The 71,652-nt window shown below is 42.0% G+C and overlaps 4 protein-coding genes across 6 annotated transcripts; all 4 read left to right on the forward strand.

Moving 5' to 3' along the window:
- The first annotated feature begins 21,790 nt into the window (after window positions 1-21,790).
- Window positions 21,791-25,697, forward strand: MAGEB2 (MAGE family member B2). 2 transcript variants are annotated; one of them, XM_025372740.1, is made up of 2 exons: window positions 21,791-21,881; window positions 24,139-25,697. In XM_025372740.1, exon 2 carries the CDS (start codon window positions 24,188-24,190, stop codon window positions 25,145-25,147), a length of 960 nt encoding a protein of 319 aa, XP_025228525.1. In that variant the 5' UTR covers window positions 21,791-21,881; window positions 24,139-24,187; the 3' UTR covers window positions 25,148-25,697. The 2 variants fall into 2 exon arrangements, with proteins under 2 accessions (XP_025228525.1, XP_025228524.1); XM_025372739.1 differs by having other exon boundaries at window positions 21,792-21,881; window positions 24,183-25,697.
- Window positions 25,698-39,874: 14,177 nt separating this feature from the next.
- On the forward strand, window positions 39,875-41,496 carry MAGEB3 (MAGE family member B3). The gene has a single exon (XM_025373284.1). It carries the CDS (start codon window positions 39,929-39,931, stop codon window positions 40,967-40,969), a length of 1,041 nt encoding a protein of 346 aa, XP_025229069.1. The 5' UTR covers window positions 39,875-39,928; the 3' UTR covers window positions 40,970-41,496.
- Window positions 41,497-45,720: 4,224 nt separating this feature from the next.
- MAGEB4 (MAGE family member B4) lies at window positions 45,721-48,046 on the forward strand. Its single transcript, XM_025372814.1, has one exon. It carries the CDS (start codon window positions 45,991-45,993, stop codon window positions 47,032-47,034), a length of 1,044 nt encoding a protein of 347 aa, XP_025228599.1. The 5' UTR covers window positions 45,721-45,990; the 3' UTR covers window positions 47,035-48,046.
- On the forward strand, window positions 47,590-56,006 carry MAGEB1 (MAGE family member B1). 2 transcript variants are annotated; one of them, XM_025372815.1, is made up of 3 exons: window positions 47,590-47,661; window positions 50,143-50,245; window positions 54,407-56,006. In XM_025372815.1, the coding sequence occupies exon 3, from the start codon at window positions 54,467-54,469 to the stop codon at window positions 55,505-55,507; it is 1,041 nt and encodes a 346-aa protein (XP_025228600.1). In that variant the 5' UTR covers window positions 47,590-47,661; window positions 50,143-50,245; window positions 54,407-54,466; the 3' UTR covers window positions 55,508-56,006. The 2 variants fall into 2 exon arrangements, with proteins under 2 accessions (XP_025228600.1, XP_025228601.1); XM_025372816.1 differs by having other exon boundaries at window positions 47,613-47,661; window positions 50,143-50,234.
- The last annotated feature ends 15,646 nt before the right edge of the window (window positions 56,007-71,652 follow it).

Here is a 71,652-nt window from a genome sequence, read left to right on the forward strand (position 1 = left end):
CAACACTATTTTATGTTATTTTTCTTATTAATATAAGAAGACAGGGATGTCAGGCCTCTGAGCCCAAGCTAAGCCATCATATCCCCTGTGACCTGCATGTATACATCCAGATGGCCTGAAGTAACTGAAGAATCACAAAAGAAGTGAAAATGGCCTGTTCCTGCCTTAACCGATGACATTACCCAGTGAAATTCCTTCTCCTGGCTCATCCTGGCTCAAAAGTTGCCCCACTGAACACCTTGGGTCCCCTGCCCCTGCCTGCCAGAGAACAGCCCTCTTTGACTATAATTTTCTACTACCTACCCAAATCCTATGAAATGGCCCAACCCCTACCTCCCTTTGCTGACTCTCTTTTCGGACTCAGCCCGCCTGCACCCAGGTGATTAAAAAGCTTTATTGCTCACACAAAGCCTGTTTGGTGGTCTCTTCACACGACGCGTATGAAACTATATCATAAAGCAGCTCTCTTAGGTGACTAAAGATCTCTTGGCGAAATCTTGGTAAAGGTTTTTATTGTTTGCTATTTTTTATTTATCCATCTAAATTCCCTTACTATGTGTTGTTCATTCTTGTAGCATGGTTACTTTTTTGACAATTTTCTTTTCTCAGCTAATACAACACCATTCTTGCTGCTGTTGCTCTGACTCCTATTTCTTATCCCATCTGTTGACTCCAGATATCCCAAAATCTTTAGTTCTTGACTGTCCTCATAAATATAATATGTATATACATTCCCTCAAGGGTTTCATCCATTCATCCATTCCTTTCCATTGAGGAATTCCAAATCAGCCTCTCCAGCCTCTTTCCTTCCATCTTATATTTCCAACTAATCAGATTGAAGGCCAGTTTATTATAGATTCCTCCATCAAACATAGTCCGTCTTCATATATCTTCAAAAGAAATGAATCTCTTGCCTACAAACAAAATCTCCCTTCTTACATTCCACGTGTCTGGCAATAACACCAACTTTTCACCGTCTCCAAATCAAGATAAACTACTTTTTAACATTGTATTCTTTCTCATTGACAGTATCCAAGAACTATCCAAATCTCATTGTACTCCCCACTAGAAATCTTCTGCTTTCATTTTTAGTCAACAATTTATTTAAATAATCCACTAGGTGTCAGATGATTTGGTAGGTGTCTTAGGGGGAACCGAAATGAACAAAACTGTTTTATCCCTCTAAGAAATTACTGTCTAACAAGGAATATGAAGCATGTTCATGCATAGCTACAATGCAAGACCTTAATGGCACTGGCAGTGCTACCCTTGGCTTCAGTCATGCATCAGTTATGCCTTGCTCCTATTGAGTTTTGCCCAAATTCATACCCATCTGTAGAGTTTATTTTAGACTTTCTGTTTTGCACATCTTAATTTTTTAGTTTATTTTTACTTTTCTATATGTGGTCCTTCCAACTCCATGACTTATTTGTTTTCCCCTCTCTTCTGGACCTACATGTAGAGATACGACTGCATGATCCTCTTAATGCAATGGAGGTTGGGTTTTTCTTTGTTCGTTTGTTTTGAGTTTTTACCTTTGGCAATTAGCATTAACCAGAGGATAACGTGGGAAATGCACTTTCTACCCCAAAAGCTGATTTCAACTAATGGGAACTCCCTTTCTCTAACTCTCTTTGCTTTTGAAAATCCGAGATCATTTACTACTTCAGGGGGGCTGTGTTTTTCTCACTGGGTGAGGTCTGTTTTTTGCAGCTAGGATAAGAATGACCTTCTAAACCTTGTAAGGCACCTAAGTCACTTCTGAGTATCCTTCTCTTCTCACCTGGAACATTTTGGCCTGCTACAAGCTATGACAAAGTAATCCTTAGGCCCAAATTAATAAAAAGAGCATGGCTGCACAATAAATAAATACTGGGTCCATAGTTTTGTAGCCCAGTGCAAGAAGGAAAACTGCCAAAACCTTAGCATCCATGCCTATTGATTTCCTACATTTTCAACATCCATATTCCACTTCACGTATTTTAAATGAGCTCTGGGCTCCCCTGAAATTCTCATGCTACTACCATAAATATTTTATACAGCATCCCATCCTCTGTGTCAACTGCTATGTCACACAACTGAGTGGAGAGGGGACAACAAATCGCTCTTGCCTGATTTTGAAGGTTTAGCCAATTTCAGTTCTCAGGGAAAAGGCTGCCAAAGCAAAAACCTATTCTTAAAACCAGGTATATTTGATTGTATTTCTTCTACCATCAATCCATGAAAACATCATTTTCACATTCTGTTTTTAAAACAAGAAGTCAATTTTATTTAACTCCTCTAAGATCTTATGAGAAACAAGGTGTCAAAACATGATTTCGGCTATTCGTAGGCTAAGCATATTTATAAATCATTTCTAAATAAAGAAGAAAAAAGAGGTAATAGAGTCACAGCCACATTCTTGGTTACATCTTATTTTCTAATCCGAAAGGTTATCCAATTACCTAATGAAACAAAGCTGGTAAATTTAATTGTCTACCTTTAAAAGTACTCCTTCTGATCTTTGTGTATGTGTGTGTGTGTATATGTGCTACTGCCTGATTTGCAATTTTATGTTTTATATACTGAGAAATCTTGCTTTCCAATTCTCTGTTTAGAAAACAGAATTCAACATCCCTTCAAATATTCACCCCTGTAACTCTGAGGTGAGGTGGGGGGGTGTGGATGGGTCACTGAGAATTATAAGGGCATAGTGACATCTACAGGCAGCAAGGATATTGTTAAATAGGATATGGTTACTATCAGCTGAGGAATGGACTAACAGACCTCTCTGCTTTACGTTTAAATGTGTCTTCCTCACAGAAACCAACAGGAAAGGTTAGACCAATTAAGCTGGAACAAATGACACAACAGATCTTGTTAAAATTAAAATCCATGTAATAAATGGGGCTTTGTTTCACCTCGTTGATCTAAATTTTTTGAAATGGGAATAGCAGTTTGGCAGTTCATTTTGAAAATAGATATAAATCATACATATATACTTGATGAAAGTGGTCACTTCAAATTCATGGAAATCACAGAGAAAGAATATGCCAATTAGAAGTTCAGAAAGTCATTTTTGGCTTTCGGTGATAAAATGGACTCAAAATAAAACCTTTCTGGAGGTCTGATTCAGTATTTACAACTCATGCTAACATTATGTCAGAAGTTATTCCTGCATTTTCTTAATAGAAGGAGTGAGGAGAACAGTAACAGCAATCGGGGGGTGGATAATAACACAGAATGAGATTAGGCTCATTGGTGTCTGTGATACTTAATTTTATGTGTCAGCTTGACTGGGGTCAGGGATACCCACATAGCTGGGAAAACATTATTTCTGGGTGCATCTGTGAGGGTATTTCTAGAAGAGATTAGTATTTGAATCCCTAGATTAAGAAAAGAAGAACCACCCTTACCAAAGTGAGCAGGCACCATCCAATCTCTCTGAAAGCCTGCGTAGAACAACAAGGCAGTGGAAGGGCAATTTGTCTCTCTTCTGTAGCCGAGACATCCATCTTCTCCTGTCCTTGGACATTAAAGGTCCAGGTGCTACAGCCTTCAGACTCGGATTTATACCAGGGGACCCCCACCCGCCACCCCTCCTGGACCTGAATTACACCACCTGTTTTCCTGGTTCTCCAGCTTGCTGGGGGCATAACTTGAGACTTTTCAGCCTCCCTAATTTTGTGAGCCAATTCCCTTAACAAATCCTCTCTCTCTCCCTCTCTCTCTCTCTCTTATTGATTCTGTTTCTCTGGAGAACCTCAACTAATGCGGTGTCTTTTATTTTGCTATCGAGGTAAAAACAAAACAAATCAAAGAAAGAAAAAGACAAAATTTAAACTCCTGGTAGGTGAGGTTATGCTTTATACTTCATTGTATTTCTCATGGTGGCTAGACATACTTAGTAAATAGTTGATCAATTAGGAAAAAATAGATAGGCTGTAAACCTGATTTTAATAACTTTTTATTCTAATGTCTATTGATACAGTGGAAAAGAATAGGAAGTTTAAGCACAATTGAGATTTAGCAGTCAAGCTGCTCAGACACCTTTATTACTACTGCCAAGTGCTATACAGATCTGCTTAAAGGTGGAAAAATCCAACTGCTTAATTAGTTCTTATTATTCCTTCCTTTGTTCTTTTTCTCCTACACCTTTCTCCCTCCAATATTTACTTAACATGCAAAAAATGTGTGAGTTTCCAGGGGGAACTGCCAAGATTACCTGACTAGAGGAATTTTACACATAGCCCAATCAAGGTGGCTGGCTGCTAGGTGAGCGTACCTAAACAGCAAGAGGCTATAGGATATTCTGCTACATGGGGGCCTCTTCTATTAGGGAAAAGCATAGTAGAAAGGTTTCTTAAAGACTCCCAAAGGACCTACATGTGTGTCTAATAAGTAGATCAGTGTGGCCACTGTCAAACCCAGGGCATCTTCAGCCTGTCAGTATTAGTCAGAGCAGCAGGAACAGATCAGATAGAGGGTAAGGCTTCAAAGAGAGAGGGGGGAGGCCAGGCACAGTGTAATCCTAGCACTTTGGGAGGCCGAGGCAGGTGGATCACCTGAGGTCAGGAGTTCGAGACCAGCCTGACCAACATGGCGAAACCCCATCTCTACTAAAAATACAAAAAACATTAACCGGGCATGGTGGTGCATGTCTGTAGACCCAACTACTCAGGAGGCTGAGGCAGGAGAATCGCTTGAACCCAGGAGGCAGAGGTTGCAGTGAACCAAGATCACACCATTGCACTCCAGCCTGGGCAACAAGAACAAAATTCCATCTCAAAATAAATATATAAACAAATAAATAGAAAGAAGGGAAAGAGGTGTCTCAGAGTCAGACCTCACCTCATATCCCCCAGCTCCAACATAACAACAGTCAGGGCTACCACTCAAGCATGACTTGAGGATAAGAAAAGAGATGAGATTAAATACAACTTTGAAATTAAAGCTTTAATTTGAACTAAATTGTAATAGCCAGAAGTGGCCACAAAGCCATGAAATCTTCACCAGATCATATTGCTGGACTGAAAAAGGAAGATCTAACAGTCTGAAAGAAGACAGTAATTGGAAGCACTGCAACCATTTTATCTTTGATCCCACTGATCTGAAACTTCTCAACAAACATAAACTTGAGGTGGATACATTCAGTCCATAGCAAGGATCTCTTGCCATGTTGTAAAAACTGTTTACACAACAGGGTAGAGAAGACGAGGCTAAAAAATAATTTTCCATTCCATGCCAGAATCAGAGCATTATAATTTCAAATGTGTGAACAATTTTCATACTTCCATTGAATCTTGGTTGTCCAGTCATGATTAAGACCAAAGGAGCTAAAAAACTGATTGGAAAGTCAGAGGCTCCACCCTTTGTCCCAACGCCAGTGACAGTTGATGCTGTTTACGCCTGAGTTTTCTGAGGATTTTCAAGGTAATTCAGCATGGCTTGAAAGTAAAAATATATCTTCAAAAAAATGTGCAACTGGCTGACAACCTAGAGCTCAACAGTATCAGACTTGAAGTTAATCAACAACACATTAGAGAATATAGAAAGTAGTAAATATAATGCAAAGTTAAGCCTAAATAGAAAGAATGGCGGCATCTGAAAACTTCTTGCAAAAAAAAAAAAATGGAATGAAAGGAAAAATAGATAAATCCACTATTATAACTGGAAATTTTAACAGCCCTCTATTGGTAATTAAGAGATCAAGTAGGCAGGAAATTAGTAAGGTTATGATTGAACTCAATCAATCAATCCATTGGCTCTAATTGACATCTACAGAATAATCTATCCAACAATAGCAGAATACATATTCTCAAGCTCAAATGCAACACTCACCAATATAGACCATATTCTGGGCCACAAAATAACCCTTAGCAAATTTAAACAAATCAACATCATAAAAAGTATGTTGTTACACCACAGTGCTGTTATACCACAATTAAAACAGAAATCAGTAACAGAAAAATAGCTGGGAAAATCCTAAAATATTTAGAGGTGAAACAACATACTTCTATATAACACATGGGTCAAATGAAATGTCTCAGGAGACATTTTTTAAAAATTATTTTAATGAAATGGAAGCGAAAGTAAAACCTACCAAAATTAGTGGGATACAACAGAAGCAGTGCTTAGAGGGAAATGTATAGCACTGAATGCATACATTAGAAAAGAATAATAATCTAAAATCAATATTCTAAGCTTCTACCTTAGAGAACTAGAAAAAAGAGTAAATTGTAAGAACAAGAAAATAAACAAATAATAAAACTCAGAGCAGAAATTATTAAAATTAAAACAGGAAAACAATAGAGAGAACCAATGACCCCAAAAGCTTTTACTTTGAAACTGACAAACCTCTAGCCAGGCTAACCAAAACACACACACACACACACACACACACACACACACACACACACACACAAAAACAAAACAACAGAGAAGACACAAAGTCCTAATATCCTAATATCAGAAATGAAAGACGGATCACTACTGTTCACATGGACATGAAAAGGATAATAAAAGAATATTTTGAACAACTTTATGCCCACAAAATATGAATAAGCCTGTTATCTACTAAAGAGAGTAAATCAATTAATAAACTTCCAATCACAAAGCACCAGTCCACAGATGGCTTCACTAGTGACTTTCACCAAACATCCAAGGAACAGATGAAAGCAATTTTCTACAATCTCTTCCAAAAATAGAAGCAGAGAGAATACCTCCTAACTCATTCTATAAGCTAGCATTACCCTAAAACAAAAGCAGACAGATATTACAAGAAAGAAAAACTGACCGGTATGTCTCATGAACGTAGGTGCAAAAATCCTCAGCGAAATATTAGCAAATCAAATCTAACAATACATTAAAAAAATTACACACTTTGGCAAGGTGCAGTGGCTTACATCTGTAATCCCAGCACTTTGGGAGGCCAAGGCGGGGATCACTTGAGGTCAGGAGTTCAAGACCAGGATGGCCAACATGGCAAAACCCCATCTCTACTAAAAATACAAAAAATTAGCCAGGCATGTGGTGTATACCTGTAGTCCCAGCTACTTGGGAAGCTGAGGAAGGAGAATCGCTTGAACCTGGGAGACAGAGATTTCAGTGAGACGAGATTGTGCCACTGCACTCTAGCCTGGGTGACAGAGGGAAACTCTGTCTCAAAAAAATAAATAAATAAAAAATAAAAAAGTATACACCTTGACCTAGTGGGATTTATTCCAGATATACAAGGTTAGTTGATAATCAACTAATGCAATTCATTATATCAACAGTATAAAGACAAAAAAAATCATTTGAACATATCAATAGATGCAGAAAAAGCAGCTGACAAAATCCAACGCCCATTCGTGATTAAAAAAACTCTCAGTAAATTAGAAATAGGGGGAGGGATAAATAGGCAGAGCATAGGGGACACTTTTGGGGCAGTGAAACTATTCTGTATGATACTGTAGTTGTGGATACATGTCATTATGCCTTTGATAAAACTGACAGAACTGTACAACACAAAGATGTTTTCTTAGGTAAACTATGAACTTTAGTTAAATGTAATATACCAATATTATTTCACCAATTATAATAAACATAGCACATCCATGCAAGATGTTAATAATAGGGGAAACTGTTGGGAATTCCTTACATAGGAACTCTTTGCACTTTCTGCCCAATTTTTCTGTAAATCTAAAAGCTCTCTAAGAAATAAAGCATATTGGCCTGGCGTGGGGACTTACACCTGTAATCCCAGCACTTTGGGAGGCCAAGACCGGTGGATCACCTGAGGTTGGGAGTTCGATACCAGTCTGACCAACATGGAGAAACCCCGTCTCTACTAAAAATACAACAAAAAAAAAAAATTAGCTGGGCATGGTGGCACATGCCTGCAATCCCAGCTACTCAGGAGGCTGAGGCAGGAGAATCACTTGAACCTGTGAGGTGGAGGTTGCTGTGAGCCAAGATCGCGCCATTGCACTCTAGCCTGGGCAACAAGAGAGAAACTCCATCTCAAAAAAAAAAAAAAAAGAAAGAAAGTATATTAATTAAAAATAAATAAATATAAAGGTAACAGTTCCCATATAAGGAAAAAAACAAAACAACAACAACAAAAAAACATGTCTAAAGTAGTCTCCAGGACTGCAAGCCATAATCAAGGATTTGGCAGCAGAATCATCTTCATTGTAACCAGCAAAGAGGATTGACCTTTGACTTTGTGGCACCTTTCAGAATCTGCCAAAGTGTTTCTTATCTGTCTACCTTTGTTGTCCTATCCTCTAGGAAAGGGCTTCTTGCCTTTTTTCCCCCAAGATCAAGTACACCTCCTCATTGAAAATTTTCCTAATCACCCCAGTCAGTCTGAGATATCTTCCTTCACCCACTTGTTCTTATACTTATTTGTGAGGACTAGGCTCTGATTGTTTTCTTTTATCTTGCCCAGATTCCTATCTAAGGGGTCTGGGGAGTCATGCCCTACAAACCATAAATTCTCATCAGATGGGTTTTATTTAACTCTGTGTATCATGACTTACTTTCCAATCTGACTCTGGCATAACAAGGAAGAAAATCACAACATTTTACTCCAAAACATGTTTCTCTGTCATATCTTGAAATGGCCCTGCAAAGCCTTCCCTTGTGGGAAAAATCCACATTCCATAGAGAATCCCCTTTCCCCTTTGTTTTCCTTCCTTCCTTTCCAGATCCAGGAGATAATCAACTAAGAGCCAGGCACTCTTTTAGGTCCGATAAGAAACATTTTACAACCTGTTCTCTCTGAAGTCTGCTATCTGACAGCTTCCTCTGCACAATAAAACTTGGTCTCTGCAATCCTTTATCTTAACCTGAAGATTTCCTTTCTATTGATCCCAGGTCTTCAGATAAACTCAACCAACTGTCAACCAGAAAATGTTTAAACTTACCTATAGCCTGGAAGTACCCCCACTCCCTCTTTGTGTTGCCCCGCCTTTCTGAACCAAACCAATGTATTTCTTAAATGTATTTGAATGATGTCTCATGCCTCCCTAAAATAAATAAAACCAAGTCACACCTCAACCACCTTGGATACATGTTCTCAGGACCTCCTGAGGGCTGTGTCACAGGCCATGGTCACTCATATTTGGCTCAGAATAAATCTCTTAAGATATTTTACAGGGTTTGACTCTTTTCATCAACACTTACAATAAAGAATTTATTACTTTGTACCATTATTATCTATGTCTTATTTTCCTAGTAGCATGTAAACTTCTTGGTAACAAGACTCGGATATTTTTATAGTATGTTCATTGTTTTACTAACATATAGTGTGAATTTAATAAATGTTTAGATGAATGTTGAATGAAGATGAACAAAAACAAAACCCTTTACATGTGCTCCATATTCTGGGGCACCTTTTTCTAGGAGTGATAGTCCATATATTTATCAGTCAGTGTGGCAGCATGGCCTAGGTGCTGATAAGTCAGAACTTTTCTGTACCTTAGTATTCTCATTTATAAAATGGAGAGTTACATCATAGTTTATTGAAAACATTAGTGTAGTTAACATTAGTAAATTGCCCATATATTCAAAGCATTAATATGACTTTTTATTAAAATACGCTACGCAGTCATTGTGATATGCATATACTAAAGAGCTTATTAGCCAGTCAGCTCCTTAAAGGGCAAGATAATTATGCTTTTTATACACCAGTATATCTATAACATAAATAGTCTGGCTTATCAGAAGGAATCCAATATGTACTTATTAAAAGAATGGTAACTAATTGGATGAAAGAAGGAAGGAAGGAAGGCAAGAAAGGGAAGGAGGAATGCTTTGTATAGATCAGCACTGTCCAATAGAATTTTCTGCACTAACGGACATTTTCTATATCTGTGCTGTACAGTACAAGAGCCACGTATCAATACTGAACACTTCTAATGTGTGTGGTACAACTAAAGAATTGAATTTTTAATTTTATTTAATTTTTATTCATTTATTTTTTTGTTTGTTTTTTGAGATGGAGTCTTGCTCTGTCATCCAGGGTGGAGTGCAGTGGTACAATCTCAGCTCACTGCAATCTCCGCCTTCCAGGTTCAAGCAATTCTACTGCCTCAGCTCCCCTTGCCCGCCACCGAGTAGCTGGGATTACAGGTGCACACTACCACACCTGGCTAATTTTTTGTATTTTAGTAGAGATGGGGTTTCACTGTGTTGCCCAGGCTGGTCTCGGACTCCTGAGCTCAGGAATCCATCTGCCTCAGCCTCCCAAAGTGCTGGGATTACAGGCGTGAGCATTTAAATTTAAATATTCAAATATGGCTAGCAGCTATTGTGTTGAACAGCATGGGAACACCTGTATATACTTTTCTTAAGAAAATTTAATGTTTTAAAAAACCCATTAAGTCAGTCATTACTGAGGGTCTTCCACACTTAAAATACTATTTTGAATGTTCTGGGTATTAGGGAACTAAAAGTCTGTGCTCCTTCTCTTGGAAATTTATTTGAAAAGAGATGAAAAATATGTATTGAATGATTAAGTAACAACTTAAAATGTAATTTTTACACATAACCTGTATGCACTGCTTTAAACTGCAATTAAAGCTATAAAGAAACTTATTTATAAGTATAAAAGTGGAAAGAGTTTAGCAAATATAGGAAGATGTCTTAGAAAATTAATGAATAAAGAATGTTATCTGTGACCCAAAACCTGTTTTTATTCTGACCTACCAAAAAATTCTAAATATTAATACGCCTTAGCAAGGTTTCAACTAACATTTTAAGCCAGTTTTAATTTTATTCACCCTGACACTATTTGGACAGTTTCAGATCTGTATTTTAATAGATGTCCATAGCCAGCTAACAATGGTCATTACTGAAGAAAAGCTCTGCAGTTGAAAAATGATCACCAAAAATGTTAATAACAGTGTCAGGATATCTATGGACTTCTTATTAGCATGTTTGAATTTAATCAGAAAACACTTTTTTATATTCTGGGGGAACCTTAGTTTCCAAGTGTTTAACACTTCTTAATGAAGTGCTAACAAGATATCAGTGTGGGTAACAGTTTGGCTCCAAATTTGGCTCTTATCAGAATCACCTGAGGCTTCTTTTTAAAAATCTGGATTTTAAGGCTTCTCTTGATTCAGGGGTTGAAATGGGCCTGGAAATCTGTATTCTTAATAAACTTCTGAAGTAATTTTTATTACCAGAGTGGGTAGAACCTGCTGCTTTTTAAGAACACAAGTCCTCTTATCCATTGCTGAGAGACAGAAAAGAATCCACCATTTCTCCAGCTCCCTACCGTTTGGTCCAATTCCAATTCTCCCATTTCCCACCCCATTCCCTCCAACACACATACAAGTAGATATTTTCCCTCCACCATTTGTGTGACTCTTTCTGGAGCATGATTCCGAACTCCCAATATGGGAATGGACCCTGAATTTAACAAGTATCTTTGTATTACACTATAAAACAGAACTCCTTTCATGTCAATACCTATTTATTAATTTATATTTTAATCTTTTATGCATTTTGTTGATCATTTGATATTGTTCTGGATTTTGGATACTCAGTGGTTCTTATCACTAAAGAAAGAGTGTTTTTGTTACTCCTAGTTTGGGCTACATTTTGTTTTTCAGATAGCTAACATCAATCAGGAACTTAAAGCCAGAGAAGCCTTAGACTTCAGTAAACATTTGATATAATCCACAGTTTAAGCGTCCATCTCTGTAGAGCACAACACTAGATTTAGACCTTTAGTTTTCAGTTGGAAATGTCACATCAAATCCAACATATTAAGTAAATATATAACATATGTAGGCCACCTGGCCATTGTGTGTTTAACAGATATTAAAGTTTGGAGACAAATTTCATCCTACATTAGATGATCTCAGTCAACCACTGACAAAGGCTGAAGTTCAAATTCTGATGGCGGATTTTTGTTTCCTTTATTCTTGGTCTTTGAATATTTCATGTAATTTTTTTGGCTATTTTCTCCCTAGGGTTTTTTCTTAAAAGAAAAATCATTGTCAACAGCTTAAGCAAAGCCGTACTGTAATCAAAGCAGTGTATATTCATTGGATGAAGAAAAGCAGGAAGGAATAATTTTAAAAGCAGCATTCTTTTCTCAGGGCTGAATTTCTTTATCCACCGGCAAACTGAAAAGAAATAACTAGGAGGTCGGATTCTGTCATTGTTCACTAGATGATTTGAGTATGCCAAGCTGAGGTTTTCTTTGTTTTTTTATTTTTTTTTTCAGTCTTCCAAAATTGCCTAATAACAAACATACAAAAAAAAAAAAATTTTATAGCAACGGATGTCTCTGAATGGTGGGGATTATATTGTTATTTTTGTTGGTTTTAGTTGTGCTTTTCTTATTTTCTCACCTCTTCAATTATCATTTTAAACAATGAACACTAACATTTTTGAAGAGGCTTTTATTATGAAATAGAAATACCAGTTGGAAGAAATATAAGACTGATTCTGTAAAGCAAAACTGTCACTTGGAAAAATGAAAATCTGCTTAAACATTGAGTGAGATGTTTTTATTATGTTCTGGGTTTCTTGCTCTATAATGAAAGAATGGTATGTGGTTGCATACAATCATAAAACTCGAATTTTCTCTCACTATCACTGGCTACTATATGTTTTCAACTGAAAACACTTCTAGCAATGTCTCAAAGCCCTGCTCTAATTCTCTGATGAATAATTTTATAACATTTTAAAACTATACACATATCCAAATATCATAGAGGGAAATATTAAAATATTAAAAACCCATTGAAGAGGCTTTGCCAAAATATATGCCAGAGGCATGGGTTTCAGAAATTGTTATATTTAATATGTTTATTAATTAGGTAGAACACGACTAAAACAATATATTAATGACATTCATGAGTTTTGTTCCACTGAGAGGTGTAGACACTAATGAATACTAAAATTACCCAGGAGACACAATCAATATAGCTTTAAATATATTACTCATATGCTGTTGTTTTAAACGTCAGCTATCTTGAGTTATCACCTCTTTTTCCTTGTATTTGAAAATGCTTTAAAAGACAGCATTTAAGAAAGTAACTTGACCAGATAAACACACTTCTAATTAAGTTCAAACCACAAGATAAAGGCTCAGTTTGTGTCACAGTTTTGCCTTGTAAATTGCTTTCATTTTCAAATTTATTTGAACTATGAAGAGAGAAATGGATGTATTTTGAACTGCATCCCTCTGGACTTCTACAGGCATCTTTGGGTCATTGCTGGGAGTTCCTGTCTCCATTCCCTGCCTTTGTCTGTCCCAGGTAGATCTACTATGTGTGACCTCTGCAGAAATATGGCCTGCTCCAGTTTCTGAACTAACTGTTAGAAGAAGAGTAGAAAGAATATCAATCACTTCAGTCCCAGTATCCAGAGGGCCCAGAACTAGGTCTTTTGAAACACACAGTATCCCGTAACACTTGGATGAAATGCAGGCACTTGACTAGCCTCCACATTAACACAGTCTCTTGCCACTTCCACTGGGGAAAGCCAGTTCATAAGATATAGTCTCTCCTGTGTGGTTTTCAAAGATTCTCATTCTCCTCTAGGGCTGAACACCTGGCCATACACATACCCTTTTGTATTGGCTCCCCCATAGTTTGACTAGCAGTAGCCTATTTACCCCCTTGGAGGGTTGGAGGCTGAGAAAATACAAATGTAATTTCCTTTCAGTAGCCCAAATACAGTATCATTTTTTGGGGGAAATCTAGGGTGACATACATTTAACATGACCCTTTGACTGTGTCTATCAATGATCAGGCATTTCACGCAAGGTTTGAATGTGGTTGAACCCTGTTGACTCTAAATTGAATTTTTGGAAAAGCACCTAAAGAGCTGATATTTCATGTCACTTATTAAGGAGATGTTGTTGCACTTTGGATATCATCTTTATAGGCACTAAAGCAGGCATTTTGTTTTGAAAATGCCCCTGGTCTTTATTCTGGTTTCTTCCAAGGGCCACCACACTTTCACTGAAAACATTCAGAAAAACATAAGCTGAGGATCTTCCAGGACCATCCACAAAGTGTTCTGTTTTGAAGTCTTAAGATCTAATGTGAAAATAAAAGGTGGGCGGGGGGGGCGTGGCATGCTTTCCGTGGTTAAATAGGTTTAGGAAACTCATCACACTATATCATCCCTTTTGGAGTTTTCCAGTGCATATTGGCATATTGAGGGTGCTTGGAAGTCTTGCAGTCAAAACAAAATCAGAAACTAAAACCTATTCAACTTTGTTTAAGGCAGCTTACTCTAAAATGATTTCACATTTTTTATTAGTGCCTAATATTATTCCACAGGTCCTATTTTTGGAAATGCTGGTGTAAACATCATTCTAGCACTGATTGGGAGGTATATTTGATTCCCAGGAACAATGTCTTAGCCAGAGATATTCATTGCCATCACTCATTCCCCTATCCCCTGGCAGGTCTTCAAGCTTGCTTGTCTCAGAGTACCGTGATTTCTTGATGTGCTTGAACCTTCTGTATTAACTGGGAGTGATATAACTCCAGAAGAGAGAGACCTCAGTGTCCTGCTCTGCCCCTGCTATGACAACTGGAAGGCCCAAGTAGGGTTTCTTTTTTTTTCTTTTTCTTTCTTTCTTTTTTTTTTTTTTTGAAACTTAGTTTTGCTCTTGTTGCCCAGGCTGGAGTGCAATAGTGCAATCTCAGCTCACTGCAATCTCTGCCTCCCGGGTTCAAGCGATTCTCCTGCCTCAGCCTCCCGAGTAGCTGGGATTACAGGTGCCTGCCACCACACCTGGCTAATTTTCTGTATTTTTAGTAGAGACGGGGTTTCACCACGTTGGCCAGGCTGGTCTCAAACTCCCGACCTCAGGTGATCCACCTGCCTCGGCCTCCCAAAGTGCTGGGATTACAGGTGTAGCCACTGTATCTGGCCCAAGCAGAGTTTCGAGCTAAGATTTCTCAGGTAGGTTTGCCAGGCACCCTATATATAGAAAACAGGTTCTGAATTTCTTTGCCCTGTATTATTTTCTCCTCAGGGAATTCAAGGAGGTAAGCTCCTCTGTCTGAAGGACCCCAGTTCAGCAAAAGGATACGTTCCAGACTCTGCCAGGAGTCAAGGTAAGACTCATAATGAGGGGTGAGGGGACCTCCCGCCCCAGAACAGAGGATGCTCTACAGAGTCACGACTGCTATAAACTCTGAGGAGACCCAGATAGGGAGTGGTCATATGAGATACCCTCTCACTTCCTCCTAGGGGGCCTCAGAGAAGTGATGGCATGGGTCTGAGGTGAGATAACCTCAAGTCAGAAGAGGGAGTATCCTGAGACCTACCCAGAGGCACAGTGAGGACCCTAAGTGAGGACTGAAGGGATCACCTATCATAATACAGAGGCATTCTCATAGAATCCACATCTGCCTGTCCTACTGTGCACCCTGGATAGGTGGCTTGCTGGCTCTACTGTAAAGAGCCTTCTCAGTCCCTTCTTCAAGTGCTTACAGGACAGGACAGGAGACATTTGAGGCCCAAGGGCACTGCCCTTTGGAAAAGCCTGGTGTAAGTGGCCTTTGTCAGAGTCAACGATGTTGAGTTTACCAGCTGAAGACACCCATTAGGGTGTCTTCACTCATTCACAACCTAAGACTTCCTTAGGTTGTGGTCCCCCATTGCCATACTTCCTACCAACATGCCTGCCTACCATACCACCAAGAGATAGCATGCCTCCATGCCAGAAGTATCAACCGTGTGCATGTAAGCAATGCCTCCAGGCCTACAAGGAGATCCAAAAGCCAAAAGTGTCCAACTTCATCAAGGGTATCAGATGAGGACTCAGAGGTCAAGAAGAGGAGGAAAGTCAGAGAATCTTGCAGGCTTTGCCAAACACTGAGAATTTGCCCGGGCACCCTCTATACTAGAAAGTGCTTTTTCTGATGAATTCCCTGTTGCTCAGTTACCAAATGAAAAAGCCTACCACAAAAGCAGACATGCTGAAAAATGCCATAAAAGAGTACAAGGAGCGCTTCCTGAGGTCCTGAGGAGAGCCTCTGAGTGTATGCAGCCTGTTTTTGGGGTTGAAGTAAAAGAAGTAGACCACTCTTATGCCCTTGTCAGAAAACTGGATCTCACCTATGATGAGAGGTTGAGATATGAAAAGGGCATGTCCAAGACCAGCCTCCTGATGACTGCCCTAGGCCTGATATTTACAAAAGGCAATTGAACCAATGAGGAGATAATCTGGGAAGAGCTGAAAATAAAGGGTATGTATTATGGGAGGAAGTACTTCATCTCTGGGAATCCCAGGAAGATCATCACCAGAGATCTGATGCATGAAAGGTACCTGGACTGCCAGCAGATGCCCCATAGTGATTCTTCCCACTATGAATTCCTATGGGGTCTGAGAGACAGCCCATCCTGAAACCAGAAAAATGAAAAGTCATAGAAATTTTGAGCCAAGGTTAATGATACTGTGAAAGGAAAATAAATCTTGGGACTCCAAACTCACTAAGCCAAAGGGAAAAGCTAAGAACTGGGTCAAGCAAACCTGTCTCCCTTTTGGTTCACAAATAAGATAGCTAGAAAGATTTAAAAAACTACACACCTTCCTCACAGTTTGGCCACAGGGATATCCCCTGTGGGCCCCAAGATCTTTACCCTAAAATAGTAATAGTTCTGTTGAATTTCACCCTGGCAATACAAATTCATAGCTTATCTTCGTAGGTGTGGGACAGAGGACAGAACTCAAAGTCATCCCTCTACTCACCTGAGACAAATGCATATCTGATTGCTTATTTTGCCCTATTGTTTATGTTATCTTATGTATAAATGCAGATTCACTGACCCAGATGAAAGCATAAGTGAATATTTCCTCTACCCACCGTCTCACAGGAAAATTGTGTATTCAGTGAAAGGATGATCAAAGACTCTAAAGGATGCCACCTTTTGTTTGTCTCTTATCTACCAACACATTTTAAAAATATTTCTTCCTCTTCCCCCAATATCCCCCCCTTTCCTCTTTAAATATCAAAGCTCTCAAAATCATTTTTGGAGAAAGGCATAGACCTGTCTCCTGGGCATGAATCCTTAACTTTGGCAAATAAACCTCCTTAAATGATTGAGACATGCCTCAGTCATTTTCATTGACTCAGAATATCATCCCAGTGCCTTGCCACCGACGTATGGAGAGGCTTTGAGAGATGAAGAAGACAGAGCTCAAGCCAGAGTTGAAGCCAGGGCTGGCACTACTGCCACAGCCAAGCAACATTCCAGGACTACGTTCAGCAGCTTCTCCCATGCCTAGTAAAGACTGAAACAAATATTTCACTTTGTGTTTGAAGTGGGCAGTGAGTGTTCTCAGTAGCAGAGGATTAGGATAAGGAAACAGTGTATACAATGAATATCTCCTTTGTCTTCTTGCTCTTATGGGTAACTTGTAGATTTGTTTATATATTGGTATTCTCCAAATGTTGCTCTTTTTAATAGATAATTTATTTAACTTAAGAATCTAAGATTTTGAATAGCACGGGTCATATATTTATTGTTGTTTATCAGGTTTAAGAATGAGAGTTCTGGCACTGCGTGTTCTCAGTCATAAGTGGGAGTTGAACAATAAGAACACATGGACACAGGGAGGGGAACATCACACACCAGGGACTGTCGGGGGAGGGGGGAGGGGAGGGAGAGCATTAGGGCAAATACCTAATGCGTATGGGGCTTAAAACCTAGATGATGGGTTAATAGGTGTACCAAACCACCATGGCACATGGATACCTATGTAAAAAACCTGTACATGTATCTGCACATGTATCCCAAAACTTAAAGTAAAAAAATAAATAAATAATTCAAAAAGAATGAGAGTTTTTAGTTTTTAAAAAAAGTGAAAATCCTTGATTTTTTTCCCCCTGTGATCCACACAAAATAACATAACATCAGAATAGGTATTTTCTTGGAAATGTGAAATAACTCCACACTCAAATAGTCAAAATCACGAAATAAAAAAAAAAAAAAAGGTGAGATGTGTTCAATTCTTGATTGGCCTTATTCCTTTTAGTCTTTCTTTTTATAAAATTAAAAGATATATAGCTGGATTTGTTTGACTTTTTCAAAAATGTAAGATAAATTAAATTGTACTCATTTAGTACTCTTGTTCATTGGCTCTTTTATTCCTTAAATAGTAATCAATTCTCTGCTCAATGTTAGCATTGGAGATGATAAGAAATAAAAAAGAAAGTTTTACCCATTGTCCAAAGAATTTTAGTCGTTAGGAGCAGCTATCATACAAATACACGGTGAAAGTATCTCTCAGATCCAAAGGACAAGGTTAAAAAAGATGGAGGCGGGTCAGAAAGGGGGAAGGGTTCCAGATGAGAGTGTGTAGCGTAAATGCTCTGAGAAGAAGAAAGTTAGGGCCTTAGGAAACTGCAAGTCCCTCGCTGGGAGGTAATTTTAAGTGAGGCTGCACGCTGGGCTGGAGGAGGCTGTGGGAGTGGTGAGCAGGGCAAGACCCTCAGATGGTAAGCTTCAGAATTGAGAGACTAAGCCTGTAATGGAAAAGTGCTCTTAACTTTGGTATTTGGAGAAAACTGGAGAGAAGCTCCACTAGGGGCAGCATTGGAAAGTGTCCTATGCTCTTGTCCCAGCGCAGATGAACACAGTGCAGAAACTAGCTGCTTTATATACATTGTATCCAGTGAGCTTCTGAGAAATAAGGATGATATTCCCTTAAGATGAAATGATAAGAAGCCGCTGGGTACTCTGCACTGGGCTGGGAGAGTTAAGAGTCAATTTCATTAAAAGGAGCATTCAAATTAGGCTATCGTGTACATAATTTGGCAAGTTCTAAGCAAGTTCTAGGTTTTTGGTGCTTGTTAAATTTATGAAAATAAAGGTGATTTAGATGGAAGTGACACTGGGAGGGAAGGAAGTTGTTAGTCCTTGACACAAATGTTAGATGTGTTGTGTTGCACCTAACTGGAGAAGTCTACCTCACATTGAATAATTTATCATTTAATGGGGAAATATTACTTGATTTTTCTTGCTAATCTGCATTTTGGCTCATTGGGTTTTCTTTCTTCTAGAATGCTGCATATTCTCTGACATCTATTGGATTAAGAAAATCAATCACAGTGGGATGGGTGGTATCATCAGAGTTCACGTTAATCATAGGTAATAGCTGCCATGCTGAAATCTCAATACAGGCCAAGTATTGTGTCAGGTGCTTTACATACATTAACCACATTTCACCAATTCCACAAGGAAGGGCTTATCAAACCTATTTCACAGATGCAGAGCCCGAGGCTCACAGAGTTTAGTAACGTTCCTGAGTTCACATAACTGGTAAGTGGCAGGGCTGAAGCCAGAACCCCAGTCTGGATTAATCTAGATCCCACACTGTTTCAATCTTCCCACTCTGAGGCTAACCTTGTGTTACTTCATTCATTTTTTTCTCTCTAATTTTGAAAAATGTATCTCAGGCAATAAAAAGAAGGACTCTGTGCCCATACTACTGGGTCAAATGCATTCCCAGACCAATATGAATGCCAAAATAAATGAGAGGCATAAATAAAGAAAAGAAAAATAGTACCTGGTGTCAATACGTTCATCTACACATGCACTATCAGGTAATCTCAAAAGATCAAAAGCTCCCAAAATCATCCTGGACAGTCTCTTCCCTGTAGAAAATAAATCTGTCAGAAGAGAATTTACACGAGAATCTAAGTATAGCAAGATGGAAAAGATCAGCATGTTTTTTCTCTGACAGCCCACTACCTGTCCTGTGGCTTCTGCCTTGTGCTTCAGCTTCCCCATCTCACATCACTCCTAGAACACGGCTCCTTCTCTGCAAGGTTTGCAGAAGAAAAACTGGCCATGTTTGCAGGGATGTGATATTTCCCAGAAAGCCTTTAATCAAAGATGATCCCCAGTTCAGAGGACATGGGAAACCAATATCCCAGAATATATGAGGTTATGCATAGACTGGCTCTCATCTGCTCTCAGACCTACAGAGCTCCAGACAGAACTGTCAGGCTGAGCATCCACTCATTTAATCTTCAGACCTCTCATGGACGTGGCCTAAGAAGGTCAACTTCATGTCAGTTGATGGAGTTCAGCCTCTGATAGACATGAACGTGAGGACCCTGAATGAAGATGATGGAAAGACCCAGCCAGAACTGTGGGGTCCCACAAAGTCCAGCTCAGGCTGTCAACCCTTCAAAGTCCAGAACAGCCCTGGCTAAATAGAGCTCACCACAACTTCCAGTTTAGAGGTGCACAGAGGGTGAGTACCTTGATCTCATAGGAACAGCCTCAGGTCAGTGGAGGATGGAGTGCCCCAAAACTGGTCAGGTGTCATGGTGAGGAACCTGAAGGGGAATAAGAGAACTGTTATAGGACCAACAGGTTTGTGTGTCGGCTGCAAAGTAACAGACACACTATAATAAAATGGCAAAGTTTGCAGCAAAGAGTTTAATGATTGCAGGGTGCCAAGTGAGGAGATGAGAAGAGACTCTCAAATTCATCTCCCCAAAGAGTTCTGGGCTGGGATTTGCAAGGAAATCATGGGGGTCGACGGGCTGGAGAACTGAGGTTATTGATTCGTTGGGATAAAGGGGATGAAATCATTAGAATGTGGAAACTGAGTTTTTTTTGTTTTTGTTTTTGTTTTGTTTTGTTTTGTTTTGTTTTGAGTCAGCTCCTGTGGAGTCCTTTGGACCAGCTGATGTCAGTAGGGTCCTTTAGAGCAGCTGGCATTAGTGGGGTCCTTCAGACCAGCTGAGTCCTTAGAATCATCACTATGCAGGACCTGAAGGAATATCTCAAAGAAAAAAAAAGTTTCATTATGTTCAAATTGTTATCTATATAGGAATTAAGGGGAACTATAATCTAGTAACAGGATCTACATGATTTTGGGATAATAGGCACCAAATAACTATGAGGAAGCAGGTCAGAGAGCAAGCTGACTTCATGATTAATGCTGAATGTTCCACAAGCTTGGCTTACCTTCATTTATCTCCCTTCCCTCTTCCCTGATTAATTTTATACAGTTCATAGGGGCAGTTTCAAAACCACCCACCCCAGAACAGAGGAGCCCACAAATTCCACCAATGCTGTCACTCTTGGGATGCCCAGAAGAGAATTATGAGGTGGAGAAACCCCATCAACATGCCTGGTGTGTTTCACAGAGGTGAAGACCTTGGACTAGCGGAAATGGCCCTAGTTCAAAGAGACAAAACCCAGGCCCTAACAGGAGTCAAGGTGAGGATCCTAAGTGTTATGAAGGTACTCTCTGCCCCGCAACACCAGCAGAGGGGGCCAAACGGAGCCCCTCGCCATTATTAGCACCGAGAGGTCCCAAAATAACTATCTCTGAGTCCCCTTAACTCCACCTGTATAGTCTCGGGGAAGGAAGGGCCTTTGTCTGAAGAGGGTGACCCCAGTTGTGCAGAGAGAGACTCTTGGCTTTCACGGGAATCAAGGTGAGGACTCTGAGTGCAGGTGAGAAGACCTCTCCCCAAAAGAGGCACATTCACAGAGCCCCGCCGCTGCTGTCAGGCCTGTGAGGCCCAGGCAGGCGTGGCCTGTGTGGCATGCTCTGATTTTCACGGTGGGGACTGAGGGAGGTGGGGGTATTGTTTGGAGGCTGGCGGATTTGGGTCAGCAGGCAGATTTGTCCCAGGCTGCTAGATACTGAAGTGAGGACCCCTAGTGGGGACGTAGGGACCAGCGACGCTAGAACAGTGACGTCCAGCGGGGACCTACCCCAGCCGTCAGTCCTCCAAGGCCACGGGCTGCCGGATGTGACACATCCTTCCGCTTGAAGACAAAGACCCGAGCGGATGTAGCTCATTCTGACTTCCGCTTTGGAGGCGAGGACCCCAGCAAGTATAAGGGGTGTCGCGTCTGGTCAGCCGAGGGTGAATTCTCAGGACTGGTCGGGAGTCAAGGTAAGGACCCTGAGTGTAAATTGAAGAGACCGCCCCCACCCGTAACAAACAGGGCGCCACTAAGTCCCGCTTCTGCATTTGGTCCTGAGAGGCTCCGGTAAAGCCGTCCGGCAGTATTCCACCTGGAAAGTTCCAGGGCAGGGGAAGGGTGAGGGGAGGGGCAGTCACGGGGGAAGGAGGCTTGGACGTAGGCGATAGGCCTCATTCTGCACTTAGAGTGGATGTAGGCCCTAAATGAAATCAATTTGAGGGCCGTAAATGTGGAGTGAAGAGAATATCTCCTACCCTTAACAGAGGTGGCCTCACTAAGTCTTGTCCCTGCAGATGGCTCTGGGAGGCCCCAGCGAAGCTGTGCCTGGAAAGCCTCAGGGAGGGGAGGGCCTTGAACCTAGGAAGCAGCCCTGCCTCTGCTCATATGGCATCAACCTAAAACCTAACTGGGGTTAAGGTGGGGACTCTGAGTACCAATGAGTGGACCTCTACCCAAAAGAGGAGTCATGCTGAGCAGTTCCCAGGCCGACGTGCACTGGGCTTTAGATGGTCCCAGGCTGAGATGACAAATGCGGTGCAACCTAACTTCCTCTCCAGGAACTAAAGAAGTTGAGGGCTACACCCAAGACCCACATCTGCTGCCAGCAATAGGAGGGTCAGGGCAAAGCTGGCAAGCTGAGATGCCCTCTCATTTCCTCTGGAGGTGGTCTCAGGGAGGTGAGAAGGTGAAGGGGGATCAGACATGTCACATGGCCAGAGCAGGATCAAGAGGCCAGGGGAGGTGCTACATACTTTTTCTTTTTTTGGAGACAACATCTCGCTCAGTTGCCTGGTTGGAGTGCAGTGGTGAGATCTCGGCTCACTGCAACCTCCACCTGCCAGGTTCAAGCAATTCTCCTGCCTCAGTCTCCCGAGTAGCTGGGACTACAGGCGCCCACCTCCACACCTGGCTAATTTTTTTTTTTTTTTTTTTGTATTTTTAGTAGAGACGGGGTTTCACTGTGTTGGCCAGGATGGTCTCGATCTCTTGACCTTGTGATCTGCCCACCTCAGCCTCCCAAAGTGCTGGGATTACAGGCGTGAGCCACCGCGCCCAGCCTGGGGAGGTGCTACACACTTTTAAATGACCAGATCTCATGAGAACTCACCATTAAGGGGAATGGTGCTAAACCATTCATGAGAAATCTGCCCTCATGATCCAGTCACCTCCTACCAGGCTCCACCTCCAACATTGAGGATTACAATTAGACGTGAGATTTGGTGGGGATACAGATCCAAACCATATCAGGGAAGAATATTAGACCCTCTCATGAGTCAAATTTAGAGGCTGAGTTGGGACTGTATGCGGGACCATCTATCACAGGGCAGTTATCTGCCTGCCACAGCTTTTACTTTTGGGAAGACCACATTTGGTCAGATAAGGCCACCCTCACTTCCTCCTATGGATTTTCAGGGAGGTTGGCTCTTACTATGACGACATAGATCTCAGTTCAATAAAAAGGAGAGCTCCTCTATCAGGAGTCAGATTGAGGAATCTGAGTGAGAATTCAAGGGACCATTGAACCCTTAACAGTGGAGACATCAAAGAATCCAGTTCAACCCTTTATTTTCAGCCCTAGAAGGCTCAGGAAAGGGTTATCAGTTCTAGTGTCCCCCTCTCTTTTTTATATAAGATCTAAGAGAGGTGAGATTCTTAGTCTGAAGCTGTAGCCACCAGTCAGCAGAAGGGGGCTGGTGCCAAGCCCTACATGAAGCCAAGGTGGGGACCTTGAATGAGAGCTGAAGACTCTAATGATTCCAAGACATCAAAGACCTCACTGAACGCTCAGCACTGGGTGTCACTTGTCAGAGTGGTGGATTGAGGCACCCCTTCAATTCCTTCTCATGAATCCAGGGAGCTTTGAGGTGTCAAATTCACAATGGCGGAAGGGAGTGGCTCGGGCCCTGCCAAGACTTCATAAGATAATCCTAAAAGTGAACTGATAAAACCTCAAATACCAGAAGACAGGAGGCCCCGCTGCCAGTACCTCCTGTCACCATAGTAAGCCCAAGGCAGGGCTGACAGAATGCAGTCTGAAACTCACTATAGAGGTTCTATGGTTCTTCTCTGGTGTCTTAGGGGAAAGGCTGACCAGGACAACAGGAGCATTGTGGCTTTCTAGAACAGTGCCTTCAGGGGAACTTGCAAAGGCAGGCTTCCTTCAATAAAGCCAAGATGGGGTCTTCCAGCTAAAGGTGCTCGCAGATTTCTTTCTCCCATCTCCAGGTATACTAACCACCTCTTCTGCTCACATTTCTTAGTGTACCCAGCCATCATGCCTCGTGGTCAGAAAAGTAAGCTCCGTGCCCGTGAGAAACGCCGCAAGGCCCGAGACGAGACCCAGGGTCTCAATGTTCCTCAGGTCACTGAAGCAGAGGAAGAAGAGGCCCCCTGCTGTTCCTCTTCTGTTTCTGGGGGTGCTGCTTCAAGCTCTCCTGCTGCTGGCATTCCCCAGAAGCCTCAGAGAGCCCCAACCACTGCCGCTGCTGCTGCTGCTGCAGGTGTTTCATCCACAAAATCTAAAAAAGGTGCCAAGAGCCAAGGTGAGAAAAACGCAAGTTCCTCCCAGGCCTCAACATCTACTGAGAGCTCAAGCGAAGATCCTCTAACCAGGAAGGCAGGGATGTTGGTGCAGTTCCTGTTGTACAAGTATAAAATAAAAGAGTCCGTTACAAAGGGAGAAATGCTGAAGATTGTTGGCAAAAGGTTCAGGGAGCACTTCCCTGAGATCCTCAAGAAAGCCTCTGAGCACCTGAGTCTTGTCTTTGGCCTTGAGCTGAATAAAGTCAAACCCAACGGCCACACTTACACCTTCAACAGCAAGGTAGACCTCACCGATGAAGAATGCCTGCTCAGTACCTGGGACTTTCCCAGGAGCGGGCTTCTGATGCCTCTCCTGGGTGTGATCTTCTTAAATGGCAACTCTGCCACTGAGGAAGATATCTGGGAATTCCTGAATATGTTGGGAGTCTATGATGGAGAGGAGCACTTAGTCTTCGGGGAACCCCGGAAGCTCATCACCCAAGATCTGGTGGAGGAAAAATATCTGGAGTACAAGCAGGTGCCCAACAGTGATCCCCCACGCTATCAATTCCTGTGGGGTCCAAGAGCCTATGCCGAAACCAGCAAGATGAAAGTCCTGGAGTTTTTGGCCAAGGTGAATGGTACCACCCCCTGTGCCTTCCCAGCCCATTATGAAGAGGCTTTGAGAGATGAAGGGAAAGCCGGAGTCTGAGCCAGAGTTGTACCCAGGCCTTGCACTACTGCCATGGCCAATCAATCTCCCAAAGCCCAGTTTACCTGCTGTTCTCACCCCCAGTTGAGGTCTTAGGCAGATTCTTCACTTTGTAATTTAAAAGGCCTGTTAACTTTTGTTCTTGTTATGCATGAATAACTTGTTGACTTTTTTCTCTTTTTCAACTAGTGTTTCTTTCAACAGGTTTATTTAGATTCAGAATGTAAAATTTACAAATGATATGGATCACCCTGTTATTACTGTTTTTCAGGGATAGCAGAAAGTGTCTTGTTTTTTGAGTGAAACAACTTGTTAATAGAAATCCTTAAATCACCTTTGTAATCCAGGACAAGAAAATGTGGCATTGGAATAGAAATATCTTTGGAAATGTGAAAGACCTCTTAGTGAAGTATTTGGGATCAGAAGCCAGAGGGGTAAAAATGTTCAATTCTTGGTTTACTCCATTTAATCTTTCTTTTCATAAAGATACATACCTGGATTTGTTTATGTTATTCAAGAATGTGTGAGAAATTAAATCATAGTTAGTTAATCCTCTTGTTTGTGACTCTTACTTTAAATATTAATTGAACATCTGCTCTTTGGGAGTCTTCCTGCTTGTACTGGGAGTGTTTAGTCAAAGAAGACCAAACTTGTGCTCATGCAATTGTAGAGTCTAGGAGAAGCTGTCATCATGGAAGAAGGTGAGATACTTCATAAAAAATAGGAAAAAGAGGTGATGAAAGGAATAGTTTTCATTGCTAAGCAGCATTTTGACTGAATGTGGTTTTTCAGTCTTAAAATGTTGTGTATTCTCTGAGATATAATGGATTTTTTTTTTTTTTAATCTCAGCTGGAAGGTTGGTAATGTCTCTGATCAAAATCATCATAGTAATAGTTGCCACTTCCTGATGTCTCAATTGACGAGACAGACACATTTGCATGCATGACATATATTCCACCAGTAGTACGAGATGGGGCTTATCAAACCCACTTTACAGTAAAGAGTCTGAGGTTCACTGAGTTTGGTAATTTGCCAAAGTTTACGGGGCCAGTAGTGAAAGGGTTGGGATAAGCCCCCTGATCTGAATTACCCTAGAGCCTACACTGCTCCACCCCTCTCAGCCTGAGGCAAACCTTGAAAAAATATTTTGGTTTTCTTCTTATTACTGCAGAACGTGTTTCAGGTAATAAAAGAATAACCTTGTACCCAAACTAGTAGATTGGAATACATAACCACAGCAACAATAATACCAAAAAAACCTGAGAGGTATAAATAAGTGAAAGACAATATTCAGTGACAGAATGATTATCTACATTTGCAATGTTAGATAACCTCAAAAGATCAGGGGCTCCCCAAATCATCCTGAACAATCTCTTCCCTGTAGAAAATAAATCTATCAGAACAGAAATTACATGAACGTGTAAGACTAGCTGATAAAGAGAAGAAATAGATCAATGTGTCTTATCTGTGGCTGCCCATCTCCAGTCTTAGGCCCCCTGCTTCGTGCTACAACTTTGCGGTATCACACCACTCCTAGGACAGGGACCCATTCTCTGCAATGTTTACAGAGAGGAAATTGTTCTAGAATTTGCAGAGATGTGGCATTTTGCAGGAAGCATTTAATCCAAGAGACAGAGCCAAGATGAGGGCTGGGGAGACCAACATCCCAGAATATCAGGCAGGGGTTTAACATAGACCATTCCCTTCTGCTCTCAGACACAGTCCTAGGCTGAGCTGTCAGTCTGAGCATCCCCTCACATATTCTTCAGGCATCTGAGAGACGTAAGAGCCCTAAGGGCAGCATCCTCAAGTCAGTAGAGAAAGGAATCCCAGCCTCTTATAGGAATGAACATAATAAACCTAAATGAGGATGATGGAAGGACCCAGCCAGAACAGTTGGGGGCCTGTAAAGTCACATTCCAATCGTCAGTCTTGTGAAGTCCAGAACTGTCCTGGTGGACACTGACTTCCAATTCAGGTCCCAGCAAGGTGAGGACTTTGGTTTGAAGGCTATGGCCTCAGGTCAGTAAGGAGTGGAGTCCCAGGAAGGGGGCAGAGTCAAGGTGAAGGCCTGGCATGTGGATATAGGGACCATTCAACCCATAACTGGCAGGCCTGCCTCTAGTCATTCCTTTGCTATTAGCCTTAGGAGGCCCAGGGAGGAGCTGGTGGGCCCTGGTGCCCCTGTCTTTTTCCTGGAGAATCCCAAGGAGATGAGACTTGATTTACAGGCTGGCCTCCCAGTTAAGCAAAGGGTGGAATCCCAGGCCATGATAGGTGTTAAGGTAAAAATCTCATATGGGGAAAGAGGGAAACAACTGCTAGAGAGGTGAACAGAGAACAAGGATGTCCTTAGAAAGTTATGCCTGGCCGGATGCAGTGGCTCATGCCTGTAATCCCAGCACTTTGGGAGGCCAAGGTGGGTGGATCATTTGAGGTCAGGAGTTCAAGACCAGCATGGCGAAAACCCGTCTGTACTTAAAAAATACAAAAATTACCTGGGCATGATGGTGGGCGCCTGTAATCCCAGCTACTTGGGAGGCTGAGGCAGGGATAATTGCTTGAACCTGGGAGGCTAAGCTTGCAGTGAGCAGAGATCGCGCCACTGCACTCCAGCCTGGGCAACAGAGCGAGACTTCATCAGAAAGAAAAGAAAAGAAACTTATGCCCTGGGAGGCCATAAGCATAGCTTTCAGGCTGGGGTTACCCCACATTTGCTGAGGGCCGGGGAGTGGTCTCAGGGACATGAAGTCCTTGGACTAATAGGGGAGGCCCCATTCAGTAGAGGGAGGATATTGGCTCCTTAACAGGATTCAACATGATGACACTGAGTGACAATGAAGGGACCCCTCCCAGAAAGAAGAGGGTCACGTAGAACCTTGTCCCTACTGTCAGACCTGAGACCTGGACACGATGACATGATGTATCATACTCACTTCTTCCCAGGTAATCTCGCGGAGGTGAAAAATATTAACAAAATGGGCAGCCTCAGGTCAGTAGAGAGATTTCTAGGTTGTTGCAGAAGTCAACGTGAGGACCCTGAAGACTGAGGTGAACACCTACCCCATAACAGTGAGGGTAGCACAGATTCCTTCCACTACTGTTAGCCTAGGGAGAACATGAGCAGTTATGGCAACATGAAGCAAATTTTACTTCTTCTTAGGGTGTACCAGGGAATTGGTCTTCAATTCCCTTCATATGGGGAGATAGGCCTCAAGTCAAGACAGGAAGGATTTGCACAGGGTGTGACAGGAATAAGGATGAGGAAACTGAAGAGTAAGGGACCACAGACCCCACATCAGTAGGAGCCACACAAAATCCTTGTCAGCCCTCAGAGACCCCAAGCAGAAATGTCAGCTGGAATTTCCCATCAGGTCCTACTCAAGGGTAACAAGGGAAGTGAGGGTCTTGATCTTAGGGTGGCAGTCTCACATCAACAGAAAAAGAAATCTTCGGCCTGTCCAGAAGTTAAAAATGTAGGACCCTGAGTTAGGACCCTGCATGGAACTACCCATGATAGGGCCTTGAACTGCCTGCCACAGGTTTCATTCTTGTGACACCATTGGCAGGTATGTAGCCAGATGAGGCCATCCTTGCTTCCTCTTGTTGGATCTTAGGAAAGTGTGGGCCTCACTATGAAGAGATGTCATCAGGTCAAGAAGGAGGGGATCCCCAGGCCCTGCCAGGAGTAAAATCAGGGAATCTGAGTGGAGACTGAGGGGACAACATAGCCTTGAATAGAGGGGACAACAAAGTGTCTACCCTTTGATATCAGCCTTAGAAGACTCAGAGCAGGACTGTTAGGGGAGGCACCTCATCACTTCTTTATATAAGGTCTAGGGGAGGGGAAATCTTTGGTCTGAAAGTTCAGCTACCAGTCAGCAGAAGAGATCCAATACATGCCAGTCTATGTGCCAAGTGCTTTCCATTCATTACCCACATCCTGCCAGTTCTACCAGACAGGGCTTACCAAACCCATTTCATAGATGCAGAACCTGAGGCTCATAGAATTTAGTAACGTGCCCAAGTTCACCCTGCTAGTAATGACAGGGCTGGGACGAGAACCCTGGTCGGAGTTAGTCAAAAGCCCACACTGTGCCACTCCTCTCAGACTAAGGATGACCTTGTTCCTTAATTAACTTTTCCTCTCATTACTGCAAAATGTACCAGAGGCAATAAAAAGAAAGACTGTGGCCAAACTATTGGACTGTAATATATAGCCAGAACAATAAAAATATCAAAATAAATGGAAGGTTTGAGTAAGGAAAAAAAAAATATTTTGATGACAGAATTTACATACATATGTGATGTCCAATAAATCCAAAAAATGAGGGTGTACAAAAAAAATAATCTGACTCAGCCACTTCCTTATAAAAAGTAAATATATCACAACAGAAGTTACATGAGACCCTAAATCTGGCTGGGCAAGAATGGGGGATCAACATTTGCTTTTTCTCTTATAGCCTACCACCTATCCTGGGCCCCCTGCCTTGTGCTGTAGATTTCCCATATTGCATCATTCCTAGGGCAGGGGCCTGTTCTCTGAAAGGTTTGCAGAGAGGACACTGTTCAGGAGTTTGCAGAGATGTGGCGTTTCCCAAGAGGGCTTTAATCCCACTGGCAAGAGCCTGTATGAGGACATACATAAATCAGGACTGGAAAAACAAACACTGCAGAATATTGGTTATTACAAAAAGACTAGCCCCTGTCTGCTTTCAGATCTAGAGGGTCCCAGGCAGAACTGTCAGGATGAGCATCCTCTCATTTATTTTTCACAGTTGTCAGGAACTTGAGAGCTTTGGCCTAAGGAGGGCAAGCTTAGGTCAGGAGAGAGATAAGGCCCAAGATCTGTTAGATACAAATGCCAGATCCCTTAAAAGTAATTAAGAAAGCACCCACCCAGAACACTGGGGTCCTGAAGAGTTCAGGCCCTGCTGTTGACCCTTGGAGGTCCTGAATTCCATGGCTGGATGAAATATAGAGAGGCCTTGAAAGATGAAGCAGAGAGAGCCTGAGCCAGAGCTGCAGCCAGGGCTGTGCTACTGCCATGGCCAGGGCACATACCAGAGCCACGTCCCGCTGCTCCTCCTACATCTAGTGAGATCTGAGACAGATTCTTCACTTTGTAGTTGAAAAGAGAAGGCAACATTCTAAGTAGTGGAGAGCCAATTTCGACCTAGGGCAAACATATTGTATGTCTTATTTTTGTTTTTTGCTCCACTTGAATAATTGGAAGATGTATCTTTTTTATTTTTGGCACTTTTAAAATGTATTCATTTTAATAGAAGATTTATTCAGCTTCAGTATCTGTGTTTATGAATAACATGGATAACATATTTATTTCTGTTTTCCATATATAAATGTAAAAGTGCTGGAATTTTTTATCAACAAATTGGAAATCCTTAGGTCTCTCTTTGTGGTCCAGAACAAGATAACATAGCATATGAATAAGGACTTTTCTATTGTATAAATTTAAGTTGTACAGCAGGATGTTTTGATATACATATATTGCCATGCACCATATGATGATGTTTCAATCAGGACCACATATACAATGGTGGTCTCATAAGATTATAATGGAGCTAAAAAACTGCATTATTTACATGTGTGTGGTGATGCTGGTGAAAACAAACCTACTGCACTACCAGGCCTATAAAAGTATAGCACATACAATTATGTGCAGTACATAGCACTTGATACTGATAATAAAAAACAATGTTACTGGTTTATATCTTTATTATACTATACTTTTTAAAAATCAGGTTGCTGCAAAAGTAATTACATTTTTTGCCATTAAAAGTAATAAGAATTGAGACAGGGTAGTAGTAGTAATAATATTCTAGTAATATTAAATAAGTAGTAATATTAATTAATAGGTAATAATATTAAAATATTAATATTAATTAATAAGTAGTAATATTAAAAGTAGTAATAATTGAGACGGAGTCTTGCTCTGTCGTTCAGGCTGGAGTGCAGTGGTGCAATCTCAGCTCGTTGCAACCTCTGCCTCCTGGGTTCAAGCAATTCTCCTACCTCAGCCACCTGAGTAGTTGGGATTACAGGGGCCTGCCACCACGCCCGGATAATTTTTGGACTTTTAGTAGAGAGGGAATTTCACCATGTTGGCCAAGCTGGTCTCGAACTCCTGACCTCAAGTGATCTGCCCGCCTCAATCTCCCAAAGTGCTGGGATTACAGGTGTTACTTTTGTTATTATTTTAGAGTGCACTCCTTGTACTACTACTAATAAAAAAAAAATGTTAATTGTAAAAACAATCTCAGGCAGGTCCTTCAGGTTGTATTTCAGAAGAAGGTGGTGTTATCATAAGAGATGACAACTCCATGTGTATTATTGTCCCTGAAGACCTTCCGGTGGGACAAGATGTGGAGGTGGAAGACAGTGATACTGATGATCCTGACCTTGTGTAGGCCTAGGCTAATGTGTGTGCTTTTGTCTTCATTTTTAACAAAAAGGTTTAAAAATTTTAAAAGTAAAAATAGAAAAAAGCTTATAAAATATGAATATAAAGAAAGAAAATATTTTTGTACAGCTGTACAATGTGCTTATGTTTTAAGCTAAGTGTTACTACAAAGAGTCAAAAAGCTAAAAAAAATTAAGAAGTTTATAAAGCAAAAAAGTTACAGTAAGCTAAGGGTAATTTATTGTTAAAGAAAGAAAACTACTTTTGAGAATTTAGTGTAGCCTAATTGTACAATGTTTATAAAGTCTATAGTAGTGTACAGTAATGTCCCAGGCCTTCACATTCATTCACTAGTCAATCACTGGCTCGCCCAAAGCAACTTCCAGTTCTGCAAGCTACATTAATGGTAAATACTCCATATAGGTGTATGATTTTTAACAACCTTTTATATCATATTTTTTACTGTACCTTTTCTACATTTAGGTACACAAATACTTAGCACTGTGTTACATTTGCCTACAGTATTCAGTACAGTCACATGCTGTACAGGTTTGTGGCCTGGGAGCAATATGCTATACCAAATAGCCTATGTGTGTAGTAGGCTATACCACCTAGTTTGTGTAAGTATACTCTATTATATTTGCACAGCAATGAAATTGCCTAACAACGCATTTCTCAGAAAGTATCCTCATTGTTAAGCAATGCATTACAGTACATGGTGAAATGCTTACTACAGGTAAGCAATTTAATATATCCATTATATCATATAGTTACCTTGTTTTGTGGTAAGAGCACCTAAAATCTACTCTTAGAAAATTTGCAGTATGCAATACAATATTATTAACTGTAGTCCTCATACTGTACTTTAGATCTCTAGATTTATTCGTCCTACAAAACTGCAACTTTCTACTGTTTGACATGCATCTCTGCATCCCCTCCCCACCCTGCCTCTGGTAACTACTGTTTTATTCTCTTTTTCTATGTATTTAACTTTTTTTCTTTTTAGAGTCTACATATAAGAGAGATTAATAGCATGTAGCATTTTTCTTTCTGTGTCTGGTTTATTTCACTCAGCATAATGTCCCCCAAGTTCATCTGTGTTGTTGCAATGGCAGAATCTCTTTTTCGAGGCTAAATAACATTTTTTAAAATTTTATCTTAGTTTCAGGGGTACATGTGCAGGTTGTTATATAGGCAATTGCATGTCGTGGGGGTCTGGGGTACAGATTATTTCATCACCCAGGTAATAAGCATAGTACACAATAGGCAGTTTTTTCATCCTCACCCTCCTTCCACCTTCCACCCTCAAGTAGGCCCCAGTGTCTGTTCCCTTCTTTGTGTCCATGTGTACTCAATGTTTAACTCCCACAAAGAACATGCAGTATTTGGTTTTCTGTTTCATGGTACATATATACCACAATTACTTTATCCATTCATCCATTGATAAACACTTTTGTTGTTTCCACATCTTGGTCATTGAGAATAATACTGCAGTGAACATGGGAGCACAAATATCTATAGGAGGTGATGATTTCATTTCCTTATGCCCAGATGAGAGATTGCTGGGTCATATGGTAGTCCATTTTTAATTTTTGAGAAAGCTGATACTGTATTCCATAATGGTTGTACCAATGTGTATTCCCACCCATAGTGTAGAAGCGTTCCATTTTCTGTACACTCTTGCCAACACTCATCTCTAGTGGGTTTTTGTTCTGTTGTTTTTGTTTTGTTTTACTTTATTTTATTTTATTTTATTTTATTTTGAGATGGAGTCTCACTCTGTTGCCCAGGCTGGAGTGCAGTGGCTGATCTCAGCTCACTGCAAGCTCCGCCTCCCGGGTTTACCCCATTCTCCTGCCTCAGCCTGCCGAGTAGCTGGGACTACAGATGCCCGCCACCTCGCCTGGCTACTTTTTTGTATTTTTTAGTAGAGACGGAGTTTCACCGTGTTAGCCAGGATGGTCTCGATCTCCTGACCTCGTGATCTACCCGTCTCGGCCTCCCTAAGTGCTGGGATTACAGGCTTGAGCCACCACGCTCGTCCTATTTTATTTTTTTTATAATAGCCTTCCTAACTTGTATGAGGCGATATCTCACTGTGGTTTTGATTTGCATTTCCCTGATGGTTAGTGATGTTGAGCATATCTTTGTATAGCTATTGGACATTTTTATGTCTGCTTTGGAGAAATGTCATACAAATAGTGATTTTTCTTGAGTATTGATTATCTTGGAAATGTGATTGAACACTGTATTAAAAATTGTTGAGATAAAAAAAATTGTTTTAAAAGGTTGTCTATTCTTGGTTTGCCTAATTCCTTTTAGTCTTTCTTCTTATAAAATTAAGAGTTATGTATCTGGATTTTCTTAGATTATTAAAGAATGTAGGAGAGATGAAATCCAAATTTATTGGACTTCATACTCACTCTCTTATTTATTCCTTAATCATTAATTGAGCATCAGCTCTTTGGAAGTCTTCATGTTAGTACTGGGAATGTTTTCCCCAAAACAAATCAATTTCTTGTCCATTTAATTTTAGAGTCTAGGAGCAGCTGTCTTAAAAAAAAAAATGATGATGAGGTACTCTCTAAGACTTAAAGAACAAGTACAAAGGAGGAATGAGGAACAGAGGAGGTTTGAGATGAGAGCAATCAAGTGTAAACGCCCTGAGGCAAGGCAGTTTGGCGTGTTAGGAAACCTCAAATCCCCCAGTGGGAGGTAATTTTAACGGAAACTACGTAGTGGGCTAGATGAGGCTGTGGGAGAGGCCAGACCCTCAGATGGTGCCTCTCAGAGGTGTGAGACAAAGCCTGGAATGGGAAGTAGTTCTTAACAGCTATTCTGTGCTCGTGGATAAACCAGAGAGAATCTGAACCTGGGGCAGGGATGGAATGTGTCCTGTGCTCTTGTCCTAGTGCAGGAGAACACAGTCACAGTGCACAAACCTAAGTGCTTTATGCAGTTGGTGCATTTCAGTGTTGAGAGACTAAGCCTGGAATGGGAAACTGTCCCTAACATTTACTTTCCTGTTGTGGGAAAACCAGAGAGAACCCCTACCTAGGACAGATGTGAAAAGTGTTCTATGCCCCTATCCCAGCACAGTCTAATACAGTGCACAACTTAGGTGTTCTACATACATCATCTCTAGTGAGTTTCTGAGAAATAAGGAAGATGACAGCTTCAGGGGAGGTAAGATGCCCAGAAGCCACTGTGCTGGCACTCTTTGTCCTGGGTTGGAGAATCAAGAGCCCGCTCTATTAAAAGGACATTCAACAGGGGTGTGGCCAGGCATGGTGGCTCATGCCTGTAATCCCAGCACTTTGGGAGGCAAGGCAGGTGGATCTCTTGAGATCAGGAGTTCATGACCAGTCTGGTCAACATGGTGAAACCCCGTCTCTACTAAAAATACAAAAATTAGCTGGGCGTGGTGGTGGACACCTGTAATCCCAGCTACTAGGGAGGCTGAAGCAGGAGAATCACTTGAGCCCAGAGGCGGAGGTTGCAGTGACCTGAGATAGTGCCTCTGCACTCCAGCCTGGGTGACAGACTGAGCCTCCATCTCAAAAAATAAATAAATAATAAAAATCAAAACAGGGGTGGTTAACATAGAAGGGTGTCTAGGAGTTAGAAAAAAATATTGGTCATTGACAAAAATTTTGAGAGTTGAGTTGTATCCAATTGGGGAAGGCTCTGCCACAAACACTTTATAAATTGTATAATTGTCCTTGCTAAGCAGCATTTTGTTTGATTATAATTTCTTTGTTTGGAGTTTGGTAACATGCTCAAATTCACAGGGTGAATAAGTGACAGGGCTGGGACTAGACTCTTGTTCTGAATTCTTCTAGAGCCCACACTCTTCATTCTATTCCTCTCTGCCTGGAGCAGACTTTGTGTTCCTTAATTCACTTTTCTTCTCAATACTTCCAAATATATCTCATGGGTTAAAAAGAAGGATTCTGTGCCCAAAGAATTGGATTGGAATACATAGCCAAAGCAATAAAGAATATCAAAATAAATGAAAGCTATGAATAAAGAGGAGAAAGAGATATTATTCAGTGACAATATGATCATCTACATATGCACAGTCAGATAACCTCAAAATCAGGGACCACACAATCATCCTGAACAGCTCCTTCCCCTTAAGAAGTAAATCAATTAAAACAGAAGTCACATAAGAGGCTATTGCTGGCTATTGAAAAGAGTAAATCAGCATCATATTTCTCTGACAACCCACCAACTACCCTGGACTCCCTGCTTTGTGTTATAGTTTCTTTACCTCACATTAGCCCTGGGGCACAGACTTGCAAGGTTTGCAGTAGGAACATCGTCCAAGAGTTTGCAGGGATGTGGCATTTCCCAGGAAGCCTTCATTCAGAGAGGCAAGAGAAAATAAGGAGGACACACATAAATAAATACTGGAAAGACAACCACACCAAAAGATAACGGGGCCTTCCTCGATCTACCCAAACCTGTTATCAGGCCTAGAATGCCCCAGGCAGTACAGTCAGACTGAGCAGCCTCTCTTTTACCCTTCAGAGTTCTCAGCGAAGTGAGAGTTTTGACCTAAGATGACCTCAGTTAACCAGAGGGAGGATCCAGGGTCTGGCAGATATCAGGGAGGACCTTGAATGAAGAACAAGGAGGAGCCAGAACAGTGATGTCCCATAGAAACCTGACTCCGCTGTCTGCTCTCACAGGACCCAAACATCCCTGGCCTAATGTGGCTCATCGAAGCTTCAGCCTAGATCTCAGAGGACCTTGATCTGAGCAGGATTCATGGAACGGAAGGTGGAGTCCCAGGACTGGCCAGCAGCGAAGTGAGGTTCTTGAGTGAGTAAAAAAGGGAAAACTAAACCCACAAATGAGGGGACTTCACGGAGCCCAATCCATGTTTTTAACCCTGGAAAACAGGCAGAGCTATAAAACTGGCTTGCCTCTCATTTCAGCCTGGAAGGTCTCAGGGAGGGGAAGGCTCTGTCTAACAGGGCAGCCTCAGTTCTTCAGAGGTGTCTTGGCCCTAACTAGAGTCAACATGAAGACCAAGCCCGTGCGGTTTCTCACGCCTGTAATCCCAGCACATTGGGAGGTCGAGGCGAGTGAACTGTTTGAGGCCAGGAGTTCGAAACCAGCCAGGACAGCATGGCAAAAACCTGTCTCTGAAAAAAAAAAAAAAAAAAATTAGCCAGGCAGCAGTGGAGCACCCCTGTAGTCCCAGTCACCCGGGAGGTTGAGGTGGGAGGATTGCTTAAGCGCTAGGAGTCGAGATCCTAGCGCTTAAGGAGGATCCTAGCGCTTAAGTCGAGATCCTAGGGCTTAAGGAGGATCCTAGCGCTCCTCGGCTAGGAGCCGAGATCACGCCACTGCGCTTTGGCCTGGGCGACAGAGAGAGACACTGTCTCAAATTACCTGGGCGTGGTGGCGGGCGCCTGTAGTCCCAGCTATTGGTGAGGTGGAGGCAGGAGAATCACTGGGAGGCGGAGGTTGCAGTGAACGGAAATTGCGCCACTGCGCTCCCGCCTGAGTGACAGAGCGAGACTCCGTCTCAAAATAAATACATAAATAAATAAATAAATAGACACTTTTTTTTTTTTTTAAGGCAGGGCTCTGGCTCACGCTTGTAATCCCAACATTTTGGGAGGGCGAAGACAACCGCATCGCTTGAGCACAGGAGTTCGAGGACTGGGAGACGGAGGTTGTGGTAAGCCAAGATCGCGCGGCTGCACTCCAGCCTGGAAGACAGAGTGAGGCGCTGTCTCAAAAGAAAAAAAAAAAAAAATGAGGCCCACTGGTGCTAACCAGGGAACCTCTCTCCAAAAGAGGGGCCCACCAAAATCCCTAACCCTGTTTTCAGGTCTTTGAAGCCCAGGACATGGCCCGATAACATGCCTAGACTTCCCCTCTAGGGACTATGGGAGGGGAGGATTTTGGAGGTTGGCGGACTTCACTCGGTAAAGGTGTTACTCTGCTCCACTTAGTATCAAGATGAGAACCCTGAATAAGGACCTAGGGACCACTGACTCCAGAACAGCGGGGTCCCAGCGTCTCACCCCCTGCTGGCAGCCCTCGGAGACCCCGAGCGGGACGTGGTTCATCCTCACTTCCGCTTTGAAAGTGAGGCTGTTGGCCTGACAGGTGCAATAGCTTCAGTCGGGTCCGAAGCCTAGCGTGAATTCTTAGTACTAATCTGGAGTAAAGGTAAGAACCCTGAGCAGGGACTGAAGGGACTACTCCCTGCCCATTACAAAGGGGGACCCACAACGTCTCCCCCTTGTGGTTGACCCTGGGAGGTCCTGGTTGAGTTCTGTCTGGAAAGGCTCCCAGAGGGAGGGCCTTTCACTAAGGGAGCAGCCCCAGTTATTCGGTTGGAGAGGACCTGGACCCTGACTGGAGCCAAGGTGAAGTCTCCGAGTGCTAAAGGACGGGATCTCTTCCCAGGAGGGGCGTCAACAGAGAGCAGCAGCAGCCCTACTGGTTAGCATTCCCCTGGTTAGCACCAGTGGTCCTTGTCTTTTTTATTTATTTTTATTTTTTTCCAGACAGGGTCTCACTGCTGCTAGCCAGTTTAGAAGGCTCCAGATAGGGGTAGTCATAACCGGGGGCCCTGACTTCCCCATCCAGGGAGGGAAGTATTCAGGGAGATGAGGGTTTTGTTTGGAGGTTAGCGAACTCAGGTCAGTAGAGGGAGAAATTTCAGGCTGTGATAAGATACCAAGGTGAAGACCCTGAATGAGAATCTAGGGACTGGTGACTCCAAAACAGTGAAGTCCCATAGAGTTCCACCCCTGTTGTCAGTCATCAGACCCCAGGAAGCTGTGAACAGATAAAGCTCGTCCTCACCTCCTCGGAAGTGCTTTGAAGGGGAGGATCCGGAGTTGAGGGGCACTGTATCCCTTCGGCAGAGGGTGAATTCCTTGGACTGTTCTGGAGTCAAGGTCAAGACCCTGAATGTGGACGAAAGGGACCACCATCCCCCAACCTATAACAAAGAGGGCCACACTAAGTCCTGCCCCTGAAGTCTTCCCTGGGAATACCTTGAAAGCTGTCTGACAGATGTCTGCCTGGAAAGTCTCAGGGAGGGAAGGGCCTTGGTCTAAGAAAGTAGGGCCAGTTCAGCAGGTGGAAGAGAGACTTGGGTCCTAACTGGAGTCAAGGTGAGGGCCCTGAGTGCTAATGAAGGAATCTCTCTGCAATAGAGGTGTCAACACAAACAACGTCCCTGCACTCATTTTGCAAGTTCCAGGCAAAGGTATTCATAGGGGAGGGGTCTCTGACTTCCCTGTCTAGGTCCTTGTTTTGAGGCTGGAGGACTTAGGTTAATGGAGGGAAGTGTCCCACATCCTACTAGGAGTCAAGATCAGAGACCTGAGCGAAAGCTAAAGGGAACACTGTCTCTAAAAAGTAGAGTCCCACAAATTATGCTTCTTCTCTCAGCTCCGGGAAGCCTTGGAATAACATCAGCCCCCCTTACTGCCTAGGGAGTGCCAGAAAGGTTGAACTAATTACATGCCCCAGTTCTGCAGACGGAAGAGGGAGGAGGCCCAGAGCCTTACAGGGGTCACAGTGAGGACCCTGAATGAGGACTAGTGATATCACTCTTCCCACATAAAGAAGAGACAACAAAGAGTCCCCCACTCCCCACTTGCAGCCCTGAGGGGGCTGGGCATGGAGGTCAGGTGTATGTGAACTCACCTTCTTTTAATGGCATTAGGTTGCTGAGGGCCTTTATCTAAAGTGAGGGGCATCAGATCAGCAGAGGCAGCTGTCCTAGGTCCTATCTAGAGATAAGATGAGGACTATGAATGAGGTATCAGAACCCCAATAAGCCCAGGAAAGGGTAGGTCTCCACAGTGCTCTTAGCACCTAGTTCCTCCTGTCAGGGGTGGTGAGGCTGAGACATTCCTTCACCTCCTCTTAGGTGGTCCCAAGGAGATGAGGACATTTGTTGGAGGTGTCAAATTTAGTGCAGCACAGGGGAGGGGACCCAGCCCTGACAGTTTTTATGATGGTCCTGAATGTGAGAGAAACCTCCTACCCCAGAGTAAAAGGAAATCCACAAGGACTAGACATGTCATGGCCGCTCTCAGTCCCAGTATACACAGAACAGGGCTGGCAGGCTGCGGCCTAAGGCACACTTTAATTACCTTCCCAGGGTTCTCAGAGGACAAACTGATCAGAACAGAAGCCCTCTGGGTTTCTAGAGCAGTGCTCTCACAGAAAACTGCAGAGGCGGTCTTCTTTTAAATCCAAAGTGGTACCTCTCTGCTGAAGGCTCTCATACCTCTCTTTCTCTCTCTCCTCCAGGTGCCTGTGTCACCTGCTCTTCTGCTGACACTCCTGCCTGCTGTTCCTGATCACAGCCATCATGCCTCGGGGTCAGAAGAGTACGCTCCGTGCACGTGAGAAATGCCAGCGGACCTGGAGTCAGATCCAGGGTCACCAGGGTGCTCAGATGACTGCAACTCAGAAGAAAAAAGTATCTTTTTCATCTCCTCTTATTTTGGGGGCTACTATCCAGAAAAAGTCTGCTGGTAGGTCAGATAGTGTTCTCAAGAAGCCTCAGAGAGCGCTATCCACCACTACATCTGTAGATGCTTATCACAAAAAGTCATACAAGGGAGTCAACAGTAAAATTGAGAAAAAGCAAAGCTTCTCTCAAGGTCTATCCTCCACTGTGCGGTCTCGCACAGACCCTCTAACCATTAAGACAAATATGTTGGTGCAATTCCTGATGGAAATGTACAAAATGAAAAAGCCCATTATGAAAGCAGATATGCTAAAAATTGTCCAAAAAAGGCATGAGAATCACTTCCCTGAGATTCTTAAAAAAGCCTCTTTTAACATGGAGGTGGTATTTGGTGTTGATTTAAAGAAAGTTGATTCTACCAAGGACTCTTATGTCCTTGTCAGCAAAATGGATCTCCCCAACAATGGGACAGTGACTCGTGGGAGGGGGTTTCCCAAGACAGGTCTCCTGCTGAATCTCCTGGGCGTGATCTTCATGAAGGGCAACTGTGCCACTGAGGAGAAGATCTGGGAATTCCTGAATAAGATGAGAATATATGATGGGAAGAAACACTTCATATTTGGGGAGCCCAGAAAGCTCATCACCCAAGATTTGGTGAAGCTGAAATACCTGGAGTACCGACAAGTGCCCAACAGTGATCCTGCACGCTATGAATTCCTGTGGGGTCCAAGAGCCCATGCTGAAACCAGCAAGATGAAGGTACTGGAGTTTTGGGCCAAGGTCAATCAAACTGTCCCCAGTGCGTTCCAGTTCTGGTATGAAGAGGCTTTGAGAGATGAGGAAGAAAGAGTCCAAGCTGCAGCTACGTTCAATGATGGCAGTAGTGCCATGGGCAGAAAATGTTCCAAGGTCAAGGCTAGCAGCTCTTCCCACGCCTAGTGAAGTTGAAGCAAATTTTTCATTTTGTAGTTAAAGAGGGCAGTCACTGTTCCAAGGAGTGAAGGACTGGGTGTTACTGGAGGGAACACACTGTATAATACCTTTTTGTTTCTGTTCTAAATGGATAATTTGAAGATTTATCTGTATTTTGGGGCATACTTTTCAAATTTTCCTTTTATTTATCATTGTAATCTAAATTTAGGATAGATATTGGTCATATTTGTTGTTTAAGAGTAAAAACTTTGCTGTTTCGTAAAGCAGATTGAGAAAAGTTATATCTTATTTAGTGATCTGGTGCAAGATAACTTGGAATTAGAATAAGCATTTCCTTGAAAATGTTTTTTTAAAAAAAGTCAGCAGTAAAATGTGTGGGATTAAGAAATAGAGAAAGAGTGTAAGATGGTCAATATTTGGTTTCCTAAATGCTTTTACTCTGTGTTTTAAGAAAATGAAAGAAAAATAACCATATATGTCTGGCTTATTTAAGAATGTAGAATTAGATCATAATAAATTAGACCTCATGCTGACACACTCATTCTCCAAGTGTTAATTGAGCATCTGCTCTTGGAAGGATCCATGCTAGTACTGGGAGGGCTAAGAAAAAGAAAACCTGGCAACTGACCTTAAAATTATAAGGTCGAGAAGCAGCTATCATCTAAGGAAAATGGTGATATTCGCTCTAAGACCAAAAGGATACATGATAAGAAGGGAGGGAGGTAGTTCCACATGAGAACAGTCAAGTATGAATTATCTAATCAAGGCGGTGTTGGGCCTAAGAAAATGCAGGTCCCTCAATGGGAGTTCATCTAAGTGAGGCTCCATGGTGGGCTGGATGAGGCTGTGGGAATGGTGAGCAGGGGCCAGGCTCTCAGAAGTTGCCTCTCAGAGGTGCAAGACAAAGCTTGGAATAGGAAACAGTTCTTAACAGTTACTTTGGGATCATGGATAAACCAGGGAGAACCTGGGGTAAGAATGTGTCCTGTGCTCTTCTCCCAGTACAAATAAACACAGCACACACTAGGTGTTTTGTACACATCATCTCCAGCCAGTTTCTGAGAAATAAGGGTAATACCCTCAAGGGAGGTGGGAGGACCAGAAGCCACTATGCTGGTGCTCTTTGCCCTGGGCTGGGGGATCCAGAGCCTGTTCCATTAAAAGCACATTCAATTAGGTTACCTCGTGTGTAATTTGGCAAACTCTAGGCAAGGTCTAGATTTTGAGAGGTGGTTAAATGAATCAAAATAAAAGTGGTTTAGATGGAAGGATAGCTGAGAGAGAAGGAAGTTTTTGGTTCTTGAAACTCATTTTAGAATTTGTGTTGCATCTACTGAGGAAGTCTACCTCATACTAATACTGAATGATCTATCAAGTAATGAGGAAATATTATTTAGTTTTCCTTTCTAGGTAGCACTTTGTCTGATAGGGCTTTCTTTGTCCTAGAATATGGTATAATCTCTGACATCTCCTGCACTGAAAAATAAGTCCCAGTGTAGTAGATTGCAATGTCAGGGTACAAATTAATCATAATAAGAACTGGCACTATTTTATGTCTCAATACATCTCAAGCACTTTACATACATTGTATACATTTTACTGGTCCTACAAAACAGAACTTATCAAATCCACTTCACAGATAAAAAGCCTGATGCCCACGGTCTATTAATGTGTCCAATTTCACATGGCTGGTAAGTGACAGGACTGGGACAAGACCCCTAGTCTGAATTAGTGTAAAGCACACTCTGTTCCATGCATCCCAACCTGAGACTGACTGTGTCCCCTTATTCACTTTTCTTCTCACTACTCCCAAATATATATCAAGTGATAAAAAGATTCTATGCCCAATTTGCTGGACTGAAATACATAACCAGAGCAAGGAAATTACCAAAATGGTTGAGGGGTGTGAATTAAGGAGAGAAAGATAATATTTGGTGACAATCTGACTACATATGCAAAGTCAGATAAACTCAAAAGATCATGGGCTCACATTCTGTCATTCTGAACAGTTCCCCTTTTTATTGGAAGTTAAATCTTTTCCAAGAGAAATATATAAGAGGGTGGTAAAGAGAAGAAATAGATCAACATGTTTTTTTTGTTTGTTTGTTTGCTTTTTTTTCCTCTGACGGTATGACTTTTAATCCTGGGCTTTTGCCTTGTGTTACAGCTTCCCTATATTACATCACTCCTGGGACAGGGATGCATTGTCTGCAAGATTTATTGTAGGGAAACTGGTCAAGAGTTTTTAGGGATGTGGCATTTCCCAGGAAGTCATTAATTAAGGGACAAGAGCTAAGATAAAGACCTTCATATAGGAGGACTGAGCAGAACATGCCAGACAGAGTTCTTAGCCTGAGCATCTCCTCACTTATTCTTCAAGGTTCTCAGGGACCTATGAGTTCCTGCATCTCAGGTCGGTAGAGGGAGGAGTCCCATTCTCTGACACATACCAAGCTGAGGACCCTGAATGAAGAATGAGGGAAGCACTCACCCAAATAGTCTTGACAGCATGGGGCTGAACCTGATTTCTACTCCGGAGTTCTTAAGAAGGTAAAGACCATGATCTGAGGCTGGCTGACTCAGGTCCATAAAGGAAGGATTCCTAATGTGTGCCAGGAGTAAAGTGAGTACCCGGAAGAGTGCACAAACCACCAAACCCCTATGAGTGGGGACCCCACAGAATCCTCTCTATCGTCATCTCTGAGAGATTCAGGCATGAATGTCAGACAGAGGCATCCTCATATCCTCAGTAGTAACAGAGAAGTGAAGGTCTGGTTCTGAGGTGGGCAATCCCAGCTCAGCAAAGGGAAGAATATTAAGCCTTCCTGTGAGTCATATTTAGGATCCTGAGTTAGGACCTGGTAGGACAATCCATCATAAGACCTCAACCTGTCTACCACAGCTGCCACTCTTGGGAGACCACGGTCAGTTGTGGCCAGATAAGGCCACCCTCTTCCTCCTATCAGATCTCAGGGAGGTGCAGGCCTTTTAAACGGAGAGGTCTTCAGGTCAAAAAAGAGGGGAGCCCCAGGATCTGCTAGGAGCCAAATCAAGGAAACCGAGTGAGAACTGAGGGGACTGCTCACCTCCGAATAGAGAGGACAACAGAGTCCACCCCCCTGCATAAATCTTAAATTGCCAGAGCAGCATGTAAGGTTGAGGATTCACCACCACTTTTTTAATTTTTAAAAAATAATTGACCTTCTTTTTTAGAATAGTTTTACGTTCACAGCAAAACTGAGCAGAAAGCACAGAGTCCCATGGGCATCCTGTCCTCCCACAGACACAGCTTCCCTCATATCAATCTCCCAAGCCAGGGTGATACATTTGTTACAATTGAGAATACATGGACACGTCATTATCACCCAATGCCCGATGTCTGTAGTTTAGGATTCATTCCTGATGCTGCACATTCTGTGGGTTTTAATATTTAAAAATGTAACATGACATATGTTTACCACCATAGCATCATCCAGAATTGTTTTACTGCCTTAAAAGTTCTCTGTGCCTGATCTATTTATCTCTCACTCTCCCCAACCCTTGGAAACCACTGAACTTTGTACTGTTTCCATACTTTTGCCTTTTCCAGAATGTCATATAGATGGAATTATGCAATGTATAGACTTTTCAAATTGGCTTCTTTCACTCTGTGATATGTATCTAAGTTTCATCCATGTCTCTTTGTGGCGTGATAGTTCATTCCCTTTCAGTGCTGAATAATACTTTATTCTATTAATTTACCCACTCTCCTTCTGAAGGACATATTGGTTGCTTCCCAATTTGGGCAATTATGAATAAAGCTACTATAAACGTTTGTGTGCAGGTTTTTTTTTTTTTTTTTTTGTGGGCATACTGTTTTCAACTCATTTGGCTAAATAACAAGGAGCACACTTGCTGGATCATATGATAAGAGTATGCATAGCTTTGTAAGAAACTTACAAACTGTCTTCCAAAGTGGCTATACCATTTTGCATGTCCACCAGCAATGACAGTGTGCTCCTGTTGCTCCACATCCTCATCCGTATTTGGGGTTATCAGTGTTTTTGATTTTGACCATTCTTATAGGTATGTAGTGGTATCACATTATTGTTTTAATTTGCAAGTCTCTAATGACCTGTGATGTTGACCATCATTTCATGTATGTATTGCCTTCCATATATATTATTTGTTGAGGTGCCTGCTTAGATCTTTTGCCCATTTTTCATAGGGTTGGTCAGTTCTTATTGTTCAGTTTTAAGAAATTTTTGTATGTTTTGGTTAACAGTCCCTTATAAGATATGTCTTTTGAAAATAATTTTTTCCCAACCTGGGAGTTATCTTATTCTCTTTGTGGTATCCTTAGCAGAGCAGAAGTTTTAATTTAGCAAAGTCCAGATTATCAATTTTTTTTTTCTTAGATGCCCATCACATTTTATATCAGAACTAGAAAAGGTGAAATTCTTGTTCTGAAGTCGCAGTTATCAGTCAGCAGAAGAGACAGTCCACAACCTTGCATGGAGTCCAGATGAGGATCTTGAGTGCAAATCTGGGACCTAAAGAGAGAGTACTAAATGCTTCTAGGCAGGGGTGGTGGGTTGAGGGGCCCCTGGACTTCGTTCATTTGGGTCCCAGAAAACTAAAGAGTCAATTTCACAACACCAATAGAGGGAGGCTCAGGCCCTGCCAAGAGCTGACATGATAATTTTAAAGGTAATCAGAGTGGATCCTCTCCAAGCTTGAACACAGAGATCCCAACTGCGAGGCTTGTTGTCACCCAGTCAGCCCCCAGGCAGGGTTGGCAAGCTGCAGCCTAAGGCACATTGTAACTTCCTCAGCTGAGTTCTCAGGGGACAGAATGACTAAGAACAATAGCCCAGTGAATACTTAGAGCAGTGTTCTCAAGGAATCCTGCAGAGGCGGCTTCTGAAAAGCCAAGGTAGTATCTGCCTGCTGAAGGTGTTCTCAGGATTTCATTCGCTTTTCTCCAGGAACCACATCACCTGCCCTTCTGCCTACACTCCTGCCTGCTGTGCCTAACCACAGCCATCATGCCTCGGGGTCAGAAGAGTAAGCTTCGTGCCCGTGAGAAACGCCAGCGGACCCGTGCTCAGACCCAGGATCTCAAGGTTGGTCAGGCTACTGCAGCAGAGAAAGAAGAGTCACCTTCCTCTTCCTCATCTGTTTTGGGGGATACTCCCTCCAGCTCCCTTGCTTTGGGCATTCCCCAGAAGCCTCAGAGAGAGCCACGCACCACCCCTGCTGCTGCAGCTATGTCAGGCACTGGACCTGATGAAGGTGAAGAGAGCCAAGATGAGGAAAATGCAAGTTCCTCCCAGGCCTCAACATCCACTGAGAGATCACTCAAAGATCCTCTAACCAGGAAGACGAAGATGTTGGTGCAGTTCCTGCTGTACAAGTATAAAATGAAAGAGCCCACTACAAAGGCAGAAATGCTGAAGATCATCAGCAAAAAGTACAAGGAGCACTTCCCTGAGATCTTCAGGAAAGTCTCTCAGCGCACAGAGCTGGTCTTTGGCCTTGCCTTGAAGGAGGTCAACCCCACCACTCACTCCTACATCCTTGTCAGCATGCTAGGCCCCACCAATGATGGAAACCAGAGCGGTGCCTGGAGCCTTCCGAGAAACGGGCTTCTGATGCCTCTACTGAGTGTGATCTTCTTAAACGGCAACTGTGCTGGTGAAGAGGAAATCTGGGAATTCCTGAATATGTTGGGGATCTATGATGGAAAGAGGCACCTTATCTTTGGGGAACCCCGAAAGCTCATCACCCAAGATCTGGTGCAGGAAAAATATCTGGAATACCAACAGGTGCCCAACAGTGATCCCCCACGCTATCAATTCCTGTGGGGTCCAAGAGCTTATGCAGAAACCAGCAAGATGAAAGTCCTGGAGTTTTTGGCCAAGGTGAATGACACCACCCCCAATAACTTCCCACTCCTTTATGAAGAGGCTTTGAGAGATGAAGAAGAGAGAACCGGAGCCCGGCCCAGAGTTGCAGCCAGGCGTGGCACTACGGCCGTGACTAGTACGTATTCCAGGGCCACATCCAGCAGCTCTTCCCACCCCATGTGAGATCTAAGGCAAATTGTTCATTTTGTGGTTGAAAGACCTGTTGCTTTCTCTGTTCCTGTGATGCATGAATAACTTGTTGATTTATCTCTTTGTTGTATTTTCTAGTGATGTTTCTTAAAATAGAAAGTTTATTTAGATTCAGAATATAAGTTTAGAAATGGCATGCATCACACACTTATTGCTGTTTATCAGGTTGGTTTAGTAATAAGAATTTTGTTTTTGAAATACAAATAGAAAATCCTGAAATCATTTTTGTGATACAGAGCAAAATAACATGGCATGGGAGTAAGGTTATCCTTAGAAATTTATAATAACTTCACAGTAAAATAGGTAGAATCTGAAGATAGAATGAGAAGAAAAGTAAAAGTTGCTTTATTCATGGTTTGTCTTACTCCGTTCAGTCTTTTTTTGTTCATAAATTTAAAAGTTACATACCTGGTTTGCTTAGATTATTCAAGAATGTGGAGGCCTGGGCCAAGGTCAATGACAGTGTCCCCATTGTCTTCCCTCCATTCAGAGAAGACTTGGAGAGATGAGGGAGAGAGAGCCAGAGATAGTGTTGCAACTGGGTCTGGCATGTTTCAGTGTGGTGTCCAGCAGTGTCTCCCACTCCTTGTGAAGTCTGAGGTATATTCTTTACTTTTGATTAAGAAAACGCTTAACCTTCTAATTAATGGAGGGCCAAAGGGGAGTTGGTGGGAACACTATATATAACATATTTGTATGTAAAATGATTTATCTTTTCTTTTTCCTGCTTTTCAGTGTTCTTTTTTTAAATTGTAGATTTATTTAGTTTCAGAATCTAAGTTTGTGAAAGGCATGAATCACTCATTTATTAAAATATAACAGGTTGAAGAGCGAGAATTTTTGCATTATGTAAAACAATTTAAAAATCTTTTAAGTCTTTTCCTGTGATCTAGAACAAGATAATATGGAATTGGAATATGAAATTTGTGAAAAGGAAATTACCTTGCAATAAAGTTGGTGGGACCATGAAGTAGAGAAAAAAAAAAGTAAAATGTGGTCAATTCTTGCTTTGTTTTGTTCTTTTTAGTTTTTCTTTGTAAAACTGAAGTATATGTACCCGGATTGGCTTAGCTTTTTCAGGAATGTGGGGGAAATTAAATAGCAATACATTTGACTTCCTGGTCACTTACACTTTAATCGTCCAAATATTAATTGAGCAGCTGTTCTTTGGAGGGCTCCTGGCTAGTACCGGATAAACTAAAAAACCAAAAAACAAACAAACAACAAAAAACCCCCAATCCCTGCCCATAGAATTTTAGAATCCAACAGCAGCTATCATATAATGAAGGTGATGAGATACTCCCTAAGACCTAAAGACAGGTGAAAAGAGGGGATAAGAAAGAAGGTGGGGGTGTTTCCAGCAGTGGAATCTAGTGTAAATGTCCTAAGCAAGGTAATTGAGACTTTGGGAAACCGACCATACTGCAATAGGAGGTAATTTTATGTCCCGGCCTAGTGCCTAGATGGGGTGCACTGAGCAGGGGTCACACACTCAAATGGTGGATCTCAGACTTCAGAGATGGAGACTGGAATGAAAAATTGCCTTTAACAGTTACTTTGAGATTGCGGAAAAACCAGAGGGAATCTTTGCCTAGAAGCAGGGATTGAAAGTGGCCGGTGCTCTTGTCCCAGTGCAAGTGAAGTGAATCCAGTACACAAACTGGGTGTTTTATGCACGTAGTCCCCAGAGTGTTTCTGAGAAATAAAGGTGATACTCCTTTAAGACTGGAAACTCATAAGCCACTGGGCTAATACTCTGCTATCAGCTGGGCAGCCAGAACCCATTCCATTAAAACGAATTTTTTTCCTTTCATGTGTTTTTGCAAATTCTAAGGGAGATCTAGATTTTTGATGGTGGTAAAATGAATGAAAATAAGTGGTTTGGATGAAAGGCCAGAGTTGGTCTTTGAACCAAACCCTAGAAGGTTTGAGTTGCTTTCAGATGAGAAAGACAACTCCACACTCAAAATATGATTTAATACGGAAAAGTTATTTAGAGTTTCTTTGTAAGTTGCGTTTTGGACTGATTTGTTGTTCCATGTGTTAGAAAGTTGTATATTCTTTGTTATCTCTTGGACTTGAAAAAAATCAGCAGGGTGGATGATTTCTTCTGTACTTGAAATAATCACAGTAATAACAAGCATTGTTTAAAGTCTCAATGCACACCAGGGCTTTGCACACTTTCACCACATTCCACCAGTCTTACAAGACAAGGCTTATCAAGCCCATTTCACAGATGCAGAGCCCGAGGCTCATAGAGTTTGGTAATGTGCCCAAGTTCACACAGCTAGTAAGTGATAAGGCTGGAACTAGACTGCTGGTCTGAATTCCTCTAGAGTTCACACTGTTCCACTCCTCCCAAACTGAAGCTTACTGTGAATTGCTTAATTCATTTTCTTCTACAACCCCAAAGTGTGTCTCAGGTAGGAAAGAAGAGGTCTCTGTACCCCAAACACTGGATTGAAATACATAACCAGAGCAAGAATACCACAATAATTGACAGACGTGAGTTACAGAGAAAAAGAAACAATACTCGGTGACAATATGATCACCGACAGAAGCAAAATTAGATAGCTTCGAAAGATCAAAAGATTACAAAAATCATCTGGCTGCACCTTTTCTGTAGAAAGTAAATCTTTTAGAACTACCCTTTGGTTGGTGAAGTGAAGAAATAGATCAGCATGTTTTTTTCCCTTAGAGCACAACATCTGTCTGAGGCTCTCCACCTTCCGTTTCAGTTTCCTAGTGTCACATCACTTCTGGGACAGGGACCTCTTCTCTGCAAGGTTTGCAAAGAGGAAACTGGTCAAATTTTTGCAGGGATGTGACACTTCCCTGGAAGAGTTTGATCAAGAAACAGAAGCCAACATGAGAACACTCATGAATGAATAGTGGGGAGAAACCACTCCAAAATGTAAGGGTTCATCCAGCCCCTCAGGACAGTGAACTCAGTTCAGTAGACAGAGGAGTCCCAGGTTCTGATACATGTAAAGGCAAGGAGCATAAAAGAAGATTGATGGAAGGACCCAGCCAAAACTGTGGGGTTCTATGGAGTCCTTTCCTTACTATCTGTTATTGCAGGTTGCAAAAGGACTGTGATCATGAGGATCATCCAGAATTCCAACTCGAAATTCTCAGAAAACAGGACCTTGATGTGAGAGGAGCAGGTTCAGGTAAACAAAGGGTAAGTTACAGGTTTGCTCACTTGTCAAGGTGAGGACTGAATGTGAACTAAGGATAGCACCCACACGGCCTCACAAAGTCCCCTCTGCTGTCAGCCCTAGGAAGCCTTGGCGGAGATGGCAGGCTGATTTCTGCCTGGAAAGTCTCAGGGACATGACTGGTTCCGTCTAATTGGGGCAGCCTCAGTTTTACAGAAGGAAGAGGCCGAGACCCTAACAAGAATCAACGTAGGACTCTTAAGTGTTAAGAGGGGACTCCACCAGCAGACGAGTCCCCAGAATTCATCCCCTGTTTTGAGGCATCACACACAGCTATCCGCCTAAGACGCCTCTCATTTCCGCCTGGAAGGTCTCAGGGAGGATGGGGGGCATGGGGCCGGAAGGGAGTCACTTCAGTTCTGCCCGGAGAGGAAACCAGAGTCAGATGAGGACTCTGACAGCTGATGAGAAGACCTCTCCCCAAAAAGGGACTTTCACAGAGCCCTGCCGCTGCTGTCAGACCTGTGAGGCCCAGGCAGGGATGGCCTGTGTGGCTCGCTAAGATTACCACCTTGGGGGCTGAGGGAGGTGGGGGTATTGTTTGGAAGCTGGCGGATTTGGGTCAGAAGGCGGAGTCATCCCAGGCTGCTAGATGAGCAGGGGTGAGGACCCCTAGTGGGGACGTAGGGAGCAGCAACGCTAGAACAGTTACGTCCGGTAGCGTTCTACCCCTTCCGTCAGCCCTGAGGCCACGGGCTGCCGGATGTGGCTCATCCTGACTTCCGCTTTGAAGGCGAGGACGCGAGCGCGGGAGCGAGCGAGCGTAAGGGCGCAGGGTCTGCCTGGCGGATTTGGGTCAAGAGGTGGAAGTTGTCCCAGGCTGCTAGATACTAAGGTGAGGAACCCTAGTGGGGACGAAGGGACCAGTGACGCTAGAACAGTGTCCTAGCGTCCTGCCTCTGTCGTCAGTCCTCAGAGACTCTTGCCGTCAGCCCTCAGAGGCCCTGGGCTGCCGGATGTGGCTCATCCTCACCTCCGCTGTGAAGGCGAGGACCCGAGCGAGCGTAAGGGGTGCCGCGTCCGGTCAGCCGAGGGTGAATTCTCAGGACTGGTTGGGAGTCAAGGTGAGGACCCTGAGTGTAAATTGAAGAGACCACACCCACCCGTAACAAAGAGGGCCCCACTAAGTCTCGCTTCTCCATTTGGTCCTGGGAGGCCTCAGGTAACCGGATGGGTAGCACCCTGACTGTCTCTTCAGTGACTCAGGGAGATGAGGGCTTTGGCCTAAGTCTTACAGACTCAGGTCAATAGAGGGAGGAGTCCTAAACCCTACTAGGAATCAGGGACAAAGTCCTGTGTGACAACTGAGGGAGTCACAGACTCCAGAACAGTGGGGTCCAAAAGCCCCGCTCCTGGGCTGCGTGTGGTGACTCACGCCTGTAATCCCAGCACTTTGGGAGGCCGAGGCGGGTGGATCACGAGGTCAGGAGATCAAGACCATCCTGGCTAACATGGTGAAACTCCGTCTCTACTAAAAATACAAAAAATTATTGGGGCATGGTGGCGGGTGCCTGTAGTCCCAGCTACTTGGGAGGCTGAGGCAGGAGAATGGCGTGAACCTGGTAGGCGGAGCTTGCAGTGAGCTGAGATTGCGCCACTGCACCCCAGCCTGGGCGACAGAGCGAGACTCCGTCTCAAAAAAAAAAAAAAAAAAAAAAGTCCCGCTCCTGCTGTCGGCTCGCACGGGCCCCAGTCAGCCATGGTGGGATGTGGCCCACTATGACTGTAAACTTAGGTCCAAGGAGTATGAGAACTTTTGTCTACAGGGCATGGTCTCAGGACCGGTCCATGGGTGGAGTCCCAGAAAGAGTGACGAGTGTAGGTGGAGACACTGAGTGAGGAAATGGCGGCTACTCAATACACAAGTGAGACAGCTGCGCCTGATGCTGTCCCTGGGAATCCCAGGCCAGAGCTGGCAGGCTCAAGTACTCCCTGGCTTCTGCCTTCGTGGTCTTAGGGAGAGGAGGGCCTTGGTTTAAGACCTTGCTGCCCCAGTTCAGTAGAGAGATAGGAGTCATATGCCAAGACAGGTGTTAAGGTACAGTTTCTGTATGAGGAATGAGGTAACCATGTAGTCCAGAACAGGCAGGAACACACAGTCTTACCTTGGCGTTCATTCCTGAGAAGCCAGGGTTAGAACTCTCAAGTTGAGATGCCCCTCATTTCCTTCAGGGGCTGTTTCAGGTACATAATGGCTTTGGTTTAACATGAAAGCCCTTATTTAGTACAGGGAGGAGGCCCAGTTCCTAAAAGATGGTGATACTGAGGGAGTGTGAGGGGATCCCCTCCAAGAAAGAGGTAACACACAAAGAGCCCTATCCCCACTGAGACCTGGGAGATCCAGGTATGGTGATATGATGAGTCTCACTCACTTCTTCCTAGAGCATCTCAGGGAAGTGAGGAACTTCATCAAAGGGGGCAGCCTTATGTTAGCAGCTAGAGGATTCCCGGGTAATTCCAGGAGTCAAGAAGAAGACCCTGAGAACTGGGGGGACCACTTATCCCATAACAGTGAAAGAAACACGGAATTCCTTCCTGATTTTCATCCTTGGGAGATGATGGACAGTTGTAGCCAGATGGGAAAAGTTTCACTTCTTCCTCAAGGAGTTGGGGGTGGGGGGCTTTGTATGACTGGATAGGCGTTAGATCAAGACAGAGAAGACACTGAAGGAGGAATGAGATGAGCATTGACCTAGAGAGTGGGGCTTCACCAAGTTCCACCCCCTCTCAGCTCTGGGAAACCCCAGGCAGAAGTAACCAGATGTGTCATCCCCTCAAGACTAGCCCTGGGTACTCAGAGAGGTGAAGGCTTTTGTTTGAGGTTGGAAGAATCAAGCGGGCTTAGAGAGGAGCTCAGACTTTGCTTGAGTGAAGACTAAAGAGAACGACGACCCCAGAACAGTGGACCCCCATAGAGGACGGGATGACTGGATGTGATTCAGACTTTCTTTCATCTTGGGACTCTGAGGCAATGAGAATCTTAATCTGATGTAAAGGGCCTCAGGTCAGTAGAGAGAGGATTTCCAGGTTGTGCCAGGACTCATAGAGAGGACTTGAGGGAACTCCCACCTCATCAGTGGGGATCCCTCAGAGTCACTCTGTATGTCATCCCTAGGAAGCCCTGAGCATAAATGTCAGAAGTGCCCCTAAATTCCTCTTCAGGAATAACGGAAATGAAGGTCTTAGTCGGATGGGTTAGCAGGAGGGGTAGGAGGCATTTTAGGTCCGCCCAGGAGTCAAACTGGAGACCTTGAGTGAGGACCATGAGTGGGACTACACATCGCAGGGCTTCAACCTGCCAGCCACAGCTTTGAGCCTCTGGAGAATATGGGCGATGTGACCAGATACAGCCACCCTCATTTCCTCTATTGGGTCTCAGGCAGATGTAGGCCTTACTATGAGTAAAGGTCCTCAGGTGTAGAGAGAACAGAGCCCTAGGCTCTTCTGGGAGTGAAAGTATGGATGTGGACTGAAGGTACCATTCCCCCAAGCCCCCAACCACCATCCCAAATAGAGGAAAAACAACGATGTTAGTCCTGTCTCTGCACTTAGCTCTCAAAGGCCTTCGCCAAGAGTTGCCAGGCTGAGACTTCTTTATTTCATTGCATTAGGTCTAAGGGAGGTGACAGCTTTGGTCTGAAGATGCAGCACCAGTTAGCAGAAGAGAGGTTCCCAGACCTTAGATATAGATGAGATGAGGACTCTGAATGAAGATTGAGGTCCAACTAGCTCAGGACAGAGAGTTCCACAGAACTGTCAGCACTGCCACCCCGCCCAGCCCCCGGCAAGGATGGTGGGCTGAAGCAGTGCCTCATTTTTCTTTGGTGGATTCCAGAGAGCTTTGAAGTGTCAGCTTCAGAGCAGCACAGGAAGGAGGTCCCAGCCCCTTCCAAGAGTAGATATGAAGATCCTGTATATAAATTGAGAGGGCCCTTGAACACAGAGGTAGTCTACACTGCCAACCTCTGCTGTCACCCAGTCAGTCCCAGGCAGGATTGGCAACAAGAGCCTAGTGGGTTCTTAGAGCAGTGTCCTCAAAAAAACCAGCAGAAATGGCTCTCTAAAAGCCAAGGTGTTACCTCCCTACTGCAAGTGCTCACAGAATCTCATTCTCTCTCCTTCAGGCCCCACATCTCCTGCCCTTCTGCCCACACTCCTGCCTATTTTGCCTGACCACAGCCATCATGCCTCGGGGTCATAAGAGTAAGCTCCGTGCTCGGGAGAAACGCCGCAAGGCACGAGAGGAGACCCAGGGTCTCAAGGCTGCTGAGGCCACTGCAGCAGAGAAAGAGGAGTGCCCCCCCTCTCCTGTTTTGGGGGATACTCCCGCAAGCTCCCCTGCTGCTAGCATCCCCCAGAAGCCTCAGGGAGCTTCACCCACCACCACTGCTGCTGCGGCTGTGTCATGCACCGAATCTGATGAAGGTGCCAAAAGCCAAGGTGAGGAAAATGCAAGTTCCTCCCAGGGCACAACATCCACTGAGAAGTCAGTCAAAGATCCTGTAGCCTGGGAAGCAGGAATGCTGATGCATTTCATGCTACATAAGTATAAAATGAGAGAGCCCATTATGAAGGCAGATATGCTGAAGTTTGTTGATGAAAAGTACAAGGATCACTTCCCTGAGATCCTCAATAGAGCCTCTCACCGCTTGGAGCTGGTCTTTGGCCTTGATTTGAAGGAAGACAACCCTAGTGGCCACACCTACACCCTCGTCAGCAAGCTAAACCTCACCAATGATGGAAACCTGAGCAATGATTGGGACTTTCCCAGGAATGGGCTTCTGATGCCTCTCCTGGGTGTGATCTTCTTAAATGGCAACTCTGCCACCGAGGAAGAGATCTGGAAATTCATGAATATGTTGGGAGCCTATGATGGAGAGGAGCACGTAATCTATGGGGAACCCCGGAAGTTCATCACCCAAGATCTGGTGAAGGAAAAATATCTGAAGTACAAGCGGGTGCCCAACAGTCATCCCCCACGCTATCAATTCCTGTGGGGTCCAAGAGCCTACACTGAAACCACCAAGATGAAAGTCCTCGAGTTTCTGGCCAAGGTGAATGGTACCACTCCCCGTGACTTCCCATCCCATTATGAAGAGGCTTTGAGAGATGAGGAAGAGAGAGCCCGAGTCCGATCCAGTGTTAGAGCCAGGCGTCGCACTACTGCCGCAGCTTTTAGAGGGCGTTCTAGAGCCGCATTCAGCAACTCCTCCCAACCCATGTGAGAATTAAGGCAGATTGTTCACTTTGTTTTTGTGGCAAGATGCCAACCTTTTAAAGTAGAAGCCAAGATAGGGGTAGAGAGATCATAACATATATCTTGTTTGTGTTCCTGTTAAACATTAGTATCTTTCAAGTGTTTTTCTTTTAATAGAACGTTTATTTAGAGTTAGGATCTATGTCTATGAGCGACATGGATCACACATTTATTGGTGCCGCCAGCTTTAAGCATGAGAGTTTTGGTATTCTGTAATACATTTTTGAAATCCTTGAATCTTTTTTGGGTTCAAGAAGAAGCAAGTATAGCTTTAGAATAGAGATTTTCTCAGAAATGTGTGAAAGAACCTCACACAACGTAATTGGAGTCTTAAAATAGAGGAAGAGTTAGCAAAGCATGTCAAGTTTTTGTTTTCTGCATTCATTCACTTTTGTTTTTGTAAAATCCAAAGATACATACCTGGTTGTCTTTAACCTTTTCAAGAATGCAGATAAAATAAATTGTAATAAATTATATTCTTTGTTCAGTGGCTCATTTATTCTCACCATAAATTGAGCATTTGCTCCTTGTAAGGCTCTGTGATAGTAGTGATTGTACTAAGTTAGAGAAGACCCTTCCCCTGCACACAGATTTTTAGTCTAAGGAGTTATTATTTAAGGAAGGTGGTGAGAGACACTCTAACATGTACAGATTTTTTTAAAATAAAAAATTACTCCCTAGAAAAAGAAGTGAGGATGGTGGGAGAAGGTTCAGACAAGAGCAGTCAAGTGTTAATTTCCTTAGCCAAGGCACTTTGTGGTGTGGGACAATGCAAGTCCCTCATTGGGAGGTCATTTTAAGTTAGCTCCACAGTGAACTGGTTGAGGTGATAATCATAAGAAGGTGCCACACCCTCAGATCATGAGCCTTAAAGTTGAGAGATTAAGCTTGGAAAGGGAAACTGCCCTTAACAGTTACTTTGGGATTGTGGGTAAAGCAGAGAGAACCTGCGTCTAGGGTAGGAGTTGAAGAATACAGTGCTCTCATCCCAGGGCAGTCAAACACAGGGCACAAACTAGTTGTTTTATGCACGTTGTCTCCAGAGAGGGTTTGAGAAATAAAGGTTACACTTCCTTGAGGTGAGATGCCAAGAAACCACTAAGCTAACACTCTTTTCCCTGAGCTTGTGCAGCCAGAGCCTACTCCATTAATTAGGTCTTCTTGTGTATAATTTGGCAAAACTCCAAGGTAGGGCTAGATCTCATTGGTGATGAAATAAGTGAAAATAAGAATTTTTTGTAGGAAGGGAATCTCAGAGGGAGGGGAGTTGTTGGTCCTTGACATAAACTCTATAAGCTTTGAGTTGAATTCTGATGAAGTCCCTGCTCCCGTATTAAATAACATACTCTCCCATGGGGAGAATTTACGTAGCGTTACTTGCTTAGCAGCATTTTGACTTATTTGGTTGTTTTTTAGAGTACTGCATGTTCTCTGACAATTCCTGGACAAAACAAAAATTTTCCAGAGATGAGAGCAGTTTTCTTGGTATGAATATAATCATAGTAATAACTGCCATTCATTAAAGAGCCAATATTTGCCAGTCACTTTGCCAGATGCCTTACATACATTTCATGTGTTCCACAATCCTACAAGATGGGGCTTATCAAATTAGGAGATGAAAAACTTGCAACATCCTCAAGTTCACACGGCTGGTAAGTGACAGGGCTGGGACAAAACCCCCAGTCTGAATGTTTCCAGAGCCCTCACTGTCCTGCTTCTCGCAATCTGAGGCCAAACTGTCTCTTAATTCTCACTCTTCCACAATATCTCTCAAATGATAACAAGTGCCCTGTGGCCAAAGTACTAAAAGCAGGCCTTTCAGTGAAAGGAAAGGCAAAATGAGAAACAGAGTTTTGAACTGTGGGGTTCATTGCCCTGGGGTTCTCCCGCCTCTAGCCCACAGGTTCCTCTAGAGCTGACTCTGCTCTGGGCCCAGCACATAAGTCTAGTCCAGTGCTTTCCCACATTACAGTGCCCTTCCCCGGGGTCTTCCTCAGTGTGCCCCCCTGTCCAAACTGGAACTGACCTGCTGGTCAGCTTCACTGTGTCTTTCTCTGCAGCCTGCACCTGCTCCCAGAGGAACAGCCCAGACTCACTTGCACTTTCCCTAACACAGAGGGTTCTAACTGCTTGGAGGTCCCACCCCTCACCACAGATGCCCTTTGACAGCAACAGCCCCTTTCGTGTAATTGTTCACTTCAAATAGTGAAGCCTAGACACCTCTTCATGTCTCTGGATGCTGCCACCACACTGTCAAAGTGTTTTCAAATCTACTAGTGAGAAGAGTTTGATTTAGCACAGAATCTACTGTTTCTTGGTTTATAACCCTGAGGCTAGAAAAGAGGCTTTTTAAAACCACCCTGATATTTGCAGTAGGATTTTAATAGAGTATTTTATTTGAGACAGGCCACTGAACACATACACCAATGAGTGAATTTACCTAGGTGGTCAACATCCAAAGCTTGCCTCTTAAGTGGTAGATAAGGAAAGACAGAGGAAATCACTGTGTAAGCAAACATCTACTGTGGCTAAATCCCTGAAAATCTTTCTTCAAGTCCTTCTCAGAGGTGGAAAATGGTTCCTTGGCAGACATGCCAACTTTGAATAAAAAGAGAAAATAATTTACTATCCTTCAGTTTACTCTTATCTTTATCTGCCCCAGAGGAAAATATTGGTTTTTCAGTGTGCTTCATTGTACCTGTTCAGGTGTTTGGGAATGTTAAGTAGGTGGTGGGTAGCTATGATTTGACCAGGCACCAAAGGTAGGAGAAAATTCTCAGCCTACTAAAATTACGCAGGTTATTATAAAGAGTCGTGTAGAAACGTGCTATTGATCGACAAAGGACAAATCCTCCTTGTAGAAATTTCCAGGATCATTTTGAAAATTAGACATGACCTTGTGTTTGAAAACATCTGTCACATAGTAGACACTAGAAAAATGTTGCAAATTTCAAGGCAAATTTGGCCTTCTTACAAACTCCTCTGAGAAATGAAGAGGGTTATTGTCCTAACCAATTATAACAGTTGCTCTTCATTGAACATCTACTGTGTACCGGTTTATGGGAGAGATGGCAAGTGTTTATCTATATGATGTCTTGCTCTCTTTCCTGGGCTCATGGAGAGACTACATTCCCAGTCTACTCATAGTTAAAAAGGGTCATGTATTTAACCCTTGCCACTGAAATATGAGTAAAAGCATGTTTGTCATCTCTAGGTCAAGGCACTGAGATCCAGTCAGCCACCTCCATGCTTTCTCTTCCATTCAACAGCAAACATGGAGAACCCACGTTGAGGTGTGGAGCCACATTATAGAAACAACCTGGTTCTCTAGGTCACTGCCAACCCACTTCAGGTTTTATGTGCACAAAAAAGAGAAATATTTGTTGTGTTAACCCATTCATATTTCAGGGTTTTTGTTGTTGTTGTTGTTGCATCAGATAGCAGTTACTTTATTTGAGTAATATACACAACTACTATTTCTATTGTCAGGCTTATTAAAAATATTTTAATCATAAAGCTAGTGGTAGTATGCATATTCTTGTTGGAAAAAATTTTAATACCAATAAATCACAATCTCACAACTTTCCTCTAAAATTCAGCCCCCTTTTCAAAAGTAGCCACAATTAATAATTTGATGTGTGTCATTTTAAAGCCCACTCAAAGCTTTTTAATACATAGATATGCCATGAAAATATATTGAGTTTTTAACATACATAGGTAACAATGTATATATTGTTGCGCCATTTGCTCTTTTTATTTAATGAAGTGAATGCACAATCTCTTTTTTTTGAGATGGAGTCTCACTCTGTTGTCCAGGCTGGACTGCAGTGGTGCAATCTCCACTCACTGCAACCTCCGCCTCCCGGGTTCAAGCGATTCTTCTGCCTCGGCCTCCCGGGTAGCTGGGATTACAGGCACACGCTACCATGCCCGGCTAATTTTTGTATTTTTAGTAGAGACGGGATTTCACCATATTGGCCAGGTTGGTTTTGAACTCCTGACCTTGTGATCCTCCCGCCTCTGCCTCCCAAAGTGCTGGGATTACAGGCATGAGCCACCACACCTGGCCAAATGCAGAATCTTTTTATGACAGCAGGTATAGATCCTCCTCACTTTTTAAGCTAATTTCTAGAATTCTAAAGTGTACATGTGCCTCAATTAACTATTCTCCTTCTGATAGACACAGAAGTTGCTTCCCATTTGTTGTTATGATGAATAGAACCAAAATTAATACCTTTGAAGATGAATTTTGGAGTAAATATGCATGGTTCCTTATAGGAAAGACGTAGTGAAGCAGAAGTATGGTTAAAGTGGAGAAGGTGTGATGATTGCAAAATTTTATAAATATTGCTAAAATTTCATCAAAAAATGCTCTATTGACTCACATTACCACAAACTAAAGTATGTAGATACCCTGCACCCTTATTTGCATATTATTTTATCAATCTTAAATTTTGGTTAAACTTTGGGGTAAAAATATTATCTCACTGTAATCTTAATTTGTTTCCTTGTTTTCTAATTTGGTTGAGCAGAAAATTCACTTAATTCCTTTCCCCTATAAAGGAAGATTTCTGCAGTGATGTCTTGAGTACCAGAATCCCTTTGGTCATGCCTTGAAATTCTGAAATGTTGATAACACATTTCCCTTTACTTTGAGAGGAAAAGATTTGGTCCGAATGACCAGGTGCCAGGAAGTGGTTCCAGACAAGTCACCTTCAGTTTGTGAGGAGCATCTGGAGGATTCAGGGGGAGAGCAACTTTCAGAGTCCATTAGAGAGACCACATGCTAAACTAAGCCCACAGAACCCAAGGCAGCTGGCAGTCAGGGGTTTGGATCTAGAGTACAGCATAAGGTAGAGAAGGAACCAGAAGGAGAGAGGGCAGAGAGTCTGATGGAGGGCCTGAACAACTTCCATGAACTGATTTGGGAAATCTCTGAATAATCGTTACCAGCCTGAAATTGTAGGGTGATCTGAGTGGGCAGATCTATTGAATGAAAGGATCAGAAGCAGCCTGGTTGCCTGGGTCACCTGATGGCAGAAAGCCTCTGCCAACCCATATCAGGTTTTATTTGCATGGACACCTCACGATCCCTTAGAATTCTCCCCTACTTACTATCTAGCTCCCCTTTGTCACTCAGCAATTCTAGTGATGGATTTTGAGAGAGTTATATGTCTTGACTACCCTGAGGGTCCGATACACCCTTGCCAGAGTGCCAGAGCTCACTGGTATCTTCATGCCTATTTGAGGCAGGTATTTCTTTCCCTTTGGAGAGTGGATCCTCTCCACCGAGGCTAGGGCTATGTGAATAGGTAGGGTTAGTTGAAGATGACAGATATTCACTAGTGATGTGACAGCAGTTGAGGTAGGCTCGGCGTATCAGTGTAGCAGTGAAAGAGGGTATGCAACTGCAAGGAGGGGGAGATTGGAGAGGAGATTGATGCTAAGTACTGCAAGTTATACTACAGATAAAAGGCTGGGTGTGGACATGTCTCCTAAAACAATCCAGATGATGCCCTCAACTCTGACTGCTTCCCATAGTCTCAGAGTTCTTGGCACACCAGAGGGTAGGTGCCTGCTGGCTGTATTTGCTGGCCTATGTTGCCACCAGATACTGTAGACATTGCCCAAGGTGTAGACATTTGCAGAGTGAATGGTGAGCTGATGGAGATGGCACACTACCTTTTTTAAATGATGGTGGCTGATAGAGATGTGTGGAATCCAATGCAGAAAGCATCACATACCATCCTGTTGCTGGGATATGCACCTTCAAGGTGAGAATGTGAAAGCTTGGGAGGGAGACATTCATAATCACACTCTCAGTAATAGATTCCATGGAGGCAGAACACCCTACCACGGGGTAGGCTCCACATTTTGGTACTGTGATTTATTCAGTTTTGGTGCTTTGATTCATTCATTTATTCATTAAACATTTATTGAACATATACTGAGAGAAACCCTACATAAACAAAAGAAAAGGAAATGGCAAGGCACTTGATTTAGGCTGTGGGTGTGAGGATGGTGAAGAGGAGTCACATTTGAGTTTTGGAAAGTTAGGGACTATGTGAAAGGGCGAGGGACAGTCTATAATGACTGAATCCTGAAGGTTGGATAACTAGGTAAAAGTTTCCCTTAGCTGAGATTGAGGATAAAGGAGGAGGAAGAGTTGGTGGTGATTTGCGTTAGGAGTAGAAGTGAGTAACGGTGTGGCAGATGAGGTCAGTGTGGGCCCTATGGATGGTAATGTTCTGATGGTTATCCAAGTGATGTTCAACGGAAAGTAGAAAATGTGAAGTTGGCTATCAGGACAGAAGCAAGATCAGATTTGGCTGTCAGAAGAGGTCATGTGAGGCCATAGGTTGAGGTAAAATCAAGTGTTTTGCATATAGTGGCCCAAATTCTATAAAATCTCTTCTGCCGCAAATACATTCTGCTTCTGCACAGGCACCTATCTGTGTGGATTTCATTCTGCCCAATACACTGTATCCCAATTTTGCTGCTTAGCTCTCCAGCACTGCAGAAATGTGGCCACCTACCTCTGCATGCCCAGCCTACCTTGCCATCCCTTCTCTTGTTTTCAAACCCCTCATTGCCCACCCCACTCCCACCTGGACACACACAAACACATTCTGTCCTCCTATCCACTCATGTCTTTTCTATTTTCAGCACAGGACTGGCTGCCCTCTCTTCAACCCACCATCCTCATTAGTAACTTGCACAGGCCTTGCCTTCGTGCTGACCCCAATCCCTGTCTCCACTCCCTTTCTAGCACTGTTTCAAATTCTCCTATGGGAAAGAGACCTCTGCTACTCCCTTTAGGACAGTGGGATTTCTTGTCACCCATGTCTCTTTCTTTTGAAAGTCTTCTCAGTTCACATCCATGCATGCAATCCCTCAGCAAGCGCAGTGAGTTTGGCTGCCTTTGCTTTCATCTGTCGTTTCTGCTCCCCAGCATGGCATACAATGGCCTTGACTGATGCTCACATGGCTCAGTCTCAACCAAATCTATTACAGATGTGCAGCTGAATTCCCTATAGTATCACAAGTCAGAGGGGTTCTTATATGAGTTCCTGCTTCAAGGAACAGAGAAGGATAATTTGTGTCTGGAGTTCACAGTATTATCTCTAGTCACACTGCTTTCACACTTTCAATGATGTGGGTTTCTTTTTTGTTTGTTTGTTTGGTTGTTTTTTTTTAATGCCTGGTATGTGTATGGGCTCATCTTATCACCAGGGCTTCAGGTACTAAGAGGAAAAAGCTGGCCCTACCCATTGGTACTCAATACTCAGACACAAGAAACAAGAGTGTAATTCTGCTTCTCACTTCCCACCCCTTGGGCTATCGTCATTATTATAATTATTCTTCAACATATGTTAACACCACCATATAGTGCCATTATTTTTACTTTAAAACAGTGTCTTTTAAAGACATTATATATATGGCATATATATAGCATCTTGTTACCCTTTCCAGTGCTCTTTATTCCTTTGTATAGATCCAGATTTCTGTCTGATGCCATTTTCCTTCTTCCTGGAGACTTGCTTTAATGTTTCTTGTAGTGGACATCTGTTGGTGATAAATCCTTTCAGGTTTTGTATTTTTGAAAAATCTTTTATTTCACCTTTGTTTCCGAAAGATAGATTCACCTGATAGAGAATTCTAGGCTGACAGGTACTTTTTGTTTCTTTCAGTACTTTACTAACCACCAGAAGATAGGCATTAACACTACTGTCTTCTATCTTAGATCGTTTTTGAAGGGAAATCTGCTGCTATCTTTATCATTGATCCTCTGGAGGTAAAGTGTCTTTTATTAATATCCTCTGTTTACTTTTAAGAGTTTCTCTTTGTTAGTGGCTTTAGGCAATTTGATTACAATGTGCCTTACTGTTGTTTTCTTCATGTTTCTTGTGTTAGGGGATTCTTTTAGCATCTTGGATCTGTGGGTTTATAGTTCTCATGCCATTTGAGTTAAAATATAGAGCTAGTTTCTTTTGTTTCCCGTCTCCCAGAGATTGCTGTGGTTCCTTACTGGATGTCCAATGTCTTAAAAGCACTTCCCTCCACTTTTTTTTTTTTTTTAAAGCATATATTCACTGTTCTTCTTGTAGTTGTTGTTGTTCCCAATAGGAGGGTAAAACTGCTCCCTGTTACTCCATCTTGGTAGGAAGCAGAAGTTTTTCTAAAGTAACTTTTTTTCTTCAGCACATCTCAATGTCTTTAACAAGATAAAGTACATTGTTAAACTTTACAAGTGAAGTATGTGTGCTGGGCATGGGGAAGGTGCGATATTCAAAATGATATTCTGACGATTTATCAACTTAATTTAATAATTATTGCCTTGATTATGTCCTTTTTAAAAAATTCATATTGCCATCTCAGCAGTTCAGGCCCTTGTTGTATAAACTACTATAGTGTTTTTCCTCCAAGTTTTTATATTTCCAGTATGTCTCCCTCTAATCCATCACAACAGATGGCAAGCAGAAGGAAGGCTAACGTCACTAAATTGGAGACTGGCTATGACACACACATTGAATTAACAACTTGAGGCTCCCAGGGCGTGGATACCGAAGGAACTTGCCAGAGCAGAGCTCAGTGGCTTACCGTGTTTACTTACTTCCGGTCCAAATGGCCTCTCCTATCGACCCATTCCTCAATCTGTAAAGTGTTTGTCAAGTTCAAAAGGTGGAAGGGAACAACTAGGTCTTGTACTCTTTTGATTTTGCTGTTTTTCTTTTCCTGTTCTACCTTGCTGAACTGTTGGTCAAGCCCTTGGGATAAAACTAAAACAAAAATGTAAAAAGTACAATTTCACTCCAGTTTCCTGCCAAAATTATCTTGTCCGTTAATGTCCCACATAACAACATACTGGGTCAAATAAGTTTTTATTCTATAGAGTTAGAAAATTATTTCTTTTTAAAGTTGAATATTTGCATGTCCTTTCTAACTAAGACTTCTCTCTTAAAAGATTACCAAGCTATTCAAATGTGCAAGATGGAATGAATTTGGATAATCTGTATTGAGAATTTCTGATGTTCTTTTTGAACAATTTTTAAAAATTGATAAGCAAATGACACATCTCATGATGTAGTATAAAAGAAAATATATGTTAAGCAGTTTTTTACTCAAATTAATTTCCACATGAACATTGTTTGTTCGGAAAATCTATACTGAGTACTCACTATATGCCTTCTCCATGTCTCTGTAAAATATATATTTTATAAAAGTGTACAGTTTTAATTGATGCATAGCCTTTTTTCCTACTGAGATTCCTTCATATTTTGAGAATATGGTCTGGGTATATGGTATACAATACTGTGACCAAAAATTACATGTGGTTATTAAGCACTTGAAATGTGGCTCCTCTGAACTGAAATGTGCTATAAGTATAAAACACACTTCAGATTTCAAAGACTTCATACAAAATTAAATAACAGAAAAGATCTAAAACATATTTTAAAAACCTGATATCTTAAGTCTACATAAAATATATGATTAAAAATATTTTCACCTGTTTCTCCTTTTTAATGTGCCTTTTAGAAAGTATAAGATTAAAAATATAGCATGTATTAAATTTCTTTTGGGTAGTTCTGGTCTGGATATTGATTATTCAGCAAATTTTTGGGCAGTTTTTTCTCAAAGAATGAGAGAGAAGACAGTAATTCTTGTCAGTGTTATTCATAATTATTAGGACATTTCTACCACTAATAAGCAGTAAGTCAATAGATAAGTGAATTCTTTCTAGGTCTGCCTCATTAGCACAGAAGGATGAGGAGGCTGGGTGATTTGGATAATTGCTAAGTCTCCCTCTGACTCTAATTCTGTATAATCTAAGTAGTTAAATAACATCATAAATTGTAAGGTCCAAGACATGGGCAACTTACTATGTGTGAATGAATTAATTAAGAAAGCAAAGAATAAAAATATTAATTGTCAATGAATATTTTTAAATGTTAATTTCACGTATTTGTTAGTAAAGTAAATACTGTTTATTGTACATAAAATAGAGAAGATTTTAAAAATAATAGCATCTAACACTAGTGAAAGGATAGAGTGAGACTTTTACTATATATAAAGAGCTTTAAAAAGATCTTTAACATTTTTCCAAGCAATTTCACTTCTAGAAATTTCGCTTAAGTTAACAACCAGAGATACACACAGAACTTAGTATATGATGATGTTCATTCTAGCCAAGCATGAACCAAAGCCAAGGCCAAGGGAAAATCATGGCAAGCAGGTAACTGCTGGTGACAGGCAGGTCTGTGGAAATATGTAAATCACTCCTTTGGTGACAGAAATAACGAGGGGACACATTGAGAAGGCCATGATTTCTGCGTTGGCAGGAAATGTAACTGTTGCTGTAATTTGTATTTAAATGTAGATGTGGCTCCATTTTCTAGTGATAGAGTGGTGATATCAGGGAAATTTTAGATTGCATGTATAAAGAAATACATTTGCATCAACATATTTATCTATAGATAGATAGATAGATAGATAGATAGTTTTATTTACTGAATGGAATACACTGTGATGGAGTCAATTACTGGTCCCAGTTCTTTACCCCTCCCTATATCTTTATTCTTGTCACAGCCTCATCATGAGCAGATTGTACTTTCCCAATTATTATCTTTGGGCTCAGCCGTGTGACTTTCTTTGGCCAATTGTTGTGACTTAAGCAGAGTGCTAAAATGTGCTTCTACATTGAGGCATGCTTTCTTACACGTTTGCCATCACAATTAGAAAAAGTTCCAGTCAGTTCTCTAGTCCCAGCCAACCTACAGTGTGCAGCAGAGCCACTTCAGCCAACTCACAGACCATGAGAACAAATGGCTGTGTTAAGATGCTGAGTTTTGTGGCTGTTCTTTAGGCAGCAGCAATTAAGAAATAAGTGCATTAAAGGATACTAGTGGTCACAAAAAAGTACTGATTTTTTTTTATGTTCTTCTTGTTTTCCACAGGGAGCACATATTATTCTTAAATATATTTTTGAAGGTTAAGAAAAATACATATTAAAAGGTATGGAAAATTTGAATTGTACATATTTGAAAAATCATTAAAATGAGAAAAAATAAGCAATAATTTTCAAAGAATTGTTAAATAACATATTATTATTTCACTTATAAAATGCACAAAAATTAAGATTATCTGTAGACTATTCTCTCCCAAAATGGCAGATTAACACAAAGCAAACTTAGAAGATAAATCCTTAATAGTTCATGGTTTTCTATATAGTTCGTGGAGAGTATTTATCTCACATTGTCTAGAAAGGCAAATGCAGTACTTAAAAGAATGGGATTCTTGAGTCAAATACCTAGTGTTTGAATCCAGGCTCTACCATTTACTAGCTGTGTGATCTTGTGTAAGTTACTTAACCTCTCCGTGCCTCTTTTCTCATCTGTAAATTTGGGGTAATAATAGTACCTAACTAAATTACTTTGAGAATTAAATGTAAAACATTCAGAACAGTGTTCACAAATTCATAAGCATTTTATGTACATGTTAACTATTATTTTATTATCGAAAACATTTTTGATGAGTTTTTATTTTACATGTTGGGAATTAATTGACCTTGACTACGGAGAGAAAATAGACTCCATAGAGAACCTTAGTACTTAAAAGAAAAGCTGGGATATAGAAATAATAAAGTTCTGACAGGGAGTAGTTCCTAAAACACTATAGGAGGGGTTCTATTAGTATTAATTAAGTCAATAAAAAGCATTAATATTTTTAAAGTTCAGCCATGGCTATCACATGAATTTATTAGCCTTAATTTCTCACTTCCTATTTATGTAGGGATAAATGAAATGCTTTAATGGAGAGACATTTCCATTTTTTGTCATGAGTGTATAGCTAAGCAATGAAGAGCTGAGAAACTCAGCTTGGACCACATCTTGAACTAAGTAAGATTTCAGGGTAGTCTGGTGTCCAAGGATATCTCTTATCGTATTTTTTAAATAAATCTGAGCACGTTCTGATGATCTCTTTTGAGAGTAATATGGAAGAAGAATTAGAATATGTTGGAAGTGCGGCATATCCAAAGCATTGTCTTCATGTATACTTTATAGATTTTAAGTGATTTTTAACTTAATTTTTCCAAGCTGGAATATTTTCTGTCATAATTATTAGCCTCAAAGGTATTTCACTTTTATTTATACAAATGTTTAGAATTTATGATTAGATGTGTGCATTTAGGCTAGTTGGACTTCCTTTATTTTTTATAGATGTGGCTTTTGGAATTTAGCATTACGCTTTTTCCAGTAGAATACGTATATATCTGAAACATTTTCCTACTCGACTCTATTGTCATGCTGTATGTAAAATGACATTTAGTTTGTTTTTCATTGGCTAGAAACAATAATATAAATCTTAATTATGTACTGGGATAAAATTTATTTTTTAGTTCAGCCACATTGTGGTTTAGGCTGTGGGGGATAGCCTAGGAAACTAACCATCCTTTATCATTTCTTTCCAATTGGGAGAGAGCACCTGGAATTCTAAACAACCAACTTCATAGCTAAATGTATGGAAGAAAAGTTCTTTATAAATTGGGCTTTGCTTGTACTAAGAGGAAAATATTAAGACCAATCTCACACCGGGTGCAGTGGCTCACATCTGTAATCCCAGCACTTTGGGAGGCCAAGGTGGGTGGATCACGAGGTCAGAATTTCAAGACCAGCCTGGCCAACAAAGTGAAATCCCGTCTCTACTAAAAATACAAAAATTAGCCAAGCATGGTGGTTGAAGCAGGAGAATCACTTAAACCTGGGAGGCAAAGGTTATGGTGAGCCAAAATCGCACCGCTGCACTCCAGCCTGGGCTACAGAGAGGGGCTCCATCTCAAAAAAAAAAAAACAAAAAAAAAAAACCAGTCTTTCCATGCAAAACATAAATGGAGAACTAAGGCAAGGTAATTCAACCATGATTTATATGTTCAAGATTTGAAGTCAAACTACAAGGATAATATACCAAAATGCATATGTATGTTGTAATGTTCATTTCCAGTTCCAGTTAGCTCTACATTTTATTGATCTGATAAGCACACTTGCTACCTAAAGCCAAACACAATGTAGATTATCTGTCAGTCTGTTATAATTGAAAGCCTCTAAAATGTTTGGACTTGTTGGCACAAGAATTCCACATCCAGGAATCTATATAAAGGTCTCTTTTCTGGAACTGTGCTACATGTAACACTGTTTTGACTATTCCTTTTTTTTTTTTTTTTTTTTTTTGCTAAACATGCTATTGCTTTAGCTTCTGTATTAGTCAAGAATAGGCTGGGCTATGCTAGAGTTAGAAATTAATCCTGAAATGTTAGTATTAATCCTAAAATGTCAGCATCTCACTATAAGAAAGGTTTATTTATTTATAACATTACATGTTTAATGGGTATGGGGAAGAAAAGGGCGTTAAGTGTTTGTTCCACATTGTCACTCAGAAATTTGAGTTGACAGATGCTCCATCTGTGAATTCCCTGCTCATTGAGGTAGGAATGAGAAGCCAGAAAGTCTCCAAGGGGCTTTTCTCTGATTAAGCCAAACCAATAATTTTCTTTCCCATTTCATTGACTGCAACTAGTTATATGTCACTGGTGAGCTGTAAGAGGTCTGAGAAACAGAGTTCTCCTTGTGCCTAAGAAGAAGGGATATGAAGCTACGTTTGGGGAGTGTAGCACTGTCTCTGCCACAGTTTTCAAGACACTACCCTGTTCTGGCTCTTCTATTTCTCGGACTGCTTTTTTTCTTCATCTCCTCAATAGAATTCTCCTTCTTCATCTCACCCGTTAAACATTGATGTTCCTCAAGTTACCATATCCAGGCTGCTAATACTTTCCCTGCACAGCTATCCCTAGGTAACTTCATCTACTCCTGCAGCTGCAACTAACTATATGCTTCTAACTTCGACATCTATTATCCCAAGACTTAATTTACCCACAAAGCTTTAAACACAGATCAAACTATGACTGGTTCATGGATATCTCGAGCTCAGTGTAAAGAAATATAAACTCATCTTGTCTTCCAAAATTACCTTCTCCTGTTTCCTTATTCCTTATTCCTTAGTGGCAGCATCATATATCCAAGTCTGGATTCCTCCTTATCATTCCCACCTGTTAGTATTATGCATCAACTTGACTAGGTTATGGTCCCCAGGTGTTTGGTCAAACATCAGTCAAGATATTGCTGTAAAGGTTTTCTTTTTAAGATGTGACTAACATTTAAATTACTAGATTTTGAGTAAAGCAGATCACCCTCCATAGTTTGGGTGTGCTTCTTTCAATGAGTTGAAGGTGCTAAAGAGCAACAACTAAGGTTTCCCAAAGAAAGAAATTCAGTTTCAAGACTGCAACATAGAAATCTTGCCTGAGTTTCCAGTCTGTTTGCCCTTCCCTGCAGATTTCAGACTTGATACTGTCACCCTATCACGTACCTGAGTTTCCAGCCTTCCAGCTTACCTTATGTATTTCAGACTTGTCAACCCTATATATATAACTATATATATTATATACATTATATATATATAAAACTATATATTATATACATAATATAGAACTATATATAATATATTATATATTTGCTCTATGGGTGTGTGTGTTTGTTCTTTTGCTCTTATTCAGAGCTCTGCCACTTCCATTCAGACTTGCCAACCATATATATATATATATATATATATATATATATATATATGAAACATATTTGCGCTGTATGTATGTGTGTATGTGTGTGTGTGCTCTTTTGCTCTTATTCAGAGCTCTGCCACTTCCATCCTGGGTAATTGAGCTGAAGACTCTGTTATTGACAAGGTTCAGTATCTTGAAGTTATTTATCTTATTTTCTGCCATTTATAGTTTCTTTGTCTCCTCCCTTATTGTTAAACTAACTTTATGTTTCTCACAGTTTTAGCAATTCCTTTCAAAATGTTGGCAGCTTCTAAATGGCCAAGGGATGAATCCAGACAACCAGATTTTTAAGAAGCATATCAAAGTAAAATCAGTTTCTTGTGGATGACCTGAATGACTGTATTGTTAGCAGAGTGCATTTCTTTTGATATAGAGACTCTGGCTGCTCAAAGGCCTTGCTTAATTATCTCCTTTACTGTGATGTTCCAGCTAGAATCTTGAGATAAATGGGGTGTTACTCCATTTGCTCTTAAGGACTCCACCAAATTGTTTTAAGTTTATTTTTAATCAGATGGCCAAGGTACATTTAATCAGTGTCCATATTGATCTATCAACTACCTTATTTCTACCACTTTTCAATACATTTCAATCTATTCATCTTTTCTACTTCTCTACTCAAACATTCACCACCATCAGTAGGGATCTCCTGGGTGATCAATCCAATAGAAACTTTTAAAATTATGATGTTTATTTTTAACAAAAGTTATGTTTGTCTACTATAGCACATTAGAAATTTTTTAAGTTTAAAACATGAATGAACTAATTACCCATAATCCTACCGCCCAAAGATAGCAGTTAACCATTGTTAGCACTTCAAACCATTGTTAATAATTTGATGCATTTTATTTCAGAAATCTCTATATTTCTGACAATAATGTATATTACAGAAAGGTAATAAAGTGCTATAAGACAGAATTATCTTTTTCTTTTTAAAAATAATACTTCATAAATATATAAATGTATTAGCATATATTAAATATTCACCTAATATCAATGATTGATCTGTACAAAGACTGGTGCGTTTTATGTGTAATTTCATGAGAGCAACCATTTCTCCACTTTAATCAACATTTCACACACACGAGAGTCTGTTTCATTTATATGTCTATTTAGCACCAATATAATACTGTTTAAATGATTATATATTTAGAATATATTTCAGGCCAGGTGCGGTGGCTCATGCCTGTAATCCTACCACTTTGGGAGGCCAAGGCAGGTGGATCACTTGAGGTCAGGAGGTCGAGACCAGCCTGGCCTACATGGTGAAATCCAGTCTCTACTAAAAATACAAAAATTAGCCAGGTGTGGTGGCAGGTGCTTGTAATCCCAGCTACTCGGGAGGCTGAGACAGGAGAATCACTTGAATGCTGGAGGCAGAGGTTACAGTGAGCCAAGATCTTGCCACTGCACTCCAGCTTGGGCAACAGAGTGAGACTCTGTCT

This window comes from Theropithecus gelada, chromosome X (assembly GCF_003255815.1).
Source record: "Theropithecus gelada isolate Dixy chromosome X, Tgel_1.0, whole genome shotgun sequence".
Lineage (NCBI taxonomy): Eukaryota > Metazoa > Chordata > Mammalia > Primates > Cercopithecidae > Theropithecus > Theropithecus gelada.

Coding starts and splice junctions, on each gene's coding strand:
- MAGEB2 (XM_025372740.1), top strand. CDS start 24,188: ATGCCTCGTGGTCAGAAAAGTAAGCTCCGTGCCCGTGAGAAACGCCGC.
- MAGEB3 (XM_025373284.1), top strand. CDS start 39,929: ATGCCTCGGGGTCAGAAGAGTACGCTCCGTGCACGTGAGAAATGCCAG.
- MAGEB4 (XM_025372814.1), top strand. CDS start 45,991: ATGCCTCGGGGTCAGAAGAGTAAGCTTCGTGCCCGTGAGAAACGCCAG.
- MAGEB1 (XM_025372815.1), top strand. CDS start 54,467: ATGCCTCGGGGTCATAAGAGTAAGCTCCGTGCTCGGGAGAAACGCCGC.